This window comes from Lemur catta, chromosome 4, assembly GCF_020740605.2.
Source record: "Lemur catta isolate mLemCat1 chromosome 4, mLemCat1.pri, whole genome shotgun sequence".
In the NCBI taxonomy this organism is placed as follows: Eukaryota; Metazoa; Chordata; class Mammalia; order Primates; family Lemuridae; genus Lemur; species Lemur catta.
Genome location: NC_059131.1, coordinates 70,966,629 through 71,035,348, shown reverse-complemented (window position 1 = coordinate 71,035,348; position 68,720 = coordinate 70,966,629). Strand labels below are relative to the sequence as shown.

The window sequence follows — 68,720 nt, the reverse complement described above, 5'->3', positions numbered from 1 at the left end:
ACCAGGGTGATCAGGGGAAACTTCCTGAAGGAGGTGGCTGGGCCCCCAGGATAGGGGGGCATGAGGGTGTTCTGAGTCTGAGCGGGGCGAGTGGCACTGCAGACAGAGTAGCTGCATGACTTGGTCAGATTTCCTTCTTGGAGAAAGGATTTGGGCTGTAGTGTGTGTATGTGGAGGGGTGGATGGGGCTGGGAGAGGTGGAGGCAGGTGCCCAGGACGTGGGGGATGGCTATGATAATTGTCTGGTTAGGCGATGACAGGGCCTGGCTAATTCTGAACCAGCTGGTTGGTTTGGGAAACCTCTGCTGAAACCTCACATTTGCCCCCAAACCAGTTGTCACATCACTTGGAGTCACCCCACTGTGGGCCCTGGTGTGGGCATGTGACACCTGCCAGTTCTCTGATTTCCTCACACCATGGAGTTAATTACCTCTCTGCTTTTCTTGTTTAAAAAACAGTGTTTTTTTTTTAGGCCGGGCGCAGTGGCTCAGGCCTGTAATCCTAGCACTCTGGGAGGCCGAGGCGGGTGGATCCCTCAAGGTCAGGAGTTCGAGACCACCTGAGCAAGAGCGAGACCCTGTCTCAACTAAAAAAATAGAAAGAAATAATCTGGCCAATTAAAATATGTGTAGCAAAACTTAGCTGGGCATGGTGGCACATGCTTGTAGTCCCAGCTACCCAGGAAGCTGAGGCAGGAGGATTGCTTAAGCCCAGGAGTTTGAGGTTGCTGTGAGCTAGGCTGACGCCATGGCATTCAGCCACGGCATTCACTCTAGCCCGGACAACAAAGCGAGACTTTGTCTCAAAAAAAAAAAAAGAAAAAAAAAAACCAGTATTTTTTTCTTCTATTTTATGTTCTCATTCCAAACAAATTTCCAATTAAGAATAAGGTGGGCTGGGCTCAGTGGCTCATGCCTGTGATCCTAGCACTCTGGGAGGCCGAGGCAGGAGGATCACTTGAGGTCAGGAATTTGAGACCAGCCTGAGCAACAGCAAGACCCCATCTCTACTAAAAATAGAAAAATTAGCCACGTGCAATGGCGCATGCCTGTAGTCCCAACTACTTGGGAGGTTGAGGCAGGAGGATTGTTTGAGCCCAGGAGTTTGAGGTTGCTGTGAGCTATGATGATGCCACTGGACTCTAGCTGGGCCACCAGAGCGAGACTCTGTCACAAAAAAAAAAAAAAAAAAAAAATTAGAAAACAAATAAAAAAGAATAAGGTGGAAGTGTGTTTGAAGTGGGTTCATCACAGCCAAGGTGGAAGGGGTTCCCCAGCCCTTGGAAGATGGGATCTGGCCCACCTAATCTGTAGCCACGTGAGGTCCCACGCCAGGGTCCTGGGCAGACACACATCTCTGCTCTGCTCCCACTGGCTGGGGGTGGGGGGCGACCGTGGAACTCCAACCAAGACAAGGGGCTGCCAGGGGCAGGGAGCAGCCACAGTCGGGCCCCAGCCTTCTTGTCAGGGATAGTATGGCCTCCAGGATCTGGGGAGCATGGACAGCTTCTGCCCCCCCAACCCCACAGCTGGGCCATTAGCAACTGGACATTCCAGGCTGGGATCTGAGGCCTGGGCAGAGGGGCCTGGTGGGTGGAGAAGGGTGCAGGGAGGTGAAATTCTGGTGCATGGGGAAGACACCCCAAATTTTGTCCTACCTGGGAGCATTCTGTGCTGGAAGGAACTGTTGAGGTGGTGGTGGCCATCCCCTTGCCTCAAGGAGGGCCTTCAGTCCCCAAAAGGAAAAGACTCTTCTGGCCCTGAACACCTTCCCTGGGTGGGAGGGCGGGCCAGCTCTTCTGCACTCTGACCTTAGTCCCTCACTGCGTGCGTTTCCTCTCGTCCCTTCTGCCTTGATGGACAAATGCTCAGGCTGAGAGTGGCCTGGCCAGGACAAAGCTGGGCATGATCAGACCTGTCTGCAGACCTAGTGCCCAGGGAGGGGACACTGAATGGCTCAAGGCGTGTGCTGCAGGCTGGAGAGGCAGCTGTGTCTGGGCCCAGAGTGGACGTGGGCTGCAAGGCAGGGCGGAGGAGAAGTCAGTGGGGCTGGGTCAGGCATGAGGAAGGTGGAAGGTGTCAGAGGAAGGTGGAAAGTGTCACAGGGAGGTGGCTGCAGTGGTCCAGGCACAGGGAACAGCAAGAGTGGAGGTGTGGCAATTAGGGTTGCGGGGCAATGAGAGTCGTGGTGAGTCCTCTCAGCCAGGCTTAGGAGGGGATTGGGCTGTCACCACTCGTGGTCTCTGAGCAGGGAGAGGTGGGCTCCACCCAGGTTGTGCTGGGGCCAGGTGCTGGCATCAGGGGCCCTGACCCCTCCAGCTCACGCGAGGAGGTTGCAGTCCCACGGGAGGGGTTTGCCAGGTCATCCACTGAGAGTGGGGCAGCGTGTGCCAGGACCAGGGTCCCCCCTCAGTCCCCTTCCCTGTGACCTGTTCTGGCTGAGGCAGGTATTTACTTAGGGTGGGGGCGGCCTGAAGGAGGGAAGAAGAGAGAGTGTGGGGAGCAGGAGAGAGATGGAGGAGACAGGCTGGGCCCGGAGAAGGAAGAGAGAGCAGCTGCAGGGAGAGAAGAGGGAGGGGGCAGGCGGCCCCCAGCTGCAGGCCTTCCTGGCTGCTGCACAGGACACCTCCCCAGGGCACCACCCTCCTGCCCTTCTCTGGGGTCTGGGTAAGGGCAGCACACCCTCCCTGCCCCTCCTGTGTCCTGTGTGTCCCTCCCTTTCCCTCAACACCCAGGCCAGCCAGGGGTGGGGGGCGCCCATGACAGCTGGAGTTCTAGACTAATGACTATTGTCTTTGGGGTGCACCCTGGGGCCTGGGGCCACATTCTGGCCTTTCCATCTTCCCTCACTCAGGCCCACTCCTAGGTGTCTTGCAGCCCCTGCAGGCCCGCCCCGTGAGGGCTGAAACACCGGGTGTGCCTGGCCCCTGCAGGCTCCAGGAAGCTCGGCCCAAGTCACTATTCCCCCGGCCTGGCCCTTAGAAGTTCCCTCCAGAAGACTTTCCTATCCCAGGCTAACTCTGAGTCCTGCCCCTGCCCCTGGGGAAACCGAGGCAGGCACTTCTTGCTCAGGCTCTGCTGTGGGTGAGTCTGGCTAGAGGTAGAGCCAGACTCCTTTCTGGCCAGCAGCTACACCCTGGCAGGAAGCAGAGGACAGTGGGGACGACCTCTGCCCAGTTGCCATGCTCGAGAAGGGCCTGCCGGCTACGTGGCATAGCACGGCCCCTCGGGCGGCTCTGGCCGGGCCCCCCTCTGCTGGAGTGGGGGTTCCTGACATGGGACAGTGGGGGGGCTTCAGGAGATGTGTCAGTGGGGCAAGAACAAAGTCTAGCTTATAGCAAAGTGTCCCTGGAGCACCCGGAACAGTGCCTGACACCCGGGGAGGGCCCTTAGCACCATATTTGCAAAATCAAAGACAGGTGTCATGGCTCGTCTTGTTCAGCCTCGAGATCTCCCAGGCTGACGTCCCCTCTGAGAACAGCACTGATGATGGGGGCTCCCAGCTTTGAGGATACGTGTGTGGTGTGTGGGGTGTGTGTGTGTGTGTGTGTGTGTGTGTGGTGTGTGGGGTGTGGCCTGTGAGGGAAGTATGTGTGGTGTGTGTATTCTGGGGTGTCTGTCTGTGGGGGTGTTTGTGTGAGGAGAGGGCTGAGGCCAGGCCCCCAGAAATGGCCCTGATGGACCCCCAGCAGTCTGAGAGCCAGCTCCTGTCTGGCCGGCACAGATGCGATGGCACTGGCTGAGCAGGGGAGGGGCGCTCACACCTGAGCCATCTGAGTGCGAAATGGACGAGGCCTTGTATCCAGGCAGGCCATGTTCCACGCGAGATGCGGGCAGGGGCTGGGTGCAGTGCTGAGTCTCAGGGCTGGTGGTCAGGTGTGGAGTTTCATGGGCTGCAGAGGGGCAGGAGGGGCTGGTGGGAGCCAGGGGTGGGCTCGCCCGTGGATCTGGGGGCTGTCCTGGTGCTAGGAAGGTCACATCACAGTGGGTGTGTTCAGGTGTCCATGGGTGATGGAGAGGATGCTTGGGTCTGACTGCGTGGCACTGTGCATATGAGGACAGGTGAGTGTGACTATCTACACATAAGTGTGTGTGTGTGTACACATGGCTCTCCCTGAGTGTCCAGGGGTGACTCCATGAGCAGTGATGGCCTCAGCTTTTTCAGGAGCTGTCATCTTAAAGAGACGCATCATCGGATTTGGGGCCCTAATCCTTCCTGATCCCTTCCGGGCACTTTCTCTCTGGAGGCTGCCCCCAGCCATCTGTGCTCTGAACCCAAGCCTGGCCGGTCCTGCTTACCCGCCCGCCTCCTGCCCTCCCCCGCTCTCTAACTGTGGCAGGGGCAGCCTCCCTTCCCTGCCCTTTGCCCTCACATGCCAAGTAAGTGCCCCACTTCCAGATTACGAAACTGAGCAGCAGCTGGCATCCCTTGGCTGGCCCCCTAGTCCCTCGACTCACAGCAGGGCTCGGGCTCAGGAGGAAGAGGAGGGAAGGGTCAGGCTCGTCTTTCCTTAGGAGACTGTTCACCCCTCTGCTCAGCCCTGGGAGCCCTCCCCACGCCTCTCTTTCTCATTGTCCACCCCGTCCAGTCTGTGCACGGTTCCTGCCGGCTCCGCCCCTCTTGCTTCAGGATCCCTCCGCCATTTGCGTTGTCACCCAGGTCCAAGTCAGTGCCCTGTCCCGTGAACCTCCGAATCAGCTCCTGACCTCTCCCCAGCTGCTCCTGCCCCATGATCCATTCTCCATGCCCTGCCCCCACCTTAATCAGAACCTTCCAGGGACTCCTGCTGTCCTTCCCATGAAACCAGACCCTGCCCTCTGCCCCCTCGGGGCCTCTGTCCTTGCTCTTCAGCCCCCTGGGCTGCTCCCCCCTACCCAGTCCCTGGCTGCCCCTTGTCACCCCTGAGTTGCAGCTGAAGGCTGTCCCCCTCTCAGAGGCCTCCCTGTGGCCTCTCGCCTGCTCCATTTCATCCCTGTCTGGGGTTTGATCTCGTTTATTCGCTCACTCCTCTGGCCTCTGGCTCTGGCTGACATTGGAAGGTCAGCCCCAGAGGGCAGGACCCCTGTGGGTCTTGCTGGCACTGCATGCCCAGAGCCCCTGTGAACACCAGGCGAGTGGGCGGGAAGCCCACAGCACAGGCGCCCAGGGCCGCAGAGCTGTGCGGGCAGAGCTTGCCCTTGAACCCAGGAGCACAGCTCCCTATGCCGGTCACAATGGCCTCTTTCACTGGCACGCCCACCTGCTGTGTTTGCTCTCTGGAACCATCTGCTGCTTTGGGCGCCTGAGGACACCTCTTCTTCCCCTGGAGCCTGGGGCACGGTGGGGGATGGGGGGTGAGCCCTGTGTCTAGGCCCCAAAGGGCCTTATCCTGACAATGACTTCCTCTGGCATTGTGGAGTTGCAACTTCCTGTGTCATCAGCTTCCCGTTGAGGGCTACCTGGGGGCACAGAGACAAGTCGACAAATCTACAGAGATGCATCAAGTGCCACTCCGAGCTGGCACCGCGCTTCCCAGCCGACAGAGTGGCAGAGCCCTGCGCATCCTGCATCCTCAAGGGGCTTGTGGCTGAGCCTGGGAGACAGCACCCATGCCCTCAAAGCAGCAAGGTCATCTGAGACGATGGCCGAGGAAAGGAGGCAGGTGGGAGGGGCCTGGACAGCGGGGTGGGGACCTGGATTCTGGGGGCAGGTTGGAGAGGACACAAAACTGTGAGTTCCAACTTTGGCTCCACCATCTACCAACTCCAAGAGTCTGACCAAATTACTTAGCCTCTCAGTGTCTTGGTCCCCTGTTTGTGTTTGGGTACCAATCATTCCCACCGCCGAGGGCTCTCCGGGGTTTAAATGCCTGTCTCTGAGGTTTGATTCCTGGCAGGGCCTTAGAACAGAGCACACTCAGTGTTATTGTCATAGTTGTCATTCTGAAGAAAGAGACCCGGGCAAGAGGGTGTGCACTGGGGAGAGGGGTGGATGCAGCACACGGGTGGGCCTGTGCAGACCCTGTCGAGAGGCAGAGCAGTTGAATGGTTAAACCCAGGCTCCAACCCCAGTTCTCCCACTTGCAGGTGGATTGTGTGGCCTTGGTGCCGACACCTAACACATTTGGGCCTCAGTTTCCCTATCTGTGAAGGAGGCTAGGAAGCCTAGCTGCAGTAATTCCCGTAAGGCACCTAGCACGGTGCTAGTAATTGCTGTTGTTTAATAAGAGCACAGAGAGGTTAAATCACCTGTCCAAGGTCACACAGCGGGGAAGCAGCCCAGCTGTGTTTGAGCCAAGGCAATGTGGCTCCAGAGCCCCCACGGCTAACTGATGCACGAAGCTGGCACCGCTGGTCTTTAGGGCAATGACAGACAGTTGCCTGGTATTCGATGGTGGTGGAGGTGTCAGCGGTGGCGAGGCAGGAAGGAGCAGTCTCTGGCTTCTCCCCAAAATCCTTTTGCCATCCTCACTGTGGTTGCAGGGAAGCCTTGGGAGTCCTCTTGTCACAGAGCCACTCACCCTGTGACCACAGTGCCATCACATTTCTGAGACTCCCTCACTTCTTGCCCAACCATTACTACTGGCGGCAGCTCTTCCTTAGCAACGTCTCTTTCCTGAGCTACAGGCACCTCTGGCTGCCAGGGTGGGTGCAGGGCCTGTTTCACTGCTGGGACCCCATGGGTTGGGGGCCACAGGTGTGCTGTGGGTGGGTGTCCAGGGCAAAGCTTTGGTGGGGGGGGTCTCCTCCAGACCTAAACCCAGGCACCTCTGGGGGTACAGCCAAACCTGGGACCTTTCGATGGACATGCCCTTGGGACAAGAAGGGACCCAGGTCAGCAGAGTGGGCTCTAGCCTGGGCAATGGGGTTGGCTGATTCCTTTCCTCTGGGCCGGGGCCTCCTCCCTGATGGGTGCCTCGTGCTCCTCTCTCTTTTTTTTTTTTCTTTTTCACACAGGGTCTCTCTGTCACCCGGGCTGGAGCACAGTGTCGTGATCGTAGTTCACTGCAACCTCAAACTCTTGGACTCATGTGATCCTCCTGCCTCAGCCTCCTGAGTTAGCTGGCCCTACAGGCACATGTCACCACACCTGGCTAATTTTATTTTTTTGCAGAGAGAGGGTCTTGCTATGTTTCCCAGGCTGGTCTCAAACCCCTGGCCCCAAGCAATTCTCCTGCCTCAGCCTCCCAAAGTGCTGGGACTACGGGCATGAGTCACCACACCCAGCCTCATGCTCCTTTCTTTACAGGAGACCATGCCAGGAGGGAGAACCTGACCCCATAGTGCTGCACCGTGCCAAAGCTGAAGGGGGTGCAGGGACCTCTCCTGGACAGTGTGTCCCAACTCCGGCATCTCCTACCTGCAACACGCTTGTTAAGATATTTGGATACTATCTGTACCCAATAGTCTTCCTTACGTCAACTCAGTTTTTATAAGCCTAAAATTTATTTTTAAAAGGAAAAGATATCATTACTCTAGGTGGATAATTAGTATCACTTGCCATGAATACAACGCAATCACAAAACTAAATATTATTAAAACAATGAGGTCAGCTCCCCAGGGCAGTGGTTTGGGAGTTATTTCTGTATTCCCAGCACACAGAATGGCACCTGGCACATAATAGAACCTTGAAACACATTTTTGGAGTGCAGGGCTGAGATGAGTGAATGCAGAAAGGAATGAGTGGTGCTGATATGAATGCTTGGGGAAGGCGCTGAGCCTCTCTGTTAAAAAGGGGAAAAGCAAATGTTAGAGAGGCGTGAAAGCCGCACCAACCCCAGACGGAGACGGCCTTCGTGACATATTCAGGACTGATTGACAGGGATTTGAAAAGGGCAGAACTTCCTCACCACGTGATCCAGAATTTTTCAGCGCTATGTCTGAATGCTGTCTCGAGGCGTCCCACCCAGCACATACCCGGGGACCTGAAGCTCAGGGTGGCACTCGAGTGAGTGGCAGGGCCAGGTAGGATGAGCTGAGGGTCCCCCACACATTTAGTATGAGGGATGGGCCCCCCAAGGAGGCCCCGAGGAGAGCTTCCCAGCAGAGCTGTCTCCGTGTGCCCCAGCTTACACACACGCATGTGACACGCTGCATGACATGAGTGTGGGAACAGATACCAGCCCTTTCAGCCACATGTGGATCCACCTCTGAGCCAGCCTCCAGGGCTTCCTGCTTCACCTTCCCCAGGCGGAGGCCTTGCTGATGGCCGGATGCCCAAGGTGAGCCTCCCGCCACCCTGCACTGTGCCAGACAGGGCCGTCATCAGACTCGCTGTCTCTCTGCAGCTTGGTGCGTGGGGTTTGGGTCCCGCCTGGCAGGAGCCTGTGGGGGTGGCTGTCACATCGGCACCTTCGTCAGAGGCCTGGCACAGGAAACCTGACGTCATCGCTGACTCACTCCCAGCCAGGGCTGGGGGTGGCCGTCACTCTTCATACCTGCTGCGGCCTGAGCACTGTAGCCAAGCCACTCACCCCCCCACCCCCACCTTGGGGCATCTGCTTGGGGGGTGGGTTTGGGAGGAGGAAGGAAAACCGGGGCAGCATCAGCACAGTGCTGTGAGCTTCCCGACTGTGGAAGGGAAACCACCTCGCAGGGGGCAGGGAGAGACTGGGAGTCCCACAGTCAGGAGGTGAGTGACGCTTAAGCAGCCGTCAAAATAGATGGTTACAAAAAGAATAACACACAGAATCATCATTTGTTCCAGTTGAGTCTCATAAGTTTTTAATTAAAAAAAATGCTGAGCCCCAAACTTACTTGACAGTGTCTGCTCTGTAACGGCCAGGCCAGGAAAAAACAAGCCCCACACAGAGAAAGCTCTGAGCGTGTCATCCCCTCCCCAGCTAGTGGCGAGCACTGGGGCCCTCCTTCCAGGGCCCGCAGCCTAACGAGACCCCTCCTCGCCCTGCCCTCCACCCCTGTGCCCAACGCCCTGCCTCCTGTCTGCCGTGGCTCCCAAGGGTCAGCTCTGGCGCATGGGGGTCTTTGAGGGGGTGACAAGCGGAGAGCGGACATCCTACACCATGACTCACCCAAGGCAGCACCCAAGGGTTGGGGGATCTTTAGTCAGAGCTAACGTGGGGGAGGGACGTGGGTCTGCGAGTCTCTCCCTGTCTTCTTACTCCAGCCTGGGGCTTTCACCCAGTTATTGGGGGTGGGGGTTTCCCCAGTCTGGGAATAGGGGAAGAAGGCTAAGGGAAGCCCCTCCTGCATGGCTAAGGCAGGCCTCCTTGAGCCTATGTTCCAGAGCTGAACGAAGGATGGCTCCAAGGCAAATGGCATTGAAGGGGTGACAGATGCACGGCCAGCTCAGGCAGAAATCACTGGTCCTGGCCAGAGTCCTAGGCAGGGCCCCAGGGACTGTGCCATTAGAGCAAACCTTCAGCAATGCTTTCCCACCTCCATGTGGAACTTCCCAGCAAGGTACACGCCGTTCTCCAGAAGGAGAGAGCATGGGAGTTGGGGTCTGGGGCCCCCTTCACGGCTGAGCTGATTTCACTCCCGAGTCAGAGATCCTAGCTGCCCAGGGTCCTTCCTCCTTCTTCCCACAGAGCTGGAAGGCTGTGGCTCCCAGTGCAGCAGGTGACGCAGGCCCCATCGGTCAGCAAGACTGGATCTGACTATCCTTCTGCAAGCTCTGTAATTTGTCCCTGGAATCAGCCATTAAGTCATTCGCCAGGCTGATGCCAAGGATAAGAGCTCATATCAACCTCTGGGATCTGCGGCCCAGACTCCCTGGCTCTGTTGTAGGCTTTGCTGCCTCAGCCTCCAGACTGGCCTGGTAGGGAGGGACTGGGCCTCGCCACAGCTGCCCAGGCAGCAGCGCAGCCTTGTAGCCTGGGAGCCAGTGTGGGCGAGAGCTGGTCTATGATGTGCTCCCACCTTACAGATGGGGACACTGAAGCACAAGAGGGTGATGTGGCCTCCGGAATCTTTGGAGTCCTTGGGGTTTCTCTCCCCTGCGTCTCCTGTCCCCTAGCACACACAAGATCCGTGCTCCGTCTCACAGAGTGGGACTGCATACATACTGTGCGCCAATGCACACAGTTGGGCACATCAGCGTACACCGAGAGGAATTCAGAGGGTGGGGGTCTACCCAAGTCCTAGCTGTAGCCCTGCCAGATACTCTAGATATAGGGGTCTACAAGGGAGCTGGAAGGGTCTTACAAAGGGTCTTCCAGGGGATGGGGGCCTGGAAGTTTGGGTTTTGAAATGCCATGCAGCTGGGGGCGCATAGGGGCAGCTACAGCTCAAGGACACTATCCCCACCCACCTCACTTTCTCTGCTTCAGTGCTGAGGAGTTCGGCTGCCAACAATTTTTGTCCCCAGCCTGGGGGCCCAGACCCCCCACGTACACCTGGGCCTTACCACATCCGGCACCAGGGCTGGTAGCTGGTGGGAGGACAGAATGGATGTGGATTACCCAGCTCCCCATTCTCAGGGCCCCAGTGCTAGTCCTGGAGCTCTGCCCCCCAGGGGGAGGGTTTGCAGGTCTGACGGCGTGGGGGTGGGTGGGGGACAGATTCAGTTAGTGCTGCTCCCTCTTCCCCAGGCTGAGGCCTCTGAAATTCCCACAGGCAAGGCCCGGGGAGAGCCCGGCACCGTCAGCAGAGTTCCCCTTCAAAGTGTGCCTGTCACATGGGGAACTGCTTCTCTCTGGGCCCTGGGGGTTTTCCCTGGGCCCAAGGGAAGCTGTACCCAACTCATAACTGGAAACTCGTCACAGGCTCCTGCCTTTGCCCCAAAGACCCCAGACCCTTCTCATTCCCCATATGCTGAAGCCCAGGGGCTTGGGCCTATGTTCTGGTCTAGCCCAGCCGATAACCTGGCCAAGACCCTGAGTGCTCACGTCTGTCATCCATGCACGGATGAGGGGGAGGGGAGATAAAGTCCCTCCTCCCCAAGGTTTCTAAGTAGATGAGAAAGGGCCATCTCAGCAGTGCCACCCCCCGCCCCCCAATCCTCCTGTGTAGAAATCATCCCTGGCAGCAGGCACTTGTCAATTTTCGTTGTAACAAATCCCTAGGTGGGGGTCAATCCTGGGAGGGAAAGGGAAAAGTGAGAGGAAGCAGGGGCCAGGGGACACCACTGGCCCCGAAGTCTCTGAAGATGGGGATGTGCATCTGAGAAGCTGAGTCTCCAAGGACTGAGCGTTTGGGGACACAAAGGGTGGAGCGCAAAGCTGGGCGGCGTCTGGGCCCCTTTGACCCCAGCAAACACCTTCCCTTAGGAGCTAGCCCCTGGCTTCCTGCCCGTGTGTTCCTCCGTGTTCGACCCTGCCCCGCCTTCCCCAGGAGCCCCTGGCTGGCCCAGCCTGCGCCCCACGTGAGGCCGCGGGGGCGGGCGCCAGCGCCTTCCTGCTCTGCCCTTGTATGGTGACCCGGAGGCCGGCCCACGGGTACTTAAGCAGGGCCTCTGCACAGCTGGCCCAGAACAGACGGCACGGGCAGCGCAGCGCGACCGCCACGAGAGGCCGGGAACGCGGGGAGGAGCGGCGAGAAGAGCCAGAGGAGGAAGCAACGAGGGAAGAGGGGAAGCGGAGCTGCCCAAGCCGGTCGCCATGGGGCTGGAGGCGGCTTGCGAGCTGGAGTGCGCGGCGCTGGGCGCGCTGCTGCGGGAGCCGCGGGAGGCCGAGCGCACGCTGCTGCTCGACTGCCGCCCCTTCTTGGCCTTTTGCCGGCGCCACGTGCGCGCCGCGCGGCCCGTGCCCTGGAACGCGCTGCTGCGGCGCCGCGCCCGGGGCCCTCCCGCCGCCGCCCTCGCCTGCCTGCTGCCCGACCGCGCGCTGCGGGCGCGCCTGGCCCGAGGGGAGCTGGCGCGGGCCGTGGTGCTGGACGAAGGCGGCGCCTCGGTGGCCGAGCTCCCGCCGGACGGCCCGGCCCACCTGCTGCTCGCCGCGCTCCTGCACGAGACGCGCGCAGGGCCCACCGCCGTGTGCTTCCTACGAGGTGAGCGCGCCGCCCGCTCTTGGCCGGTCCCCATTCCGGACCCCAGCCTGGCGTTGCTGGCTAACCGTGTCCTTCCCCTCCCTGCAGGAGGCTTCAGCAGCTTCCAGGCCTGCTGCCCCGATCTGTGCTCTGAGACCCCTGCCCCGGCGCTGCCACCTGCAGGTCCTGAAAACATCCGCTCTGACCCCAGGGCTCCATTCTATGACCAGGTGAGTTGAGATCAGGGCTCCTTGTCACTGTCCCTCTTGTCTCCTCCTCTCCCCCCACCCCCGTACTCCCCGCTTGGAGACTAGGCACCTCTAGGCAAAGCCTGCCATTTGTGGATGCGAGGAACTGTGTGTGTGTGTGTGTGTGTTTGGCCACATGCAAACTGGAGCACACATTTATGTGTGTTTGTGTATGGGGCGTGGTTGCTCGTGTGCCTTTGTGGGTCTGTGTTTGTATGTATGTATATTTTGGGGCGTGGGGTGGTATATGTATCTGGGAGTGTATATCTATGAGTCCCCTTGTGTCCGCCTCGTATTCCTGAGACCTTTCTGGGGCAGGAGGGCTGGCTGAAGGCTCCCCTTGTCCTGGCCAGCCCATGATGTCTCTGCTTAGCTGGTGCTCAGGCCCTCCCAGATTGGGATGAGAAGGTCTCACCACAGCCCCTCTTCCTCCTCCAGGGTGGCCCTGTGGAGATCTTGCCCTACCTGTTCCTGGGCAGTTGCAGCCACTCCTCAGACCTTCAGGGGCTGCAGGCCTGCGGCATCACAGCTGTCCTCAACGTCTCTGCCAGCTGCCCCAACCACTTTGAGGGCCTTCTCCGCTACAAGAGTATCCCAGTGGAGGACAACCAGATGGTGGAGATCAGTGCCTGGTTCCAGGAGGCCATAGGCTTCATTGGTAAGTGGGGGGGCCTCCACCCAGGGATCTGGAGGGGCTCCAGGGGAGGTGGCTGGGGGCACCTGTCTCCTGGCCTATGCAGGGTCCCGTCTGACCCCCTCCCTGCAATCTCCCTTGCAGACTCAGTGAAGAACAGCGGAGGCCGGGTGCTGGTGCACTGCCAGGCGGGCATCTCGCGCTCCGCCACCATCTGCCTGGCATACCTGATGCAGAGCCGCCGTGTGCGGCTGGATGAGGCCTTTGACTTTGTTAAGCAACGGCGGGGAGTCATCTCCCCCAACTTCAGTTTCATGGGGCAGCTGCTGCAGTTTGAGACCCAGGTGCTGTGTCACTGAGGCAGGACCCCCTCTGCCTGCTCACCTCCACCTTGCTGGCTCTCACTGATTCCTGGGGGAGCTGACTATGGACAGGTGGGCTCTCCTCTGCCCCAGCACATCCCCTTAACTTCTGGGAGGGCTGCTGCCTCAGAGTTTGGAAAGCCCCCAGGTGGGGGCTGGGAATGCTGGAGTGCTGGCCTGTCTGACCTGGTGCTCTTCTGCTAGGGGATCGAGGGCTGGCCCTCATGCAGGGGACAGGCATGGAGGGTATGTCTGTGCCCTCCTTCCCCATCCTCTGGCATAAATTAATTGGACTCTACACCCATGGACTCTCTCTGGTCCATCACCACATTGAAGCCCTTGGTAGCTTGAGAGCTCCAAGGAACAAGCTGTGACAACCAGGAGCCCTGTCTGGGGGATGGTCCACCCCAGGGCCTGGAGCCTGAGCCCTGGTGCTCCTGGGGGAGCTGGGGACTCGGGAAGTGATGTGTATGTTGTGTTGCGGACCTCTTGCTTGCGTGTGTACCATGCGAGCATTGCACGCCTGTGTTGGCGTTGGAAAGTTATTTGTGTTCAACTGACATTTAACACTGCCTCCCCACTTCCTCCCAGCCCTATGGGCGGGGGTTGGAAACTTCGCACTTTATATTTATACAGAACATTGAGGATGTGTCAATAAAATATTATTTTGTTTAAGAAACAACTCCCCAAACGTCTGGTCTCAAGTCAATGGCCAGGAGAATGCTGGTAGCTGTTTCTTAGCCAGGCCCCAGCTTTCCCCGTGCCTGCAGTGTCTGGGAAGTGGAGGCAGAAGGCTGACCGATCCCTCAAGGGGCCGTCCTCCTGGCCCCAGCTCCTCTCCCTGGGCTGGCGTCCTTTCCCAGGCTGGGCTCTGGCTGCAGGGCTAGGAAGGGTCCCTTCTGGGAGGCTGGCTCCCAACCACGATGCAGAACTGGGCCCTGTGCTGTGGACCCTACCTGCTTTCAGTACTTGTGGGCTGGATGTGTGCTCAGGTGTGTGGGTTCCTGTGGCTTTGGGTTGTTCTTGGCCTGTGCATAGGTACATGTCATGTGTGGGTGTTCCAAGGGGAGTGTTTGCCCAGGCATGAGGGTCTCGTCATGGCTGCATGTGCCTCTGCGTCCTCACGGTGGGGCAGCACAGCTTCTCCACTCTCCTGCCACATCCCAGGGCTGGGCCCCCAGGCCTCAGCATGCCTGTCCACACTGGGGCTCTCGGTAGCCCCCATTCCAGAGCTCCTTCATGTCCCCAAAAGCCATGCAGCCCAGTGTCTGGTGCACACCCACCCAACTAGCGTCTTTGTGGACATGGTTTACGTGCCCAGCACACTGGGGTGTCTGTGGAGACGGAGACATGGGCCCAGCCCATGGGTGAGTGCCGAGCCTGCCGGAAACGGGTGCTGGGGCCTTTGGGACCAGCTGTGTGGGAGCCAGTCCTGCTTCAGCCTCACCCTGACACTTGGCCACTTGGAGTGTCATCCAGCTAACTCCATTTTACCTTCCACGTTCAGCTCAAGGGTCCCCCTGCCCAGTGCCATCTCCTACCACATTCTCAGTGACTGGCAGGGGACACGGGGAGTTTTATCATTAGCCCCCACCTCTTAGTGTATAGACCCACACAAGTCAATTTATACAGTACCTGCACATGGAAGGTGCTCAGAGAACGCTAGCTATCTGGCCCAGGAGTGATGTGGGTCAGTTGTACAGGTGTGCAGGTGTGCGTCTGGACCAGGCTGGGCGCTCCTGAGGGCTAGGCCTGTGCCTGGAGGCTGGCACAGGTGGGCGCTGGCTCTATAAGGCCGAATGAGGGATGCGAGCACACCCTTGTTCTCTCTGCTCTCTGAGGGGTGGGGTGACGTGCTCCTGGTGAGAATGGAGCCAAGCTGGGGTTGCTACCCTGCCTTCCTCGGGACCCGAGTGAGCTGCTGTTGGGTCCTGCCTATAACCCACGCACCCAGCTCAAGGTGGGTGAGGGACATCTAGGGCCCTAAGTCATGGGGACTTCCCCTGCAGAGCTTCATCTTACACGTGTCAGGACTGGGGCTGAGGCCTCTGCCCACCCCACCCTCGCCCTACCCCATCCCAGCCACCCAACCCCACTCTCCCCTTCCTGTGTTTTTAATCATTTGTCTCCCAACAAATTGCCTTTCCCTTTCTCTGTTTCTTTCTCTCCCTCCCCGCTCCCTTCCTTTTTTCTTCTCTTTCTTCCTATTTATTTTTTAACTTTTAATTGTGATAAAGACATAAAATTTACCATCTTTACCATTTTTAAGTATCCCATACTGTAAAGTCTATTCATGTGTACAACAGACATCCAGAATGTTTTCTTCTTGCAAAACCAAAACTCCATACCTATTTAACAACAGCTCCCCATCCCTTCGGCCCCAGCCCCTAGGCCTGGGAGCCTCCTTCCCACTTTCTGTCTCACTGACTTGGGCTACTCTGGATACCGCGTGTAAGTGGAAATATTTGTCTTCTCATGACTGGCTTATTTCACTCAGCAAAATGTCCTCAAGACCAGGTGGATTTCTTCGCCAAGAATCTGTTTCTCTACCCAAGCAGGGTAATTATTATTATCACCATTTTTATTTACCAAACACTCATCTTAAGTGGTCAGCTTCATGCCTTCTTTGTTTTTCAATGGACTGTATTTTTAAATTTCACTTAGTTTTTTCCAGCTTTATTGAGGTATAATTGACAAAAATTGTATGTTTAAGCGTACAACATGATGTTTTGACATACGCACACATTGTGAAATAATGGCCACACCCAAGCAAATTAGCATGCCCAGCACGTGTGTTCTGACTTTGTTAATATCCTGTGCAGGCAGCAGGCGCATCTGCCTCCATCGTGTTCTCCCTGTGGTTCCCATCTTTTGAGAAATGCTGGATTCTAGGCATAGCAGGAGTGCTGGGGTGGGGGGGGGTCCCTGTGGGCAATAGCTATTGTTCTCGTCTCTGTCGCTTCCCTTCACTGGGCGTTGGGGGCCATGGTGGGGTGTCTCCAGATGCCACCCAGTGTTGCCATGCTTCGCCTCGAAAATTTCAATCCAGGTGGGGCCCCCAGGTGACTTGGCTGAGGCTGAGGGGTACGGGGCAGGAAGAACATAGGAAAGGAGCTTTCATTTCTGAATCTGGGCTATAGGAATAAACATTGAGCATGCCAGGCTGTTGTGCAGTTTAGAGGGGTCGTGGCCACGTGAGGGTCTGGCATCCCAAAGCTCCACTGTTCCCACGCTCAGGCTTCTCCTGGGTGCTGGTTACATGGAGTATTGTTTGTGAAATTTCATGGAGCCCTGCACTTGTTTGTGATCGTGTACGTCTCCGCATGTATACTAAAATACAAGCATATAAAAATGTAGTGACCTTTCCCTCCTTCCACAGATACACTGGGGGTGCCTGGGGTCTCAGGTAGCCTTTCCCATACCTGAGCACAGGGTGGGGGCGGGAAAAGGCAGCTCCCCAGCTGGAGGATTAGGCCTGGAGCACTTTTCTGCGATGTTTCTCTGCCCTCTGGTGGCTGGAGGGGACCTCAGAAGAGCCACACTCCCAAATGGGGCCCCTCCTCACTCTTTCACCCACTTCAGCCAGGAAGGGTTTGGACCAGGGTCCCAAAAGCTGGGGCCTGGGTTGGGGGTGGGGCCCACAGGTAGGGTGGGGCTGCAGGTGGAGGTGGTTAGGCGGGGCTGCAGGTGGAGGTGGTTGGAGCCGGGCTACAGTGGAGGTGTTTTAGGGGCTGCAGGTGGGAGCTGGCAAAGCTGCTATTTAAGAGGCAGTGGTGAACCCAATTGTGCAATTTGGCTGCCTTGTCCCTCTGGGATTAGTCCTCTTGCTTGCAGAAGGGGCAGCAGGGATCCACCATGCGGAGCATGGGAGGCCTCTGGCCGCAGGTGCTGGTTCTGCTGTCCTTGCCATGTAAGCTGGCTTCTTGGCCCTCCTGGTGCTGGCTCCACCCTTTGGAATGTCGGGAAGAGGCCAGAAGCGTGTGGCTGGAGCTTGCAGGGATCTTAATTGAGCTCAGTGGTGCAGAGCAAGGGTGCTCTCCAGGGACGTTCCTTGGAGAAGTCAGCTGCTAGGGCTGATGGGGAGGCCCCCTGAAAACCCTGGGAGCAGAGGTTCTGCCTGACAGAAGACGGCAGGTGTCCTGTCCCAGACCCACTTATTTTGGGGTGGAAGTAGGAGACTGTAAGTCACCCAGGCTGACCCCATTCTCCAAAAGCCTGGGCTAAGACAGGGCGTCATGGGGTAGGGTCTGAGGCTGGCCCTGCACCTGCCACTGGCGTTAGAACCTGAGGTCTGTCCCTGCCCCCTCCCCTACCTCATGTGTGATACTCATTCCTTTTTGAGTCAGGTATTGGTCCCATGAAGGCAGCTCCTTCCTTGAAGTAGTCTAGGCCTTGGAACTGTTTGGGGTTGAGAGGAGAGGCCAGGCAGGCTCCTAGGACTCCTTGCTAGTCCTCCTCTTCATCAGGGGCTGAGCTTGCTGTCTGGTCTCACCAGTAGGGCACTGCAGGTATCTGTGTGTATGTCCCTGTCTGTACGCCCCAGCACCTGCTCAGCCTGTCTGTCTGGGCCAGGTTGGATCCTTGGAGCGCCCTGGGCCTCCAGCTGCCCGGGAGCCTGTGGCACCAGCTTGTCAGAAGGCCTCATCTCCGACGAGACCCAGGTGTCTTGGGACAAGGACATCCCTGCGATTAACCAAGGTGAGGGCACCGTGTCTTGTGGCCTGGAGGGATAGGACATTGTCCATGTTGTGTGAAAACATGCTAAACACTGGGAAATGCAGAAAAATCTGGGAGGAAATGTACCAGCTTACTCTGGGCTCTAAGTGGGTAGAAAGTCTATGGGCAATTGCTTATTTTTTAGATCTTTCTTAGTGGATTGTTACTTTTATAAGCTTTCTTGTAAAAAAAACTTACAGGAAAACTGTAAGTTCTTTAAAAAAATGGCCTGACAAAAGTGTAGATCGTTGGGGCTCTCTGAGCCTGGGTGTTGGACTAAGTCATTAGCAGATGTCTGAGAACATGTCAGTCATCCGTGCAGGATGGTCTGCAGGTGTGAGGGGGCTCGGGGGACAAAGAGGCCTGAGGCTCAGGGGCTTGCTGTCTGGGGATCTTGGCTGGGACAGAGCTGGTGGAAGTGAGGACTGGGCTTCAGATGTTAGAGCCATCACAGGCTGAAGCCCTGGAGAGACAAGGGGTGACCTTGCCCTAGGGGGAGGGTGGGGATCTACCCGATGTGGTGGCCACCGTGTGATCTGCCCCCTCCTCTCTCTGAGCTGGATTGGAGTCCCGGCACCTGCTGAGCCTTGAACCGGGCACCACTCCACCCTCGGGCCACTGTGAATGGTCTGGAACTACCAGAACCAGTGACTCTTCCCTGGCACTGGCTGTTGGATGCCGTGGAGAAGACTCTCAGCTGCCAGTAGCCCAGGAAGTGTGAGGCTACTGCGGTAACAGCTGCCTGTGCCCTCCCCATGCTCCTTCCCCTGGGAAGCACCTGCCCAGCCCCAGCTGCTGTGGTGTTGCTGCTCATTAGCACACGCCCTGTACCTGCCGTCAGAGACGGGCTCTTGGCCAAAGGGAGCTGCCTCCACTGTCCGGGGTGGCCCACAGTGACTCAGAAAGAATGGGAGTCTGGCCCGGCCTCAAGGTGGTAGGAGTCTGTGGTGCCATTTGTGGCCCAGAGCTCCCGTGAGATCAGGCTGAGGCTTGCTTCAGCCTCCTCCTGCGCCCCTCGCTCCCTCACAGTCACGACCTCTGTAAGTCACTTGCAGAACGCTCCCTGGCTCAGGGCAAGGAGAAGCAGAGGGAAGCTGAGAGGGCCTGTGAGAGCCAGGACTTGCTGCCTCCTGTGGTGGTACAAACTGGAATCTGTCACTTGCCACTTCACAGGTCCAGAATATAACCCAGATGGGCAGGGATCGGGTGGGGGATGGAGAGAGCTAAAAGAAAAGGCCGCTGCTTCGTGACAGCAGAGGACCTGGACTTGGGACTGGCGCACGTGGACTGCAGGGCCGTGGGCTGTGAGCAGGCAGAGGCTGCAGCCGGGCTGAGAAGCACCACACACACTTATCTGTAGGCTGGGACTCGGGGGCTGTGTGACTTTCCCAAGGCCACACACACTTGGTGCTCACAGAAGCTCCAGTTCCAAAGCCCAAGGAAGAACAAACTCTGGGGGGTGCCTGTCCTGTCCCTAGGGTGTGTGTCCTGGGGGCGTGGGCCAACACACATCGCACCCTCCCTCCCCAGGACTCATCCCAGAGGAAAGCCCAGAGAGCAGCTTCCTCGTGGAGGGGGACATCATCCGGCCGGTGAGCGTGCGCACACACTAACACATGCGGGTGGAGATAAGCTCACAGGTTGCGACAGCGGCACTCTGTGCTCACCCCTAGGTGTCATGGGGCTTGATGTGTGAGGGACATAACTTGATAGACACCTTTTTGTCAAGGTCAATGTGACTATTTTGTTAAGAATAAGCCAGCCTGAGCGCTAATGGAGGGGGATATCTGAAGCGCTGGCATAGTCAGCCCAAGAGGGCTTCCTAGAAGAGGAGGTTTGGCCCCTTGACCCAGCTTGGTACCCTGCCAGTGGAGGTACTTGTGGAGGGCTCGGATGGTGAGGCTGGTGGGGCTGTAGGGTGGGAGGCGAGTGGCTCGGTGGCAGTGGTGACCAGGGAAGCCAGAGCAAGGAGTAACGTGGAGAGACCGACCATCTTGGCTGGGGTCTCAGGGCTGAGTCAGAGAGAGGAGGCTGGTGGGAATTGGGGTGACTTGTCAGCGGAGAAAGGAATACCGTGCCTAGGAGAACAGTGTCATATTTTAGGCAACTGGGGATGGCAGAAGGCTCCTGAATAGGACAGTGACCTGGTGGAAGGCAAGCACATCCCTTGGTTTAGAGGCTGCCCATGGGTGGCATGGCATGTGGCTGGGCTGAAGGGCCAAAGGCCAGCCCCGAGGCCATGCAGGAATCTGGGGGCAGCGCGGGCCCAGGTTATCCAGCCAGTACATGGGAGGTGGCCCTGTGACCCTCCTGGAGCAGAATCCCGCTTTGGTGGGTGCCATGCTGGGGAGCCATGGAGCCTGTGCTTTAGGGGGTCTAGTGGGCTGGAGAGTAGGGAAGGGACTGCCGAGGCCAGGGTGCTGCCTCAGGGCTTGGCTGCTGCCCTGCTCCGGGGACAGGCACTGGTGAGGTGTGGGGGTGGGGCTGCCAGCAGAGCCCTGAGCCCTCCTGATCAGGGCTCCCTGGGGTGCGGGGCCTCCTAACCGGCCTCCCCAGGGGCTGATCTTGTTCTATCTGCGCGATGGAACAGGTTGCAAGCTCAGTTCTATTGAGCGAGGTTTGGTTACAAGGCCAAAGGATTGTCTTATGTGTCATGATTCACATAGCTGGGCAGTTGATGTCCCCTGCCCCACGGTCTCCCACCCCATGGTCCCCTACCTCCACACACCTTGCTTCCCACATCTTTAGGGCCTGGGGTGTGGCACCTGGGTGACCTATGTCCCTAGGAATCCCTGAGCTGCTCTCTCTCCTTAGAGTCCCTTCCGACTGTTGTCAGCAACCAGCAACAAGTGGCCCAAGAGCAGTGATGGCATCGTAGAGATCCCCTTCCTGCTCTCTAGCAAGTACGGTAAGTGTGACACGGACCTCCCGCCGGCCTCAGCCCCTTCTTGCTGATGCAGCACGGGCTCCTCTCTGGGGTTCGTCCATTTTCCTCTCATGGCGCTGCGTCCCTCCACCAGCCCCAAAAGCCCTTCCACAGACGCTCTTTTATTCCCAAAGGCCTCCTGAGTCAGCAGGGTTAAAATCCTGGGAGAGCTGATGGGGGAAGGTATGTCTCAGGGTGATGTGGTCTCTGTTGAGACCACAGGGTGCAGAGGACTGTGACCTTCCCAAGGCCACACGGCCAGGGTCTGTCTGGAGCCCAGCCTTTTTCCCCAACACTACTGTGCTGCCCTTTCTTGATGCTAATTTGGGAGAGAGTTTGAAGCCCTGTTCCCAGCCCCCCAAGGAGACTTCAAAGGCCACAGGGGCTCTGAGGGCTTGGCTGGGAGTTCAGCCAGGGAGTGTCTTCCCCAGATGAGCCCAGCCGCAACGTCATCCTGGAGGCATTTGCTGAGTTTGAACGTTTCACATGCGTCAGGTTTGTCGCCCACCAGGGCCAGAGAGACTTCATTTCCATCATCCCCATGTATGGGTAAGTGCTCTGGGGGTGTGTATGTGTGTGTGTCTCAGCTGGTTTCTTTGTTCAGCCTAGAAATAACTCAGTGTCTAAAACCTATTTCTGGGCTGTCCTCCGGGGTTCAAAGTCTCCTTGTGTACTCTGAGCGGTTTGCCCAACGTGCGCTGGATTGGCAGGGCAGAAGGTGGGGATGGGATGGGAACTGGGTGCTATACCCTCATTTGCGAAGCCCTCATCTTCCGGGAGACTCCATGGTGTGGTGAGGGAGTGCAGGTTTTGTGGGACACACAGTGCATGAGTCGTGCGAATCCAGGCAAGTCCCCTAACTTGAGCCTCTTCTGCCCTCTCTGAGGTGAGGGCAGTGGCAACATCAACTTCCTGGCTTGTCAGGGGCCTGAGACAATGCGTATGAAAACTTTGACTCGGCTCATGACGTGCGGTGCGAGTGCTCATTCAATGAACTGTAATATCAGTTCCCACCTCCTCCCTGCGGCCCAGGCTGGTCACAGGGGTACAATATGCCCACTTCCCAGAGGGTAGGTGGGGCCTGCCTGTGACAGAACAGCAAATGTGGGGTCAGAGCCCAGGCTGGGGCCTGCCTGTTGGTGCCCGTCCATCCTGTGACTTGGGAGGAGGGAAGAGGCCTGGTTCTCTGTCTCTCTCCGGGCCGGTGCCCACCCAGCTTGTTCTCATGGCCCTGCAGGTGCTTTTCTGGCGTGGGGCGCAGTGGAGGGATGCAGATGGTATCCCTGGCACCCGCCTGTCTCCGGAAGGGCCGGGGCATCGTCCTGCATGAGCTCATGCATGTGCTGGGCTTCTGGCACGAGCACGCACGGGCCGACCGGGACCGCTATATCCGTGTCGACTGGAACGAGATCCTCCCAGGTAAGCCAGGTTGTGCCCAGGCCAGGCTGGTCCTGGGAGAGAGGACAGCAGGCTCAGGCCAGAGCCTAAGGAGTCACCTGGCTCCTTGGATGAGGTTGTCTCTTCTCTCTGCCACCTGCCTGTTGTTCGTGGGAAAGGTGGGGTCCCGCTTTTCTCTGGGATTTGGAAGGTGGTCCGACTGCTGCTGCTCTGGCCTCCAAGCCTTCATCCGCCCACCCAGTCGTGCCCGAGTTAGGGTGTCACCATTTGCTTTGTATCTCATTTCTCTTTCCCGACACTGTCATCTACCTAAGGATGGGGTTGACAGTGCCTTCTGCTCCCTACTCATTGAGTACTCAACCAGCAGTCTCTCATGTGCCACTATGTGCCAGTGGGAGGGTTTGAGCAAGGCAGAAGCCCTGGAGGTAGCAGGCTGCATGTGCCGGGTGGAGGGGGCTGAGGGCAGCGCTGGGGGCTTGGAGTGTGCTGGACACTGATGGGCACATGGACAGAGGAAGCAGGAGAGCTGAGGCTGGTGGTGAGTGGGTCCCAGATCCATGCTGGGGACGAGCAGCAGCTGCGTGCTGGGCTTGGTGCTGGGGATCTGATCCTAGCGACAGTGGGGTCCCTGCCCTAGTGGGCTCGATGGCCTGATTCAGGAGGTGAGAAGGAAAAAGATAACTGCCTAATGAGGTAGGGGGGCAGAGGAGGGGTAACCAGGACTTTGGTCAGCGGTGTGGGCAGACTCGGAAGGCTTCCTGCATACAGAGGGCTTCCAGCATGAAAGCCTCTTTGGCCAGGGAAAGTGCCCAGGGTCCAGACAGCAGCACACACGGAGCCCCCACGGAAGGGGATGCTTTGGGGGCACATGGGTAGCACCATACAAAGGGATAGGGTTGGAGACTGACTCAGATTAGGCTGGGGAAATAGCATGGGGGTGGTGATGAGTGACTCTGTCCCCTGAAAATAGAGTCTGTGATCCTTCCAAGTGCTCATGGGACACTTGTGAGACTCACTCTGTGACACACCAGGAAAAACTCTAAATCTGAAAAAGCAGGTTAATGGAAACACTATGATCATGATGTTAAATAAAAAGAAATTAATAACAAATCAAAACAAAATCTTCTCCCATTTGGAAATTAAAACTAAAATCGACAAATCGTTCTTTTGGCTCTGGAGTTAAACTGTAGCAATTCTAAAAATCATGAAAGGTTATATTAAAACCCATGTTTCACAGATAGAGCAATGCTCAGGGAAAATTTGTAGACAAATACTTATATCAGTAAAAATAGAGAACAAATAAATTAAGCATGTCAATCTGAGTTAAGAAAATGAAAGCAGGAGAGGGAATTGATGAAGGTGAAAGCAGAAATTAATGAGTTAGAAAATAGCACTAAACTCGATGTTTTCCTAACAAAGCAAGTTAAAACACCAGCCACCCTAATGGGCAAAAAGATAGTTTCTTTTAAGAATGCAGAAAAATGAGAATGTGTTTGTATTTAGTTACTACGTACAGAACAAACTCTGCTAGGATATGTGCATTAATAACAGTAATTAACTGTTGTGGGGGCGGGAAGGGGGATGGAGTAGGAGACTTTTGCTAGCTCTCTGAATATTTGACTTTTGAAGCAGATGAATATGCTGCCTATTCAAAATTATGTTTAATAACTAAATGGGTTTTAAAGGGATGAAATATGATTTTTAGGGGCAGGTATTTCAGGTAGGTGGTGGGATGTAAGGGTGTTGGAATGCTCACCTATTTCGTGGTAAGGAGGCTGCTGGTGACTTGGGGGCTGCGAGGGGGTAGCAGTGGCCAGCTGGATGGTGGGGCCAGGGAACTGGGGGAGGAAGGAGGGAGGGGGCAGCTTCCCTTCCAGGACCTCACTCTGAAGGGCAGGAGGACCCAGTGAGGCGGAGATGGGCTGCTGCTGGGGGATGGCAAGTCTCCAAAGCTGGGTGGAACAATAGACACTTCCTTTAGTGGGGGGGAGGGGTGTCCTAGACACTCTGGGCCACCTGCGACTTCATGGAAACTGCAGGTTATGCAAAGACTAGTCCCATACAAGATAAATATGAGAGGAGGAAGGACAGGTGGAAGGAACTGCTAGGAGGTGATGGTTGGCCAGCCATGAGGTCCCTGTGCTTCCATGTCACCTGGTAAAGGTTTGGACTTCTCCCAGGGTGGGGGGTGGGGAGAAAGCAGGGCTAATACAGGAAGCAGCACGCTTGGCTGTGGTTTCAGTCATCTCAGCTTAGGTGGGTTATAAATTCCCAGAAGGCATCCCCCACCCCTCGCCCCCCCTTTCCTGCCTGCCCTCTTCTTATGTCTCCAAGTTGTGTTTTTTTAAGGCTTTGAAATCAACTTCATCAAGTCCCGGAGCAGCAACATGCTGACGCCCTACGACTACTCCTCCGTGATGCACTACGGGAGGTGAGCGCCCCCTCCTCCTCTGCCTCCCCTCTGCGCTGCCCTCCCGGCCCCTGCCCTGCCCGGACTCAGGCGACCCCTGCTGGGTTCCAGGCTCGCCTTCAGCCGGCGCGGGCTGCCCACCATCGTGCCGCTCTGGGCCCCCAGCGTCCACATCGGCCAGCGATGGAACCTGAGTGCCTCGGACATCACTCGGGTCCTCAGGCTCTACGGCTGCAGCCCGAGCGGCCCCGGGCCCCGTGGGACAGGTGAGTGATGAGGGCGTGTGACTTAAGGAATCTGAAGAAGGGTCCTAAGCTGAAGTGGTGTCAGGGAGGGTGATGTGCTGGGAGAAGAGGTTGCAGAGCTGGGCGGGGCGAGATCAGAGGGGGCTCACCACTATCGCTGCAGAAAAAGCATTGAAAAAAGTTAACACTCACTTATGAGTAAAAACTCCTAGCAAGTAGAAATAGGGGTCACTTTTGTAACCTAGATAATAACTGCCAAAAGCCTAGAGCAAAAATCATTTTTGATGGCAAAACATTAAAATTAGGACCAAGACAAGATTCCCCACTCTTGTCCCATCTACTCAACATTGTACTGTAGTGCAGGTCTTAGCCTCTGCAGTGTGACAAAAAGAAATGAAAAGTCTGGGGACTGGAAATAAAGCAAAAACTCACTGTTTATAGGTGACTAAAGCAACAATCTGTAAACAAACTACTAGAGCTAATGAGAATCAGAAATGGTAGATACAATCAGTATGTGAAAACCAGTTGTATTTCTGTATACCCACAGTTAGAAAATGTAATGTTTAGAAAAACATACCAATAGCAATAATAAAAATCAGGTCCCGAGGCATAAGTCTGACAGAAGTTGTATAAAGCTTTCATGGGAAAAAAATGAACCTTTATTAAAATCGTTGAGTACTTCAGTACATATATATCAGCCATTGATAGGAAGACAATGTTACAAAAATTCAATTCTTCCCAAATTGATCTATAGATTGAATAAATTCTCACTTAAAATCTCAAATTTTGAGCTGGGTGTGGTGGCGTGTGCCTGTAGTCCCAGCAGTGAGCTATGATCGCACCACTGCACTCCAGCCTGGGCAACAGTGCAAGACCCTGGCACTACCCTCCCCCCCAAAAAAAAATTCAGCAAATTTTGATGTTTACAGGGTGATTCTAAAGGCTATATGAAAATATGAAAGGCCAATAATAGCCAAGACAATACTGAAGAAAAAGTAGAGAGACTTGCCCTAGCAGATACTTAGCCATAGTTTATGAAGTCTTTATATAAATGTATGGCGTATAAAATGCATATACCTCTCTCTATATGAAATATCTTCATATAAACATAGCATTGGAGCAAGGATGGGCAATTGCCTATTGAAACAGAAGGGAAAGTTCAGAAATAGATCTCAGAAGTAGAACCTTGATAAAGAGGCATGGATCACTAGGGAAAGGACAGATTTGCCATTAAATAGTTCTAAGACAACTAGGTATCCATTTTAAAAAATTGAATTCATGACTCATGCACAAATTCTGGATGTATAAGATATAAATGGAGACACTTTAAAACTTTTAGAAGAAAATATAGTAAGATGTCTTCATGACCTTGGGATAGGGAAGGATTTCTTAACTAAGACACAAACAACACTAACCATAAAACTAGAAAGATTCATACATTCAACTACATTAACCATAAGACACCACAAATATAGTGAAAATACAAGTTACAAACTAGAAGAGATTTTTTTTGTGTGTATGTTAACACATAACTAGTGGTATACAATATATGTAAAGAATTACACATTAATAAGAAAGATGAAACCAACAAATAGAAAAATGGGCCAGAGACTTAATAGACATTTCAAGAAGAAACCAAAGGGGAAACACATAAGATGCTCAACCTCATTAGGAACTGAGGAAATGCAAATGGAGACTATAATACCTTTTTACGCGCACTAAACTGGCAAGAATTTAAAAGCCCAATAATATCAAGTACTGGTAAGGATAAGGAGCAATGCATAGTTACATTCATACGCTATCAATAGGGGTATAAATTGTTTTCTAAAGTGCTTGTAGCAATCTTACATCTTGGTAGTTGAAATGTGCATACCCCATGGCCCAGATTCTACTCCTAGGTCATCTTGCATGTGAGTAGCCGCTCCCCACCCCACGCCTTTGCCCCCAGCCCCAGGTAATCACTAATCTGCTTCCTGTCTCTGGGTTTGCCTGTTCACATATGGACACTTCACATAAGCAGAATCATATGTGGCCTTTTGTGTCTGGCTTTTTAATGTTTTCAAAGTTCATCCATGTTGCAGCATGTATCAATACTTTATTCTTTTAAATTGCTGTATAACATTCCCATATTTTATATATCATTTTATTCATTCATCAGTTGAAGGACATGTGGGTGGTTTCTACTTCTCAGTTATTATGAATAGTGCTAGTATGAACATTTGTGTATAGGATTTTGTGTTAACACATCTTCATTTCTTTTGAGTATATAGCTAGGAGTGGAATTTCTAGGTCCTATGGTAACTCCATATTTAACTGCTAAAACATTTTCCAAGTGGCTACACTATTTTTAATGCCCACCAGTAGTGTCCAATCTCTCCATATCCTTGCCAACACTTGTCGTTTGTCATTTTGATTATTACCACCTTAGTGGGTGTCACGTGTCTCATCATGGTTTTGATTTCATTTCCCTAGTGACTCATGAGTATCTTTCTGTGTGTTCTTTGGTCATCTGTACATATTTGGAGAAATGTCTGTTCGAATTCTTTGCCCATTTTTCAATTGGGTTGTCTGTTTTGCTGAGTTGTAAGAGTTCTTTATATCTTCTAGACACATGTCCCTTATCAAATATGTCACTTGGAAATGCTTTTTCACATTCTATGGGTCATCTCTCTTTTTTCGTGGTGTCCTTTGAATACCAACATTTTAAATTTGGAAGTCCAACTTACCTATTTCATCACTGTGTTTTGGTGTCATGCCTAGGAAGGCTTTGCCTAACCCCAGGTCACAAAGATTTACTCTATGTTTGCATCTAAGAGTCTTACAGTTCTAGGCTGTACATTTGGGTTTGTGTGATTATCTGGAGTGAACTCTTGTGTAGGGTGTAAGGAAAGGGTCCAACTTCATTCTTTTGCATGTAGCTATCCAGTTCTAGCACCACTTGTTAAAGACTATTCTTCCCCCTGCATACTTCTTAATATGTATTAAATCTTATGTACCTCTTCTTAAAAAACTAAATAATAGGAGATGATGTGGCAAGAGCTCTGTGAGAACTTTTCTGGAGGACTATCATGGGGAGAGGAGAATTGGGAGGTGGAAGGGGCTGTGGTCAAGGAAGGTCTTATCGAGATGGTGAACATGAGGCATGTTTGGGTGCTGAAATGGTGACCCACTGTAGAAGCAGTCGACATGGTGGGGAGAAAGAACATCCAGAATGTTTGGGGAAGGGCTGCCCTTGGTAGGAGCTGAGGCACTTTCTCGGACCTAATGGGAAGGGAGGAGGAGGAGGAAACTGGAGTTTGCAGGAAGATCTTGGTGTGCAGAGGAGGGGGCCTCAGGCCCATGAAGAGTGAGGTGAGGCTGCCAGAGAGGCAGGGAGGACGGGATGGGATAAAGGAGGAGACATGAAGCAGCTGACGGGAGAGCAGGAGATGAAACTGGCGGGGATATTTATGTGTATAGGGCTGTGGCTGGGGCTGTGCAGGTGGGAGTTGGGGCGGGGGGGGGGCTTGGTCCTCCAGGACTGGGGTTTTACGATCAGGTGTGACAAAAGGGAAGGCCGTGGAAGCTGCCTCTGAGGAAGTGATTGCCATGAGGGCTGTGGAGCCTGAGCCAGGTGAGGAGTGTCCAGGGGCTTGGCGGGTCTGCAGAGCCTGCTGCCTCAGTGAGTGGGCAAGTGAGCTGGAGCAGAGGCGGCGGCTGTAGGAGGTGGCAGCCGCAGTGGGGATCTGAGACCTCAGGAATAGCAGCCTTCTTAGACATGACACCTGGGGGTGGGGGAGGGTGTGGGCTGTCAGGTCAGTGGGACTAGGCAGGGAAGAGGAGTTGCCAGCTGAAGCGTGTCAGTGTGGGTTTGGTCAGTGTTGCCTGAGGGAAGAGTGGCTCATTGTGAAGCCCTTGCTGCATGGCCAGGAGTGACCGGGGTGTGGAGGCAGCTCTAAGGGGCTAGGGCGGCTGGCTGGCCAGAGAACTTGGGCCTAAAACGAAGAGTTCTTATGAAGTAGCAGGTGGCAGTCATGGTCTGGGGGAGCAGCAAAGAGCAAGCAGGACCCAACCCACCTCCTGGTGCCGCGCACGGGCCTGAGAACACTTGGCTGTGTCCTTCTGGTGGCCTGGGTTTAGACATAGCTACAAGTGCAGGAATAGTTCTGGAAGAGGTCCTAGATGTGGGGTGAGAAGTGGGTATTCTCACACACAGAGTGGCCCGAGGGGTCTGGAAGGCGGGTGCTGCGGTGCTGATCAGGCGGGTTAGCTTTCTCAGTAGCCTTGGGTGTGAATGCAGTGGTTGTAGGAGCCTGAGTGGCCTGACTTTCCATGGTGACCTCAGGCGCCAGTGGGAAGAAAACGGAATGGCTCTGTCATCCTGGTCTCTAGTGGGGGAATTTGGATCTTGAAGGCATTAGGTGGTGGCATAGCAGTGGTGTGGTGGGTTATTACCCCTGTGAGCTGGGCTCTGTGTCCCCATGAACAAAGCTGGAGCCAGCTCTGGCTCTGTGCAGCTTGACTCATCTGCTTTCCTTCTGTGATTCTGAGATCTGACCTCCTGTCTTTCCTGCTCCAGGGTCCCAAGCCCACAGCAACCGTAGGAGCCCTGCTCCTGCCCCGAGACCACCCCTGCAGCAGCTTCTGGAGGCACTGTCATCGGAATCCGGGAGTGGCCAGCGTGTTCCTGCAGGGCCTGGACAGAGCCCACATGGGTGGGAGTCCCCTGCCCTGAAGAAGTTTATTGTGGAGGCCTCAGCAAGGCTATCTCAGTCCCCAGCTTCCTCCCCAAGGCCAAGGCCTGGAGCAGGCGCTCCTGGTCTTGCTCTGGGGCAGTTGTGGCTGGCCCAAGCACCCACAGAACCCCCAGCCTCATCTTCAGAAGCGGGAGACCAACCAGTGCCTATCCAGGCTGCTCTGGGGAGCCCAGCTCTGCCAGGAGGCTGTGCACAGGGAAGTCACTTCAGGGAGATGCCTAGAGATTAAGCCTGTGGCTTCTGTCCCCAAGTAGGGAAGGTATCTTCTGCCCAGAGGACCTAGGTTTCCAACCCCTGGCTCCTCTAGGCAGCCCCTGTCTTCTAGCCCAATCTGGCCACCCCCTCGCAGAGGGCCAGGGCTCTTCCTCTGCCCCTTTCCCACCATGTTTCCCCAAGGGCTCCCAGGGTCTGTCATCGGGGAAGGCAGGTTTGGCTCCGTCTGCTCTTGACTCTTGCCCTAGCCCTGGAAGATGCTGGAAATGGGAGGTGACATTCTCCAGGGACAAGGTCCTGGCGGGGGGTAAGTCAGGAAAAAGCAGGTTCCAGCCCTGCAGGCCCCTGGAAGCCCTCCTGTGGCTCATGCCCAGCCCCCAGCATGCACTAATGGTGGTGTCCTCACCTCCCCATGTGGCCTAGACCTTGGGAACAGCCTCCTATCCCTGGAGTCTGGGTGCTGGGGGTGTTGCTCTGCAGCCGTAGCCTCTAGCCTGCTCTCTAGGAGGGTTTAGGAATCCAGCTTGCTCCCCTGTAGAACAAGAAGGTGCCGGGTTGAGGGTGCTGCCAGCAGGGAGCAGAGAAAGAAATGGGGGCCTTATCAGGACTGCACTGTGGGACCCTCAGCAAGCACACGAGCCCCCTGAACAGAGGACTTGAAGTGCATCTTCACCCCAGGGCACTGTTTCCCGGAGCCTTGTCTCCCCCTCACCACCCTGGGGCTCAGCCAGAAGAGGCTGGGGAAGGGGCTGGGGGTCACCCGGCTTGTCTGCCTTCAGCCGAGCCCTGCTCCTCTTCCCTGGCCTTCCCCGTGAGGTTTGTTCCAGGAATGAAGACAGTCTCCAGGGTGTCAGTGAGCAGGCATGGGCTAGAAGCTCCTCAGTCCCCAAGGGGCACTGTTCTTGTGGCCTGTCAGAAGGTCAAGGAGGCCCTGCTTGGGGTCAGGATGGGCAGGAGCCTTGGGTGTTTGGGGGAGGTGGAAATAAAGCTGGTGCCCGCCGTGTGCACTGAGCCATGCTGATCACTTCCTGTGTGCCGTGCCTCTGTCCCTGGGTTATATCCGCCACCAAAGGAGGGAACAGGCTTCGGTGGCATGGCTGGGGAGCAGCTGTGCAGGGCTGAGGCTTGGGCTTCTTAAGGGAGAGCTTGGCCTCTGCCAGCCTTCTGGAGTGGTCCCGTGCTTGGGCTGTGTTAAGGGATGTGAGGGACACGCTCATGGACTCTGGAGCCTCTTTCAGTCTGTCTTGGGTTTCAGTCTTGAGTCAGTTTTGAGACTTGGGCATTAGCATGAGGGAAGGATCCTGGGGTCGGGGGACACTGTCCACAATGGGTGAATAGGGGCTCTGGCCCTGCCCCTAGAAGGGTGACAGCCCCACTGGGAGCCTCCCAGGCTGAGATATTGGGCCACCCGTAGAATAGAGTCAGTGTGTGTAGAGGCCCCAATTATCAGAAATGGCTGCCTCACAACCTATCGGGCCCTGGGTGGCCATGCCAGGGTCCCGGTGCTGCGCTGAGGCTTGGTGGTGGTCACGCTGGGTCAGGGGAGGTAATGGGCTCTATTCCCGCAGGCCCCCCACTTGGAGGCTATCCATCACGAGCCTCCACTAGGATTTGGCTCTTAGTCTCTGAATCTGGGTTCTTCTGCAGATATGGGGCTGGCTGGGCCTGGGGGCTCAGGGGGAAGACAAGATGGGGTGGGCAGTAAGAAACCAGCTGGTATTGGCCCGTGATGGGGAAGCGGAGCACTGCTTTAGGTTGTTGGTCAGGAAGAAGGGCTCCTCTGAGGATGTGGCATTCCAGCTGAGACCCGAGTGACCAGAGGTGGCTTCCTGTGAAAACCCAGGGAAAGAGCTCAGAGGGCAAAGGCCCTGGCAGGAAGAGGCCAGGCATGATGGGGTGGTGTGAGGCGGCAGGGCCAGGGCAGGCAGCAAGCGGAGGCAGGGAGGGTTTTATCACAAAAGCAACAGGGAGCAGCTGCCGGAAGGTTCTAAGGAAGGGAGTGACCAGATCTGACTTAGGTTTAAAAAGTCTGGATGATCCTGGAAAGTGGGTCAGGAGCAGAACAGCTGGGAAGCCACTGCAGTCACGCAAGTGAGAGTGATGGGGGCTTAGAGATGGACAGAGCAGGTGATTTTGGAGTGCGCTTGGGGGTCGAGGCAGCCACACTTGTGACTGCACGCAGGGGGTGAGGGCACAGCTCCGAGTGGGGAGGGGCAGGGCTGGGGCAATGGAGATGTCAAGTCCAAGGTGGCTGTGAGACATCATGGGGACAGGGAGTGTGTGTGCTGAATGAGCCCCGGGTTCATGGGAGGGAGCAGAGCAGGAGATGCACAGTGGAGTGCCAGTGGCATCTGCATGGGAGCCATGGGCCTAGATACAGAAGAGGGGTCCCAGGACCGAAGCGGGGTGCTGCATCACTTACAGAGGCATTTCTCAATCTCGGCATTACTAGCATTTGGTGCCTGATAGTTGTGGTTGGGGGCTGTCCCGCACACTGCAGGAAGTTTAGCAGCATCTTTGGCCTCCACCCACTCCATGCCAGCAGCACTTCCCTCCCCCCTGTTGTGACAGTCACAGGTGTCTCCAGACATTGCCAAACAAACATCCCTTTTGTGTGGGGAGGAGGAATCATTTCTTGGTAAGAAGCTCTGATTTAGAGTTTGGGAGAAAAAGGCTGAGAAGGAGTGGCCTTAAAGGAAGGAGCAGAACCTGCAGAGTGTCCCCAGGGCAGGTCTGCTGTGTCAAATGCTGCTGAGAAGGAGGAAGACACAGAAATAAGCCTGGCACTTGGTGACATGGAGCCACACATGACCCATGGAGGGTCAACTCAGTGGAGGGCGGGCTATGGATGCCCTGCCAAGGGTTAAGGAGAGACATGAGGAGTCGGAGATGATGCCTGGAGGCAAACATTGGAGAAGGGCGGCTGTGGGGGCCATGGGCATGAGCCTGGTAATGGAAGGAGTGGGCCCTGGGCCAGATGAGGGGGTGGGCTCTAGGGCAGAAGCGGAGCAAATATGATTAGGCTCAGATGCAGGTGGGCGTGGGGGGTGAGTTCCCGCTCCATGACTAGCATTTTCTCTTAAGTACCAGGCAGAGTCACAGCGGGGGAGAGGCTGGGAGGTTGGAGAGGAGAGGGAGGGAGGCTGATTTTTAAGGAGCGGGAGAGTGAGCGTACTAGGAAAGTTTGGAGATTTGTGGTCATGCATTTAAAGTGAGGCCAGTCGATGCAGAGTGTTTTGCTCCGGAAAAAGCAGCTGCTTGGTTGAAGGCAGGCAGTGGGTGGATGATTTAGGTTTGATCAGGGCTGGGGTTTTGTCAGGAGCTTTATGGCTGAGAGAGAGGACGACTGACTTGTGTTACAGAGGGCATGACTCAAGGCTCTGGGAAGTGGGGCAGTTGGGTCACACAGGGTGGTCTAGGGACAAGGGTCCCAGGGACTTGAAAGGCTGGGGCTTCTGGGGAAAGCTGGGTTGTGCAGCACAGTGGGCATCAGTCCCGGTGGGCCCTTAGGGGACAGAGAGCACCACTGTGGGGTGATGTGCTGCCACCTCACCTCTCAGGCCTGGAGAAGAGCCGGCTCCAGGGCTTTCGACTAAGATGCCAGATCTCTCGCTGCGCTCTCACAGCCAGGCATGTGACAATTGTCTTACCCTGCTTTGAACAAGATGGTATCGCTTACATATTAGGTCATCTTTCCCCGTGGCCCCTCTTTCCAAGGATGTCCCTCCAGAGCACCTTCACTTGAGCACTACCTGTCTGAGAATGCTTGTGTATATGTATACACTGATACCTCCTGCTGCTGTCACCAGCCAATGACCTTGGGCCAGGTACTGGAGACACAGAAGGGATGTCTGATGGGGCTGAGGGTGCCAAAACAGAAGGGATATTTGATGGCGGGGTGACAAAACAAACCCATCAGACACCATCTTAGCACAGTGTGCCAAGTGTCAATGTGGTACTGTGTGTGTGGCATCAGGAAACCTGGAGAACAGGGGACCTCCCTCTGAGAGGGTGGTGACAGGTGAGTGGACCTTGAAGAGTGAGTAGGGGCCCACCAAGCACAGAAGGAAGGACAAGAGGTGTTTCTGGCAGAGCAGACAGCACCTGGAAGGGACTGGAGGAGTGGGGACCCAGAGCACATCCAGGGCCCAGCACTAGCCTGGTGGGGCAGGGGTGGAGGGCTGGGGTCCAGGTGGTGCCCTCATGCCCACTCCCTCCACGCATGGCTGGGAACATTCTAGACAGCTCCTGTTGCTGGCTGTTGTAGGTCTGGGACCGAACTCTACCAGCCCTGGGGGAACGGGATGACAGTGGAAGGTCAGGTCTAGTCTGGGAAGAGCTGAAGGAAGCCTTGCTGTGGCCGTGGGCTCTGATTCCTGCACCTGGCAGCCACGTGGGTGTGTGGACAAAGCCTGGAGGTATTGTGGGGGGGGGGGGTGGAGAGCCACAGACATGAGTGGGAATTGAGTTAGGTAACAGCCCTCACTCCCCTGCAGAGCCTGCGGCACCTATGCCAGGCTTGTCCATCCTGGGTGGGGCTGGGAGGAGGTGGCTGTGGTGGAGGCAGAAGGCAACGCAGACTGGGGCAACAGCTGAGCCTTGTGGGTGTTAAGGAGTTCCTGCCACCCGGAGGGCACACGTCTCCCAAGACTGCCAGCTGTAGACTCTGTCCCTCACTGTCCCCACCTGGCCTAGTGCCCAACTGGCTTGGTAGAGAGTGCCCCACCGGGCCTGGTACTCCGTGGGCCCAAGTTGCCACTTCAGGGAAGGCCCAGGTGAGCATCTTGAGGGGGAAGGCATGTGAACAACCTGGCCTTGATTCCTGTAGCATCCTGGAGGCCTGGCCCTTGAAGGAAAACGGGCCGAAGGACAAAAGGCTGATGCTGGTTCAGCCTGAGGGTGGTTGGGGGTGGTGGAAAGGCGGTTCCTCTGATGCCACTTGGGCCTCCAGGGTGCCCAGACTCTGCAGGACGTGGTGCAGGGAGCAATGGGGACAGGCAGGGATTTGCCTAAGTAGCTGCTTTCCAGGCACCATTGGCCACCCCTCTGTTCTTTCTCAGGGAAGGGGCTACTGGAGCCTCTCCATCCTTGGTGACCGTGGGCCCAGGCCCTGCCCTGCCCAGCCCAATAAATGGGAATGGTGCATCCGTAAAGCCCATCTCTGGAGTGGTCTGCTGCGGGCTGAGGCCTTGGGAGTGGGTGGCAGAGGAGGTGGGCTGCCCTCTCCAAACTTAGCCTAGGCAACACCCACCCCACTGGGCTGTGGGCACTCACGCCTCACCGGAGAGCTGGGCAGGATGACAGGGACAGCCGGGGATTAAGGAGGTGCAGCTGTAGGGAGTGGTCTGGGGTACCTCCCATCAGAGCCTGGGTAGGGGCTGACTTTGTGGCACTGAGAGGTCACACGTTCTGCTCCCAGGCAGGTGGGAAGGAGGAGCGAAGGGCCAGAAGGTATGCTGCTTCGAGGGGAGCGGGGGCCTTTGCTGGAGCCCCACTTTCAGAGGGGGGGCGATGTTTATTTATGCAGAGATGCCATGCAGAGCTGTGGGCTGTAAATAGGAGGCCTGGCTCTAGGCTGGGCTTATGGCATTAGGGGCTCCAGAAACTATGAAAAAATGCTCTCGAGGCTGCCCAGGATGGTGCTGGGCAGGGCACCAGAGCGAGAGCAGTTGCTCAGCAGCTCTTTGAAGAGGAGGGGCTTAGTCTGAATTTCTTCTTACCCCAACGCCCCTTTCCACTGCTACCAGCAGGGGGCTTCAGTGTCTGTGGGGGAGCCAGGCAGGACTGGAGCAGAGAGGGGGTGGATCCCTTCCCCAGGGGTCACTACAGGGGCAAAGAGAAGCTCCTCCCTTCGCGGCTGCCCTTGAGACCTGCCTTTTCTCGGAGCTGTAAGAAGACCCCGCCCTTTGCCCCGCAAATTCTCCTTGCTCTGCTCCAGCCCAGGGACCTCACCTCCTCCCCCCATTGGGCAAGAGGCTGCAGTTCGCCACGCCCCCTCCCCCCTGCAAACCCTTCGCTGAGTCTCAGTTGCTGCTGTGATCTGAGTCCACGCCAGTTTCCCTCTTACCTCCTTTGCCCTTACTAGAGGAAACTGGGGCAGGTGCGGGAGAAACAGGAAAGCTGGTCACAAACTGCTTCTCGGGGTTGGAGCCTTTCCAGCGCCCCCAGGGTGCGGCGAGGGCTGTCTCGGCACGCGGGCGGCAGCAGGGGGCGCTCGCGAGCCAGCGCCGCGCGCCGCTTCGGGCTTCGCAGGCCCGACGGAGCCCGGCCTGGCGGGGAAGGGTTTGGGGCAGGGGTTTGGGACTGTCTCCCTGTTCCCCTTCCTCCTCTGGGTTTCTTCACTGCCGGGGGACGGGTGGCGTCGTGGCGTATTATGATCCAGCGCCCCAGCACACCCACTGACCCACCCTTCCTTGGGGGTCGTGGGCGGCGGGAGGAGAGAACAGCTCGCGCCCACCGTCCTAGACCCCGGCGCTCGGCCGCAGGCCCAGGGTCCGCGGGAAAGTGGCCCCGCCTCGGTGCCCGCAGACGCACGGGCTCCGCGTCCCAGCTCCCCGCACGCACCGACCCTTCCACTTCTGCCCCCGTCCTTCCCAAAGCCCCGAAGACCCCAGACGCCGGGCCCCCTCTGACCTCCCGAGGCGCAGGTGCGGGAGGAATAGGGATGGGGGCGCCAGGCGGAGGCTGGGCCGCGGGGAGGATGCATCTGCCCGCTCTCCCGCGAGGTGCACCTTCCACCCACCCTCGGTCCGATCGCCCGCCCCGCCTCCCTCCCCTCCTCCCGCTCCCGCCTCCAGTCTCCTCCCTCCTCGAGCCGCGCTCGCTCTCCTCCCCACTCCCCAGCCGCGGCGGGCTGCCTGCAGGCACGGCTCGGGCGAGAGCCTGCGAGCGGAGCGGACGCCTCGGCCTTCGCGAGTCCCCGGAGAACCGGCGGCGCGACCCCCGTCCCGTCTGCTCGGCCGCGCCCCACCGTGCGCGCGGCAGCCGTGTGGCGGGAGGGCGCTACTTTCCCCCGGTCCCGAGCAGGACGGGGACGGCAGCGGGACAACTTGGAAAACTTCTCTGGGGCGAGCGGCAGGGACGCCGGGCGCTGGTCGAAGAGGATGTAGGAGGGCGGTGGCCGGCCCCGGGTGTCCCCCGACCTCCTAGGCTCCGTTCGCCCAGGCCATGGGGCTCCAGCGCCTTCAGCGCCGCCAGGTGGGCGACCCCCTCGTCTAGCCGCATCGGGGCAGCGCTCTCGCCCGCGGTGCGCGCGCTGGGCGGGGAGCGCTCCCTCTGTCCGCGTCCGGCCCAGCCATGGACCACCAGGAGCCCTACTCGGTGCAGGCCACGGCGGCCATCGCGGCGGCCATCACCTTCCTCATCCTCTTCACCATCTTCGGCAACTCGCTGGTTATTCTGGCTGTGTTGACCAGCCGCTCGCTGCGCGCCCCGCAAAACCTGTTCCTGGTGTCGCTGGCCGCCGCCGACATCCTAGTGGCCACGCTCATCATCCCTTTCTCGCTGGCCAACGAGCTGCTGGGCTACTGGTACTTCCGGCGCACATGGTGCGAGGTGTACCTGGCGCTCGACGTGCTCTTTTGTACCTCGTCCATCGTGCACCTGTGCGCCATCAGCCTGGATCGCTACTGGGCCGTGAGCCGCGCGCTGGAGTACAACTCCAAACGCACCCCGCGCCGCATCAAGTGCATCATCCTCACCGTGTGGCTCATCGCAGCTGTCATCTCGCTGCCTCCCCTCATCTACAAGGGCGACCAGGGCCCCCAGCCCCGCGGGCGCCCCCAGTGCAAGCTCAACCAAGAGGCATGGTACATCCTGTCCTCCAGCATCGGATCTTTCTTTGCTCCCTGCCTCATCATGATCCTTGTCTACCTGCGCATCTACCTGATCGCCAAACGCAGCCACCGCAGAGGTCCTAGGGCCAAGGGGGGGCCTGGGAAGGGTGAGTCCAAGCAGCCGCGACCCGTCTCTGGAGGCGCTTTGGCCTCAGCCAAGTTGCCAACCCTGGCCTCTACTCTGGCTTCTTCGGGAGAGGCCAAGGGACACTCCAAGACCACTGGGGAGAAGGAGGAAGGGGAGACCCCTGAAGATGCGGGGAGCCGGCCCTTGCCATGTAGCTGGGCTGCCCTTTCCAACTCAGGCCAGGGCCAGAAGGAGGGTGTTTTGGGGGCATCTCCAGAGGAGGAAGCTGAAGAGGAAGAGGAGGAGGAGGAGGAAGAGTGTGAGCCTAAGGCAGTGCCGGTGTCTCCTGCCTCAGTTTGCAGCCCACCCCTGCAGAAGCCACAGGGCTCCCGGGTGCTGGCCACCCTACGTGGCCAGGTGCTCCTGGGAAGGGCTGTGGGTGTTGTGGGTGGGCAGTGGTGGCGTCGACGGGCACAGATGACACGGGAGAAACGGTTCACCTTCGTGCTGGCGGTGGTCATCGGTGTCTTTGTCCTCTGCTGGTTCCCCTTCTTCTTCAGCTATAGCCTGGGTGCCATCTGCCCAAAGCACTGCAAGGTGCCCCATGGCCTCTTCCAGTTCTTCTTCTGGATTGGCTACTGCAACAGCTCGCTGAACCCTGTCATCTATACCATCTTCAACCAGGACTTTCGCCGTGCCTTCCGAAGGATCCTTTGTCGCCAGTGGACCCAGACGGCCTGGTGAGCCCACCTGCTGCTGCCTGTGTGGGGTTGGTGCCAGGTGGCACCAGGGCCACCGTGTTTCTTGCCTTGCTTTGTGTGGCCACCTTCCTGGGGTATTCTGGTTCCTGCCCAGATCCTGCAGGGCTCATCTTAAGAGCCCCCTGGGTAGGGTGGAGCAGAGGTGCTGGTCACAGGGGTGCACATGAAACCTCCCTTGCTGGCTTGGCTTTGGGGGACTTCTTCTCCACCCCTTGCCTGAGCACAGGCACGTGGATGAGGCTTGGATGTTCTTGAATGTAGCCGAGGCCAGGCTAGAATACAGCACCTCTCTCCCAGAACCCCAGACCCCTATAGGCCAATTGGTGGGCTTCCTTTTCTTGAGGACCCTGTGTTCCTTGGCAGGTCACTTGTTTGTGGTATTTTTATTTCTATTTCATCTCCCCGCACCCACAAAGAGCAGGAAGCTAGCCTTCCACTTTCCCCAGGAGGGCCTGCTGCTGAGGAGGAGGAAGAAATGAAGGCTGTTCACCCATGTTGGGCGGTCATGGCCCCTATCAGGCACTGAGATGGGGGGTTCCTGGGATGGCTCTTTCTCCGGGACCATCTTTCCCCTGCTTTTGGATTTGTGGATCCTTTAAAGGCCAGAACCATGGATCTGTTTCCTCACCAAGCACCCCTCTGGAAGCGGGGTGGGCACATGGTTGCCTCGGTGGGGCAGTCAGGAGGCCTGGCCTCTGCCTCAACAGGAGATGCCCGATCACTGGCATTCACCCCCTGCAAAAACCAGGGTAACAATAGCTTGCTGCCTACCTGCTGCAGGGAGATGAGAGGCTTTGCAGAACCCTTTGAGCTCCATGGGGGAATGCACTAGAGAGCCAGAAAATGTGATTATCCGGTGATATAAAAATCCCCTTTCTCTGTGTTTACCACCACCTGTCTTCCTGTAGACTTTTGTTCTGTGCCTGGGGTGTGTGAATTCCTTCCCCAAACTGGAAGTGGGGAGTGGCAGAGAGAATCACTGTTTCAGGTTAAAGGATTTCTTTGAGAATGTGTTCTTGTGCCTGCAAAGATGGAGCTATTATGCTGCATGACAACTTTTCGACATTTCATCTGCAACACCAGGAGGGTTTTAAGTGGCTTGTGCCACCCTGCCCCCACCCACAAGTGGGGGATAAGTCTTTTGTCACCAAGCAGGCAAATTGTTTCCCCAAGATGGCTCAGAATACCCATACCATGGGAACATTCTAAGATGAGAGCCTGTGGAGGGTGGCAGAGCCCCCGGGTGGGGTGTTAGCATGCGAGTCCCATAGACCCCTGGGGGAGCCTTCAGCTGGAGTACCCAAGCAGGTCTCCAAGTCCCAGATGAGTCCTTGTGAAACATAACTAATCCCATCTCAGGTGGGTGCCTGCTGGCTGCTTCAGACCCCACCACATGGGCCCCCCAACCTCCACAATGAAGATCCCTCACCCCCTAGTTCTCATTCCACCCCACCCGGAACAATTGGAACTGTGGAAAGGATGTTTGCCAGTCTTCCGCATGGGGGTGCCTGGCTTCAGCCTTGGGCCCGGGGCATCTTAGCTTGGGTGGTGTTGGCACCAGATGGACCTGCCAGACTTGGAAGGGTGCTAAGTGGGTTTTCTGGGTTGGAGAAGATGGGGGGGGACAAAAAAGAGTCCCTCCTGGGGGGTGCTGTCCAGTTTGGCCCTTGGTTGGTTGCAGCTGTGAGGCCACTGCGTCACCCTGGGGTGTGGCTGGGGGCTGGGCCCAGGGGAGGGACTGACTTGGGACCATCTGCTGGCTGATCCTGTGTGCCCCATGGGAGTCCCAGTGTTGTTGCCTGTGACCCCTTGTTGTGACATGCAGGTGTTTTTAAAAAGTCTGAGCTATTTTATCAATAAAAGATATTTTGTAATAATTGAGCTGTGTTCTTATTGTTCAAGGGCTGCCAGGAGTGGTTATTCCTCAGTTACTTGCACAGCAGACTCTGGGTGTGGCCCAGTGAGCTGGGGCCCCCTCCGAGGGCTAGTTTCCCTCTGCTCCCCCAGGTGTGGCTGGCTGGCACCCCCCACCTGCCTGCCTGCCTTTGTCCACGCAACATCCTTACTCATCACTACAGGCCAGTGGGGGTGACAGTGGCCAGAGGAGCCTGAGACTGGCTGCTTGGGAAGGAAGAGAAGGGAGGAGGGCTTCCCAGAGAAGGTGGCCTCTGGGCTGGGTCTTGGGGGAAGCGCAGGAGTAACCAAGAGTCAAGACAGGAAGGTGTTTTGGGCAGAGGAAGGGCACATGCAAAGGCTGCTGTGTTGGGTTGATCTGTGACAGAGTTTGAGAGACAGCCCCACGCTAGCCCTGCTGGGTGGTCCAGGGGTGCAGCAGCCTTCCTGTGCCACCTAGCTGCCTTGGAAAGCGCAGTCTCTGGGGCCTGAAGCAGTTTGGCTGGTCCCACGGATGGGGGACAGAGAGCAGGCTGGCAGCGGGAGGCTGTGAGCAGGGCTAGGACCAGCTGCAGAGCCCTGGGAGTGGAGGGTGGAGGGAGGAGCTGTGACCCTTGGTGTGAGGGTATTTGGTGTGAGGCCACCCTGATACTCCCACATTCACCCAGAATCTACACTTTTACCATCTCCATACTTTCATGGGGCCCTGCTTCTGCTAGGGACAATCAGCAGAGGCTCCAATATATCCACCACCATTGGTGGACATGGGGACATGGGCTTTGCTGAGAATTTGACAATAAAGACACGCCCTGCCCTGCTCCCAGCTCCTTCCACCTGCCAGGCCACCCCCTGCTGAGCCCAGAAGCCTGACACAGGTGGATGAGGGTGGGTCATTGACTCCCTTTCACTGAGCCGGTTGCTCTTCTGTCTGTGTCTGATTACCTCATTTAATCCTACGCCACCCTGTGAGGTAAGAGTCAGCCCATTTTATCCAGGGAAACTCAGGCCCAGAAAGCTGTAATGACTTGTCTGAGGTCATCCAGACCTGAGCTCTTTCCACTGGACCACACTGTCCCCCATAGCTTGAGGGTCTGCAAAGGGCAAACCCTTGGGCTTAGGAGTAGAGCACCCTGCCCCGTCTCTGGAAATGGTGGCAGAAAGTTACCCCTGCTGGAGTGGGACTGTTTGCAAGCCCAGTTTGAATACATTATCTTATTTAATCCTTACAACCTTGCTGAGAGTAGTCATTTCACAAAAAAGAGAAAACACATTTAAGGTCAGCTGCTGGGTCCAAGAATCACAAAACTATGAAATCCAGGTGCAGAAAAATTGTGATTTCATCTCCTGGGCCAGTTCTCATTCGGTGGCCATGGGTGTCTGGAGATTCTGAAACTGTGTCTGGCTGGATTCAGCAGGCAGCAGTGCTGTGATTGATTGTTCATGTCTGCCACTGCCACAGAATATATAAGTGATGGTATGTGTGTCCCAGGTTTTCCATTCCTGACAGCTCAGTCGAACCCCTGAATTATATTAAGGAAGAGACTGAGGCCCAGCAAAAGAAGGTGACTTGCCTCAGGTGACCTCACACAGACACATGGAAGCAGAGGTGGATAAAGAATGCAGGTTGCCCATTGCACCCCACCTCCATACTGAAGGAATTGCATCTGGATTCAAGGAATCACAGGCCCATACTCAGGAAATATCTGCTGACAGCCCACTGTCTTCCAGTTTCTATGCTCAGCTCGTCCCCACTTTGACGTTTTACTCAGTTCTCAGATGAAGAAACCAACGGGCAGAGTCCCAGGGACTTGCCTGGGGTCACCCAGCAGGTAGGTGGTGCAGCTGGGGCTGGATCCAGGACCCCTGGCTTCTGATCTGGCCTTCGCCTCCTCCCACACCCCATTGCTGAAGTTCTCTGTGAGTAGGGCCTGTGTTTGCTTCCACCCTGAGGCCCTCTGAAGGTTACTGGGTTGGTGAGGAGGCTCAGGACAGCAGAGCCCCCTCCTCCAGGAGTAATACTAGCAAATCACCTGGGGGTGAGGGTTGGGGGTGGGGGGCGAGCAGGGGTGCTGGGCAAGTCGCCAGGTGGATGTGAGCTGTCTTGGCCAGGCACATCAACCTCCCGGAGATCTCTTTCTTAAAACCTACCTGCAGGAGGGAGGCTCCGACGCAGATGACAGTTGAAGAAGAGCTGGGCAGAGGAGGATTAGGAAGACCCCTCCAGCTGTACCTGCTCTGCGAGAATCTGGGTGCTTAGATCACAGGGGATACCCTTGAGAGGCAGCCTGTGCCTGGGGACAGCCACTGAGAACTCCTCTTTGGAGCACTGTGGCAGGAGGCACTCCTGACCCCAGCTCAGAAGGGACCTGTGTTAGGAGGGCCTGGTTGACCTGCCACTGGGACTCAAGGTGGAGGGAGGCTTGTGGGCTCATGAGGCCTTCGCCCTCTCCCCATCGTCTGCATATCCCCACCTTGCGTGTGTGTGTGTGGGGGGTGCTGCCAAGCGGAGGTGAGACCTGGCCCAGTTACCACCTGCCAATGGGGAGGAGGCATCAGCTCAGCTGGAGTTGGTCCTGGGTGACTTTTCACATCCCTGGTACTGGCCGGGCCTTTTGCTAGCAGGTCCTGGTGGCTGTGGGTGGCAGCGCAGGGGGAGGTGGGGAGCTCAGGGTTCATGTCCTGCCCCAGCCACCATTTGTTGGGGTGCCCAGGGCAGATCTTGGTCCCTCTCTGGGCCTCAGTGTCCTTGCCTGCCCACGGGTGATTGCCTTGTGGCCCCCAGGGTTCCCTAGCTTGGGGCTCCGTCACTGCCCTCCTCCGCCTGCCCCAGCTCCCTGGAGGGTCCAGACACGAAGGTTCATAGAGTTAGTCAGTTGTTCTTAGAGTCAGGCTCGTGGGCAGGACTGGGCTGTGTTTTCCTTACCTTTGCGCCCCAGTGCAGCGCTGGGCACCAGGTCTGGAGCAACAGACCAGTTTGGGGATGCCTGAGATGTGCTGTGGTGAGAAGAATAATGAAAGCTCTGAGCTGTTAGGGCCCAGTGCCTGATATGCATGCTCTGAAATGGATGTGATTATTATCCCCATTTCATAGGCAAGGAAACTGAGGCAGAGGGAGGACTTGGCTGAGGTCACCCAGAACCAGGACATGAACCCCCGCAATCTAATCTCAGTGGTGTCACTCACAGGCCTCACCTCTGCCTCCTCAGCTATGGGGACAGGACAGGCCCCTCCAGCCCAGCAGAGCCCTGCCCTGTGTGAGTTGGGGTTCTCACCTGCAGAGACCCCAGTGGCTCTGGGGTAGCGCTGCCTGCCCGCTGCACCTCCGTTAGAGCAGGAGCCCAGGCAGGGGGTGCGAAGCTCCCACCCTCCCAGGCTCTGCTCATTGTCAGCAGGGGAGGCAGGAGTGCTCGGCTAAAATTAGACTCTGGGATTCTTCGGGCTCCTGCATCGTCTTCTCTTCCGTCCGGTGGCCTGGGGAAGGCTGCTGTCAGAAGGCCAGAGCTGGAAGGGTCCTGGATGTCAGCTCACACCCTGCCCTGATCTTCTCACACCCTGGCCTGGCGCTTGGCCAAAGGCTCCTGCCCTTGGCTTGGCCTTGTGGTCATCTTTGATTAGCAGTGATAAGATGAGGCCCCTCTTACTATCCACCCACTCCCCCTGGGATTCCAGCTCCCCTTCCCCATCTCCCTCTCCTCCTTCCTCAGTGATCCACCTTCTCTGAGCCTCCTGCTACCTTCTGAGACCCTCTGACTCCTGCTCCGCCCCTGGGGTGATGGTCCTGGCTCGACATGGAGCCTGCAGGTCCTGCAGGCCAGTGGTGGCTGCGAGGGAACCGGAACACACTGGAGACCAAAAAGGAGCCTCCCTCCCTGGAAAGTCAGGGCTATTTCTGTCCCTGCTGCAGCCCTCTGGGCCTGGCTCTCCAGGGCAGGCGGGGGAGGTGCTGAGGGTCCTGCCCTTTGATTTCCCCAGGGAGGGCAGGCCCCTCCAATCTTCGAGCAGCTGGGGCTCAGATGGAATCCCTCCCCAACCTCCACGGCTCCCTGAGGTCTCTTCAAGAGGGAAAAGGGCTGGGGCATGGAATAGGGGACCCAGGTGTCCCTGTGTCCCTTTCCCAGCCTAGCCCAGCTACAGCTGTGAGGGGGGAGCGTGAGAGGCTGCCCCAGCCAGCTGGCTGGATTCCCTGGACACATGTGGGGGAAGGAGGTGGCAAGGGTTAAATCCAACCTTCCCCCTCCCAGTGCAGGAGGGATTGGGTGAGAGTGGCTGTGGCAGGCTCCACGGGGTCCCTGTTTGTCAGGTGCCACTTTGGCATAGCTGTTCCAGCTGCAGATCTGGGCAGGTTGGGGCCCCTCCACCCCTGCTAACCTGGCAGCTGGAGTTATGGTGGGCACCCAGCTGGCAGCTTTCTGAAGGATGCGTCAGTTGTTTTAGAAGCACTGGCCAGGATCCAGAGGCTGGGGTCATGATCCTAGCAGGGCCACCAAATTTGCTGGGTGATCTTGGGTAAATCTCTTCACCTCTCTGGGCTTCAAATTCCTCACTGTCCAGTGAAGGAGTTGGACTGGAGCATGGTTCAAATGATGTCCCGGGTGCTGTCCAGGGGTTCAGGGCCAGAGAAGAGGGAAACCAAGGTCTCCTCCCTCTACCTCACCCCTACCTTTTTCTGTTTATCGATTGTTCAGGAAGCGGCTCCCCATCCCTGCCCACCAGGCTTCCTCCTCTGCCCTCCTGCCTGCACCTATGTGGCCGCCATTCTCCACCCCTACCCAGGCTCAAGTAACACCACTCAGCCACTCCCTGTCTTGCCCGTGACACTTGTGTCCCAGGGAGACCTAGGTGCCTGAGCCTCAGAAGGGCCATCTTGAAAGATATCCCCAGGGCAGGTGGGAGCTGGTGGGACAGGAGAGTGGCCACCTGCTTGGGCTTGACAGTGTGTCTAAAGTAAGGCGGGGGGGCGGGAACTTGAGTTGGGGGGCAACAGAGGAGGGAGTGGGTGAGATCCTCTAGGAAGGGCAAGCGGGGCCGGGGGGTGCTCCTGGGAGATCACGCTCCCACGGGATCACGGCTTTGGATGATGCAGGGGGAAGATGTGGCTCCTAACAGCAGACATGCTTTGACCCAGTCTTGGCGGCAGCAGGGCTGGGCACATGCCCATGGGCATCCCCAAGAGGACAGCCTGAACGGGCGAGGACTCTGCTGCCTTGTTCGCGCCTGTGCTCCTTACCCTACTGCAGAGCCCGGCACAGGGCAGGTGCCCAGTAAATATTTGTTGGACAAATGATTTTCCCAGCAAACTAGGGCAGCCTTTGTCATCTCAGGTTGGGGACCCTGGGCTCTGGGAATGTGTCTCTGATTTGGGGTTTTCATTTTCTGTTTTGTTTTGTTTTCTCCATGGTTTCCTAGAGAAAGTCTGTTGGAAGATTCCATCCTGGGCTTGGCTGAGCTAAAGGCAAGAGAACTGTCCCTACAGAGCTGGGGAAGTGCCAGGGCATCTGGAGAGGTGTGGCAGGGACCAGTCCCAGAGTGTGGAAGCTTAGAGGGGGCTGGACAGAGAGGGGGCATGGTTGAAGCCATCCCAGGAGCAGCATGAGGAGTACTGGCTTTGGAGTCAAACTTGGCTCTACTGCTTACCAGCTGTGTGGCCTTGGACAGACCACTAAACCTCTCTGAGCCTCAATTTGCTCACATTTAAAATGGGCAAATATTAGTGACTTTAAGATTGGAGAAGTGTGTTGAGAGGTAGACATGATATGTTAAGATGTATTTACAGAGTGTGAGGGTGTAGAGTTGGCACCTGTGAATGGCAGAGGAATTATGATTAATCCTCTGGAACCCCAGGTCCTCTCCAAGGTGAGCTGGCAGAACCCCTTGCCCCAGGTGTCCCCGACTCACTGCTCAGCAGCCTGACAGAAGGAGGGTGGACTCTGTGCCCTGTGTCCTGCGTATGGGGTCTGCTCTCCTGCCTACCCTCCCCCCATCTCCCGTGGGCCCTATAGCCTCTCCCACTGAGAGCTTCAGCAGATTCGCTCCAGTGTGTAGCTGGGAGGGGAAGGTTCTCAGGCAAATGTGTCAAATACGCCACACGAATGCCTTAATTCTTAATGCCGTGACCATGGCAGACGTCAGTAATGGACCCCAGAGCTTTGTCCATAAGCAGAGACAAAGCTGCAGGGAGTCCCAGGCAGGCATTCACAAACGATTGCTGGTGTGAAGATGAGTCCTGTTTGCCCCTCGGATCTATGGAGAGTCCTGGCCTTGTCTTCAGTAGGCATGGGCGTTGGGGGAAAAGGCTGCCCATCCTGATGTGAGGGGCAGTGAAGAGGGCGGTCTCTGGAGACCTCTAGGATTCCTGCACTGCTACTGCAGTGGGGGGCACCCATAGGTTGGTGCCCAGGAGTACCCCAGAGATCCTGAGGAAACTGCATCTGCAAATGCAGCTGCTGAGCAGAGGGAAGGTTCTGGGGGCGGACAGCCTGGGGCAAGGCTAGGCAGCGAAGTGGGCATTGGTGAGGGTGGGGGCTTCTTGAGGAGATGGGTGGGAAGGGCGGGAGAGGGATGCAGGGCACTTGGAGGTCCTGTTCTCCCAGGAGTGTGGAAAGCAAGGCAAGGATGGTTTGAGAGTTGCCCTGCCCCTGCAATTGAGTGGCCTCTTATGTGGCTTGTGAGTCTGGTGGCCTGGTTCCCAGGTGCATGTTGTTGCTCTCTGTGCTCCAGGAGTGGAATGTGAGCCCCAATTCCCTCCACCTGCACAGTGCTCCACAACAGTGGGGCCAGCTCTGCAGTTCCCGTGCTGACGATGCGGGGAGTCCCCATCCATGTGCATCAAGATGTTTATCTGTCTCCTTCACTGTGTCTCTGGGACCAGGTCTGACAGTGCCCAGCAAGTAGTGCAAACGGAAGAGCTGGCCTGGCTAGGCAGCTGCCCTGACACCCGTCTCTCAGCGGTGCTAAAATATCCCTGGAAACGTGGTGAGGTGCAGAAAACCATATTTATGGAACTCCTCCCAGGGAGGGAGGAATAGTTGAAGTCTCCAGAGACAGGCTTGAGCACCAGATGTTGGCTGTTTGCTGAGTGGCCTTTGAGAAGGGCGAATGGGCTGTGAGTCCCCTGACAGTTCGGCATTGGTTGTACTGAGTGGGGTGTGCAAGTTTGGAGCTAGAAGAGAATTGCTGGGGACCTTGGAGGTGGGTAGGTGTCCTCTGCCCCCTGCACCCATCTTGTTTGCAGTTACAGGATAGCTAGCTAGTCCAGGAAAGCAATTGAAGGGCCCCCTGGTGAACCTGCCTAGACATCTGGGTCCCTTTCTGCCCTGTGTCCCCAGCGTGCTGGACACTCTGCCAGGCTTGAAGGGTTACGGAGAGCCGGCACCACTTTGCACCCTGGGAGTGAGGTGGGATCCAGCAGGTAGGGGAGAGGCCACCAGTGCCAAGGGTTCAGAGCACTAAGGGATGGTGTGAGTGGCCACTGGGGAAGGTGAGGCTCAGTGGGCACCCAAGTGGGTGGGCCTTGGCGGGGCAGGAAGGAGGGCCTGCTGGAGGGTGTCAGGCAGGAGAGGGCTGGGCTGGGGGAGAGGGGCATGCGGTCCAGGCTATGGCTTGGGTGCCTTCTGGCCCCAGACTGCCCCCCAGGGGCAGGGGACAGGGTGGGTGAGGCCCAGGCTGGCTTCAGAGGCAGCTGACTAAAAATAAGTGGGGATGTCAGAGTCTCATGTCTCCAGGAAGTGGGGAAGAGTGATGAGTGTCAGGAGGCCGCCTTGAATGCGGGGGAGGAGGAGGAGAAGGAGGAGGAGGAGGGGGAGGGGGAGGGGGGACAGAGAGGGAGAGGAGGGGGAGGAGGAGCTGCCTGCAGGGCAGGGGGAGGAGGCGAAGAGGAGATGGAAGACACAGCTATGGGGCCAATAAACTTTATTTTCTTCTCTCTGGCCTGAAATCTCTCAGGCTGCTGCTCCCTGGGTGCGGTGAGGGGCACTCAGCTCCGTGGGCCTGTGGGCGTCCCCAGAGCCCTTCCTACATGCTCAGCACCCCTGTTTCCTGGGAACTCCTTAGAACGCCACCCCACCGCCCAGTGGAGAGCAGGAGACAGGAACCCTGCGTGTGAGGGTGAAAGAGGCCAGGTTTCAAAGAGCCTGTTTGGAGGAAGAGAACAACCTGGTGTGTCAGATTTCATTTCCAGCCCCGCCATTCCACGATGAAGACACTGGGCCCGGGCAGGTCAGGGACTTGTCCCAGGTACCATGGCTAGTGATGCCTGAAGCCACCCCAGAGCCCAGGTGTCCACACACCCAGGGCACGGCCCTTCTCATCCTACCTCTGACCTGGGCAGGGCCTCCAAAGAGGCAGACTGCTCTCCCTCAGCCCAGGCCCCACCCCTCCCCTCAGCGCCCCAGCTCTTGGCTGGTGCACCCCCCTTTCCCTCCACCCTCCCTCTGTTGGGGTGAACCTGACCACCACCAGCTGCCCTGGAGCCTCAGTGCAGGGCCACGGCCCAGCTGTCCCCCTCTGACCAGTTGGCCTGGGCGCAGTGAGAGTGCAGTGAGCTCTGCGGAGGTGCCCAGCCCCATGCCACCCACAGCTGCAGGGACCGGCCACATCTGGGCAGCACTTGAGGGCGTCGAGGGCAGAGGAGCAGCTTGCACGAGGGACCGTCCTACAGGGCCGTCAGCCTCTGTGTTCTCTTCTCTATCCCTCCTCTTTCTTGCTTTTCCTTTGTTTTATCAAATCTCTTAATGAATTCTCTAGAAGAGCTCAAAATCCTCAGCTCTGCCTCATCACCTGCAGCTCCATCTCATCCGTAATCTCTCACACACGCACACACGTACACACAAACCCCTTCCCCCTCAGCAGCCCCATGCCCCGCCCCGGTGGCAGGAGCTCAGAGCCTCTGGACGACCCAGCCCCTGGACTCTTTCCTGCCCCGGCTGGGTCATACCCCCGCCACCCTGCCTGCCTTTCTAGGTCCTGGAAGTTATTTCAGGGAGGTGCTGGGGGTCTGGGTCTCGTCCCTGAGGCAGCTCCACTGGGATGAACCTGGGGGTGTTGAGAGAGCCCTCTGTCACCCCGACGCCAGCCAGGCAGAGCTCTGGTGCAGGGCAGGGGCCTGAAGGCATGTGAAAGGCCAGCGCCTCATCCTCCCAGAGACTGGGATGCACTAACAACCGTGCCCTCCCACAGGGGCCAAGCTTGGCTCCCTGGCTGCCCTCCACACCCTGCCCAAGCCAGGCCACTCCCTCTCCCTGCCCTCTGAGCTCCCCAGTGCTGGGACATGACCCCAGTCCCTGGGCCTGCCAGCCCTGAGGTGCATGTCTGGGAGGCCCTATAGGTGAGAGGCTGGTGGCCCAGAGGACAGAGGCATGAAGGGCAGCTGTGGATGCCACAGCCTTGATGGCTGGGGGTACCCTGGGCTGGAGGGGCCTGGATGGGAGCCTTGGCCTTCTAGGTCCCCCAAACCCTCAGACTTGGGAGACCCAGGCCCAAGCCCCACAGTTACCCTGCAGACTAGCTCCTCGATTCCCAAAATACTAGGGGTATCCAATGAGTTCCAGTAGAAATAATTATCTCAAGGGACAAAATGGTATACTGTCTTTAGAAAGCCAGGTACATAGCACAGTTTCTGTCTCTCCTTTTCTCCTCGCCCACAAATGCTGTCTCCAACCCTTTCCAGCAGGTGTCGGAGCACGAGGTTTTCAAGAATAGGCTGTCCCTGGGCCCGCCAGGATCAGTCCTTGGCCCTGGGATCCGCTGGCGAGGACTGTGCAGAGCTGCAGAGCTGTGTTCAGGTCCTGACTTATTTGCTGTGTGACTCAGAGAAGTTACTCAACTTCTCTGACTCTTACATCTTTATATATCTTTATATCTGTCAAATGAGTTTCCTGCTGTACCTTGCCCAGAGGGTCATGGTAGGGGTGGTTGTGTTGAGATGCTTGTCACAGAGACTGTGTCCACACGTGGTGCCTGGGTTTACTGGCAGCCCTGGGCAGGATGGGGAGAGGTGACAGGGATATAGGGCCATGGCTGTGGCTTAGAAGGTCTACCCTGGGGTGGATTCTTGGACTGGGAAGGTCCTGGCTGGGCTAAGGCTGAGGTAAGGGTCTGGGGTGGGGCAGGGGCAGATGGGGCCTGGGGCTGCCTCCAAGACCCCCTCTCTGGGCTCAGGCACCCACCAGGGCTGCCACCTCTTCTCTGTTATTCACCAGTAATTACCCTAAATGCTACATCTGTTGTCATGACAACATATTACCCATCCTTAGATAAAAGCCCTGTTTGCAGGGGAGTCAGGCTGTCTCCAGCTCCCGGAGCTCCATCACTGTCCCTGACACCCACCCTCAGGGTTCCCCAGCTGGTCCCCCTCCCTCCCGTTTGGGTCTTTTAGAGATGTCACTGCTGTTTTCTAAATTTCCAGAAATTTTCTCTTTCCTGTCTCCCTTTGTCTCCGGGTCTCTCTTTCCTCTCCCTTTCCCTCATTCTTTCTCGCCTCTCCTTCCCTCTCCCTTCTTCTTTTCTTCATTTCTTCACCCTGGACCCTAGGCCTCCTCTCTCTACGTTTCCCTCTGTCCCCTTCTCTCTCACTCCCTCCTTCTCTCCTCACCCTTGGGCTCAGCAGGATAGCAGGAAGGTGCGTGGGATGGCAGGAAGGTGGGATGGGTCTGCTCTGTGGGGCCTCAGGAGGCCAGTGGGGCTCTCTGGCCTGGGGGAGAGGGGAGGCCCACACCACGGCCAGGAACCTCCAGGGGTGGGGAACCTGTGGCCTTAAGGCGAATTCCAGGTGAGGAGGAGCTAGCTCCTTAAGGCCTCAGGCTCACCACCCTGCGCCAGCCCCCAGGGTGCGTGGCCAAGAACGCCTCAGCTGCTCCTGAAGAAGCATGGGCCAGAGGAGCTGCCTTTGCCCCTCCACCCCACCCTGCCTTCAGCTGCCCCTCTCTGGGGCCCTGGCTCTAGTGCTGTCCTGCCTGGGGCCTTGCACACTTGTTGAGTGCTGACGACCTGCTCAGCACATCCACACAAGAGGCCTTGCAACTGCTCCAGGAGGTAAGTGTCATCATTGCATTTTACAGGCCAGGAAATTAGGGATCAGAGGGTCAAGCAACTTGCTCAAGGCACATAGCTGGCCAACAGAGCAGGCAGGATTTGAAATTCCATTCCAGAGCCAACGCTCCTGACCATGATGCTGTACTGCAACTACTTAGTGCGTGCTCAGTATGTGCGGGCACTGTACTTACCAACACTTGGAACTCAGCTAGCCCTCCCCGCATCCTACACGGTTGGGCCCGTGGTCATCTATTTTGCCAATAAGGGAATCAAGGCACAGAGAGGTTAAGTAACTTTCTCCAGGTCACACTGTAGTCAGGGCTGTTCTGGGATTTGAACCCAGGTCTCTCTGCCTGAGTGCTGTTGCCACCTTCTTCCTCTCCTATTCAGAGGGGATGACAGCAGAGAGGGGACTGCACCTGAGGGACAAGGACATGGGCTTCATGTGCACCCAAGTCCCTCCTTTTTCTCCTTGATCTCCCAGAAAGCCCCATGTGGTCCCAGCCAAAGACGTTTTTGGAATCAGAGGAGGAAGCCATGTGGCACAGTGTCCGCTTCTTTGCTGAATTCCTTCTAAGGAGGAGCAAGTTCCAGGAGAGGCCCACGGATCCTATAGCAACATGTGCCTCCAGGGTAACCACAGCACCCCAGGAACACCGGGGCCCTGTCACTGGGCCCGACACCCAGGAGGAGCGCCGCGTGGCTGGGAAGCCTGGACCGAGTGCAGATCCGCGGGCCTCCTCTCCCGCCTGGGCAGGCTGGGGCCCGCCAGGAACATCCACAGCTCTTCTTGCCCCATTGCTGCAGTCCCTGGAGAGCAGCTTGGCCTTGGAACATGCTGTCCCCAAGTGCGGCTGTCGGGATGATGGAGAGGCGGGTTATTTTTAACAGCCAAGACTCATCGACAGAAGCCTCTTCCAGGCCAGGGTAAGGGACATCCGGGAGGCGGGGACCATGAACTCCAAGTCCTCCCACCCTCCCCCAGCCCTCCCTTCTCCTTCCTCCTCATTTCTGAGAGCCCCACAGGCTTGGTGGCAGGCCCTGGGGTTGACAGGATATCTGGGCAGAGGGTGGCTGCCACTTGGCTGTCAATGCCGAGGGAGGGCCTGGCAGTGGTGGGGGTCTCAGAAGTGAGCCCTCATCCCTCCTTTAGAAGCTGCAAGTCTGAGAGCTGATCAGGGCTTGTGGCCACACCAGACTACGGGGAGCCCAGGCCCAGGTCCAGCCTGCTCTTCCAGCTGCCACCAGCCCTCGAGCCCCTTCTCCTTCGGGGCCCTTCTGCTTTCTCCTAGGAAAGTAACACATTCTCCAAGCTCCCCGGGCCCTTCTCAGTTGGAGCTGGAACCCATCCCATCCTGAGTGAAGGAGTATGGCCCCACCAGCTCCCCAACTGCTTTGAACACCTCAGAGCTTGCTACTGCTTTTCCTAACACCCTGTTCCTTCCTCATCCTGCCCAGGATGGGTGGAAAGGCCTTACTGAACCACACCCATCTGGTCTCAGAACGACCCTCTCCCGCCCTCCTGTGTCCCTACATGGAAATGCCTATTTAGGACTGAAAAGACACACCGTTACCTTTCATGATAGCATCATTATGGGAACGGCCTGCTGCTGGCAGTGAGCACTGGGCCAGGAGGCCAGGGTCCTGGCTTCTGCCCAGCCCTGCAGCCATGTGCTGTGGGACGAGTCCTTCCTCCTCCCTGGGCCTTGGTCTTGTCACCTAGGCCAGGGCAGTGTGGGAGAAAATGCTCCCTAAGACCCACACTGGGTCCGCTCCTGGGGTTCAGGTCTGAGCAGGCAGGTTTAGAGGATGGGAGACACTGCTGATGAATGTGCCAGTTTTCACATGCCCCCCACTTCTGACTGAGCCCCTTACAAGCCCCTCTCCACCCTGCACTCAGAGGGACCTTTAGAAATGATTTCTCAGACCAGAGAGGGAAGTGCTCAGGCTTTATGTGCACAGCTCAGTGGCTGTTCACATGGGTATACACCGGCCAGAGCAAGGCGCAGGCACTTTCTTCACCCCAGAAAGTCCCTGTCCCCCTTCCCAGTCAATACCCCCAGAGAGAACATTGTCTGATTTCTAAATTAATTTTGCCTGTTTTAGAATTGTCACGCAAGTCCTTTTGTTTCTGGCTTCTTTTGCTCACTATACTATCCAGGAGAATCATCCAGGTTGTTTCAGTATTATTAATCGTTCATTCCTTTTCATTGCTGAATTGTATTTCGCTACATGGATATCCCAAAATGTATTTTTCCATTCCCCCTTGACGGACATTTGGGTTGTTGCCAGTTTTTGGCAACTATGAATAAAGCCAATAAGAATGTTCATGAATACGTCTCTTGGTGGACATGTGCCCCCATTTCTTCTGGGTAAATATCTAGAATTGGAATTACTAGGTCATGAGATAAGCAAATATTTAGCTTTGGTGGATATTGCCAAACAATCTTCCAAAATGATTCTACCAATTAATACTTTCACTGCCAGTATATGAGAGTTCCAATGGCTCTACACCAACACCACCATTTGGTGTTATTGGTCTTTTTGCTTTTTTAATCATTCTGGTGAATGTGTAGTATCTTCTCATGTGTTTTTTTGAAGTGGGTTATTTTTTCCCAATTTTATTAATTGTGGTAAAATACACATAACATAAAATTTACATCTTAACCATTTTTAAGTGCACAGTTCAGTGGTATTAAATACGATCATTATGTTGTGAAACCATCACCACCATCCACTTCCAGGATTCTTTTCATCTTGCAAAACTGAAGCTCTGTCCCAATTAAACAGACTCCCCTTTGCACCCTCCCCCAGCCCCAGGCAACCACCATTGTATTAGTACTTTCTGTCTCTATGATTTTGACTACTTTAGGTATCTCATATAAGTGGAATCATACACTATTTGTCTTTTTGTTACTGGCTTATTTTGCTTAGCATAGTGTCCTCGCGGTTCACCCATATTGTACCATGTGTCAGACTTTCCTTTCTTTTCAAGGCTGAATAGCATTCCACCGGATGGACATACTGATTTTGTTTATCCATTTATCCATCCATGGGCACTTGGATTGCTTCCACCTTTTGGCTATTGTGACTGCTACTGTTATGAACATGAGTATACAAATGTCTCTTTAAGACCTTGCTTTCAATTCTTTTGAGTATATACCTAGAAGTGGAATTACTGGACAATGTTGTAATTCTATTTTTAATGTTTTGAGGAACTACCATGCTGTTTTCCACAGTGGCTGCAGCATTTACATTGCCACCAACAGGGCACAAGTGTTCCAATTTCTCCATATCGTCACCAACAGTTGTTATTTACTGTTTTGTTTCAAATAATTGCCATCCTAATGGGTTTTAATTTGCGTTTTCCTGGGGACTAATGATGTTGAGCATGTTTGCATGTGCTTATTGGCTGTTTGGATATTATCTTTTAGGAGTAGAATTGCTGGGTCATATAATAATTCTATGTGCCTGTTCAAGTCTTTTCCCCATTTAAAAATGGCTTTTTGGTTTTTTCTTATTGGTTTATAGAAGTTCTTTATGTATTCTGAACATGAGTAGTTTGTCAGCAAATGTATTTTTTGACTGGGGTAAAATGAACATAATATAAAATTAATCATTTAAAAATGTACAATTCGGTGGCATTTAGTACATTCACAATGTTGTGCAACCATCACTGGTATCTCATTCCAGAATATTATCATCGCCCCAGAAGAAAACCCCATTCCCATTAAGCCATTACTTCTCATTTCCTCCTTGCTCCAGTCCCTGGAAACCACTAATTTGCTTTCTGTCTCTATGGATTTACCTAACCTAGATATTTCATATAAATGAAATCATGTATGTGGCCTTGGTTTCTGGTTTCTTTCAGTTAGCATAATTTTTTCCAGGTTCATCCACATTACAGCAGGTATTAGTACTTCATTCCTTTTTATAGCAAATTATAATATTAATTTTACTCCATTGTATGGATATACCACATTTTGTTTATCCATTCATGATGAACATTTGGATTGTTTCCACCTTTTGGCTATGGTGGGTAGTACTGTTATGAACATTCGTGTACCTATTTTCCATTCTTTTGGGTATATAAAGAATTGCTGGGTCATGTGCTAATTCTATGTTTAGCTTTTTGAAGAACTGCCAAACTTTTCCAGAGCAGCTGCACCATTTTATATTCCTAATAGCAATGTGTGAGGGTTCCAATTTCTCCACATGCTCAACATCACTTTTTTTTTTTTTTTTTGAGACAGAGTCTCACTTTGTTTACTGGGCTAGAGTGCCATGGTGTCAGCCCAGCTCACAGCAACCGCAAACTCCTGGGCTCAAGCCATCCTCCTGCCTCAGCCTCCCAAGTAACTGGGACTATAGGCACACAATACTATGCCTGGCTAATTTTTTCTATTTTTAGTAGACACAGTGTCTTGCTCTTGTCCAGGCTGGTCTCGAACTCCTGGGCTCAAGTAGTCCTCCCACCTCGGCCTCCCAGAGTGCTAGGATTACAGGCATGAGCCACCATGCCTGGCCTCAACACCATTTTTTATTGTTTGTTTTTTAAAATTTTGGTCATTCTAGTAGGTATGAAGTGGTATCTCACATTTGCATTTCCCTAATGATTAGTGATGCTAAATATCTTTTCATGTGCTTTTTTGGCCACTTGTATATCTTCTTAGGAGAAATGTCTATTCAGATCCTTTGCCCAGTTATTTAGTTGGATCATCTATCTTTTCGTTGTTGAGTTGTAGAGTTCTTTATATATTCTGGATACTACATCCTTATCAGATCTGCAAATAGTTTTTACCATTTTGTAGATTTTCTTTTTATTTGCTTGATGGTATCCCTTGATGAACAAGTTTTTAATTTTGATGAATTCCAATTTATCTATTTTTTTCTTTTGTTGCCTATACTTTGTTGTTATATCTAAGAATCCATTGGCAAATCCAAGGTCATTAAGATTTTCCTCTCTATTTTCTCCCAAGAGTTTTATAGTGTAAGCCCTTACCTTTAGATCATTGGTCCATTCTGAGTTAATTTTTGTAAATGATGTGAGGTGGGGTTTACCTTCATTCTTTAGCATGTGGATATCCAGTTGTCCCAACACCATCTGGTAACCAGACTATTCTTTTCTCATTGAATGGTCTTGGCACCCTTGTTGAAAATCAATTGACTATAGACATATGGGCTTATTTCAAAACTCTCAATTCTACTCCACTGGTCTGTGTTTATCCTCATGCTAATACCACATTGTTTGGATTGTAAAGTATATTTTTTTCTCCTGAAGAAGCCTGGCCTGTCTTTTTTGCACTTGCTGTTCCCTTTGCCTGGAATGCTTTTCCCTTCAGCTTCACATGGCTTCTTTTTATCATTAAGACCTTCTGGAAATGTCTCCTTAGATGGACTTCCCATTGCCAGTCTCTGCCACATTACTCTGTTTTATTTTCTCAATAGTACTTATCATGTTTGAATTCATAAGCTCCATGAGAGCGGAGTCTTCCGTCTTCCATCCTTGTTACCGGGTATAAGCTGCCTGCACGTACAGTACTTAAATGTTATCGAATGAACAGTCACGGTCCCCGAGCCTGGAACTCCCCTCTTCACATTCTGCAATGCACCATCAAGATGCCTCCTCCTTGGGGCCCCCCCTTCTTTCTGTGTCGGCAGCGCTGTTGGCTCCTCTCCTCTGTCATGGCGAGGGCTGGACAAGATGCCCTCCTGCACGTAATTGGAAGCTCCTTGAGGGCAGGGACCCACCTCTGCATCCCCACCCCCACCCGGCATCCTGTAGCTCACATGGACTGGGCCCTTGCCTCTGGCAGGCTCTGGTTCCGACCCGGACCTGAGTACAGAGGACTGGGGTGAAGGCAGATGTGGGCGAGGGACTTACCAGGACTTGCTGGCCATGTAAGCCAAGAGACAAAGTCAAAGATGATTTCATAGCTTTTAGCCAAAGCATCTGGGGAGGACCATCATTCCCAGGTCAGAAACTTGGATGTTAAGTGGGGGAACTTTCGTGGAGACCAAGACAAGTTCAGTTTTCCAGAGGTTGACCAAGAGGCCATGGCTAAGTGCACAGGCAGAAATGCCTCCACGGCAGCTGGGCCTCTGGCAGTCACAGTGGGTGCTCTGGTTGCTAAGTGTCCAGGCGTGGGGTATGCTGTACGGCGTGGGATGCTCACAGCCACGCTGCAAATTAGGCTATGTTAGCCACTTTACACAGGAGGAAATGGAAGCTCAGAGAGGTGAAGCAACTTGCCCAGGGGCACACAGCCCTTAAATTACAGGGCAGAGAAGGCACACCCAGGTCTCTGACTGCAAAGGCTGCCCACTCCTCCCTGTGCTGTCCTAGCAGGGCTGGTGCTACCGGGGTTATTTCTGGCAGAGAACTGCCTTGACCTTTGCCCCCAGGATGGCACCTGGCAGAGAGAGGTGGGGCAAGGCCCAATCATGGAGGAGGTGGAGACACTACTTTGGGCGCCTGTAGAAGCTGCTCATGAAGGAATTAGAACATCAATATTCATCAAGGCACAGGCTTAAAGATGATATCTCATTTATTAAGTGGCTAAAGTGAGTAAAGATCTTTGACTAAGATCCTGAACACCAGCTGGCCCACCCCTCTCCCCTCCCTGTCGTCACCTTCCTCAGGCTGGCAGCCACTTGCAGGTGAACCTCCCAGCTGCCAGCTTCCCTGCTTACCTTGGGGATCTCTCTGGCTGCTCTGTCAGTGAAGACAGGCATCTTGGATGGAGCCCAGGGTCACCTGCCCTTCCAGGCCTGAGGGGCAGGCTCTGTCCACAGACATTGCTGCCCCCCAAGGAACCCCAGAGCATCAAGAGCCTGAGCTCCCCTCTCCAGGGAAGGGATGAGGGGGAGCAGTGGGAGGTGTGAGGACGGGAAGGAGGGAGGGGGTCGCAATTCCTGTGTGACACACCTGTGAGTTCATGGATTGGCTCCAACGTCTGTTGCTGTGTGACCTCAGGCAATCTCCCTCCCCTCTCTGGGCAGCAGTCCATTCTCCCTGGACTGGGGAGAGCTCAGTGCTCACAAGGTTTGTGAGGACGAGGTGGGGTAGTGCAAATCAAGCCTGAGAACAGGCCTGTCGGGGGCCAGTGCTGGGGAGTGGGGGTGGTTGTTATGGTTACACTGTGGTTACCTGGAAGGCCTGAGATGGGGAGTGAGGCCAGGGTGGGTGAGAGATAGCAGTGGCCATCGGGGTCAGGGGGCTGGGGCAAGTCCCACAGAGTGCCCAGCCCTCTCCCCTTGCAAAGGCTGGGAGGGCCTGGAGGGGACAGAGGAGGGAGGGATGTTGTCCCCAGGCAGCATTGGCAGGAAGGGGTGTGAGGTTACAGGAGCCAGCATGTACCTGAGGTGGCCCATACCTGTCCTCTCCAGCCAGGGGATGGCCAAGATGTAGGCTGATTCCCTGCCTGCCTCACCAAGGCTTCCCCCTGGGGAGCAGCACCCTTCCCTGGCTCCTTTCCTGCTGCCGTCTGCACCCACCACGCTGGCACCAGGTGAGGTGGGTGGAGAGTCAGAGGACCAGCACCAGGCCTGGGCTCCTGAGCTCCCAGGCAGTGTTCTTAAGAGCTGCCAGCCTCCCAGCCTCCCAGCCTCCCGAATGGCCCCACTCCTCCCTCTCCTGCTGCAAGGCCCTGCCCTAACGAGGCCGCTGAGGGATGGTTTCCCTGCAGGGCACACTCAGTCTGGGTTAATGGCTCCTCATTAGACCTGAGTGATGGCCCAGGCGCCTGCAATGAACAAAATGTGGTTATCGGTCCCTCTGCCCTTGCTGGCTCCCAGATGCTGGCAATAGAATTACAGCCTTATATCCGCCTTCTTTGCTGCCTTCCAGAGCCAGGCGGCCTTCCCCTCAGCTGCTCCCTGGGGTGGGGCTGGGGTGTCCTGCCTGGTGTCCCTGCAGAGAAGGCGTGGCCAAGGCTTGGGTGGCCCGGCTTTCATGATGGGCTGGGACTGAGGAGGATAAACCCTGGAGCGGGGGTCCAGAGACTCAGCCTGGAGTCACCTGGGACTCTGGGCTGCTCATGTGACCTCCTGGTCTGGTCTCCTTACCCATGCCTCCCGATGGTCCTCTCCTCAGCAGCCTTATCTCTCTGCAACCCAGACTTGCCCATGGCACTTCCCTCCTTAGAGCCTGTTAGTGGCTCCTTGATGCCTGCAGGACAAAGTCCAGATGCCATCCCAGTTGCTTGCCCTGCATCCAAGGTGACCGGCTCCTCCCTGGTGCGTGGGAGGCCCAGGCGAAGGACATGAGCCCAGGATGATTGCTCAGGCATGAGCCACGCAGAGGCCCCTGGCATTCTTGGCGTCGTCTTCTTGCTGAGCATGCTTAGATCATGTTTCCCAGCCCCTTTGATATAGAGATGAGTCGGGCTAGTGAAAAGGGGGCAGGAGAGAGACACCTGGCACATCCACCTGGCCTGTAAAAGTCTCCCAAGCACGAGCCTCCACTCAGTTTCCCTTAGCAGCAACCTGAAAGGCCACAAGCCAAAGATGGTAGCATCAGAGGATGAATGGAGCCTGGGTCCCTGAGTCATCACTTGGACTTACCCTGAACTGTGATGTGAGCAAGAAATCAACTTGTGCTCAGCCACAGAGATTTGGGGAATCTTTTTCATACAGTTAACCTACTCTGAACTTAAAAATTGTAGGATCACTGTGGGAAAGTTGTGTAACATAAGACTCAGTGTTCTCATCTGTGACATGAGATAATAATGCCTACCTCATGGAATTACGGGAAAGACGGACGAGGTAACATCAGGCACCTGGCCCTGAGTCAGCTGTCCATACTTGAAGCTATTTTCCATTGTCTCTAGGCCTTTGATGCCCGTATCTCTGCCTGGCCTTTCTTTCCTGTCTCTATTCTGGGCCTCCTTCCAGGCTCACGGTTCTGGGAGGCCTTTCTGAGCCCTGCCTCGGAGCTCCTGAGCCTGAAGACACACCCTGCCGGGGCACTTTCCTGGCTGCACCATTCTCAGGTGTTTAGCTGCCTCTCCCTGGGCCGGCACAAAATAGGGCCTACAAATAGCTTTTTCATTTGTAAAACGAGGCTGGTCCTGCCTGTCTCTGGCCAGGGATGGTGTGAGGAGGACTAAGGGCCTAAATGTGACACCGCTTTGGGAAATGGGGGACTCTCTAAGACTGTCAGAGCTAGGTCCCCTAACCCAGAGTACACACTACCCCTGGGCCTCCCGCCAGCCCCTCTCCCAGGAGTTCATTTGCTTGCCTTGTTTCTCTGTCTCTGAGGCCCAAGGACAGCAGTTGCCAAGGCAAATGACACCAAGCAGGTGAGGCCTGGAACCTGGACCAGGCCCCTTCCCTGTTCCCCAGGCTGCCCTGGGGAGCAGATCCAGCCCCCACTGGCTGCGGGCCAGATGCAGCTGAGGACAGCCAAGTGCAATGAACAGAGACCACCAGAGAGCAAGGGGCTCTCAGGGCCAGCTCCTGGACACAAGCCAGCCTGGGGGCTCCTACGGACAGCAGCCTCCCTTTCCCCTCTACCCTCCCTCGCTTCTTCACCTCCTCCCCCTTTCCTTCCTCCGGCCTGCAGGGGGTCAAGAGTGTGGGCTTTCTCACCCTTTGTCCCTGAGAAGTATGGGGGTGAGAGACTTGAAGGCTTGTAGAGAGCTACCCACAGAAGGCTTTGGATCACAGGTAGTGCCAGAGTTTGGGGGGATGTTGGAGAATGAGCCACAGTGTCCTCTGTCCAGATGTTTGCATTTCGGAATGGGGCAGTGATTCCCCCAGAGGGAGCCCCAGTTCCTCCTGGGGAGTGCTCATGCGGGTGGGCCCCGTCCAGCTGGGGGAGGACACCCTGCAGGCTGTGTGGGTAGGACTCCCCCACCAGAGCTCACTATGGCCCACGGCAGCTGCCCCAGGGGAGCTCTGCCCACAGGGGCCGTCTTAGAGGCAGCCCAGGGAGTGGCCACGAGCCTCCTGGCTTCCTTGCTCCCAGGTCCACCTCCCCCGATGGGGCCACTGTGACCCGCAGGCAGCCCATACACGCAGATGACACACCGGGGAGCCCATTTCTAGCCTGCAGGTGCACACAAATACCACTGGGGTGACATCTGTGGGCTTCTGAATAGAGAAGGAAGACGTGCGCACACAATCTCACCACTGCCGCCGTCCTGCCAGCTCCAGGCTGACCCTGTCACTTGCTGGTCACAGCCCATGTCCTTGCTCAGCTCTGGGTCTTGCCTTCAGTGAACATCACAGCATCCCCAGCATTTCCCCGTGTTGTCAGTGTTTGCAGGCCCTGCTTAACAGGGTACAGCTGCAGTTTGTAATTTATATAACTCTGCTTTTGCTGTAGGAAACTCAGGTAGTTTCTGGTCTTTCACCATTACAGAAAATGTTGCATGAATGTATTTTGAGCACAGAGCCTTTTCCTCCATAAGGACATAAGGATGGCTCCCTAAGCTGGACTACTGAAACTGGGGCTGCTGGCCAGAGCTCGAACGCTTGAGAATCACTACATATCGGGGTGGAAGGGCCCTCCGTCCTAGCGACAAGGAGACTGAGGTCAGAGAAGGGCTGGCCTGGTTTGTGGTGCCGCTGGGCTCTGGACTCCTGAGCTGTGATCCTTCCTCTCCTTGAAGATTTATGGCCTGGAAAGGAGGATGAAGCTGCAGCCAATGCCCCTCCACGAGGTTTGTTTTTTTTTTTTGAGGCAGTGTCCTGCTCTGTCACCCTGGCTAGAGTGCTGTGGCATCAGCCTTGCTCATAGCAACCTCAAACTCTTGGGCTCAAGCAATCCTTCTGCCTCAGCATCCCGAGTAGCTGGGACTACAGGCACGTGCCACCATGCCTGGCTAATTTTTTCTATATATTTTTAGATATCCAGCTAATTTCTTTCTACTTTTTAGTAGGGACGGGGTCTCGCTCTTGCTTCGGCTGGTTTCGAACTCCTGAGCTTAAACGATCCACCTGCCTCAGTCTCCCAGAGTGCTAGGATTATAGGCGTGAACCACCGTGCCCAGCCACCATGAGGTTTTTAAAACAAACATCTTTATTGAGATATAATTCGCATACCATGTAATCCATCCATTTAAAGTATATACTTCACTGGCTTTTAGTATATTCACAGAGTGTGCAATCATCACGGCAATCAATACTAAAACAGTCATCACCTAACAAAACAAACAAACCCCAAACCCTTTAGCTCTCACCTCCCACCCATGCACCCCACCTACTATCCCCAGCACTAGGCAACAGCTATCTTCATTCTGTCTCTATGGATTTGTCTACTTTGGACATTTCGTAGAAACAGAATCATACAATATCTGTTGTTTTGTGACTAATTCCTTTCACTGGATGTAATGTTTTCAATGTTCATCCACACCGTGGCATGTATCAGTACTTCATCCCATTTTATTGCTGAATGATATTCCATTATGTAACTAGACCACATTTTGTTTATCCATTCATCAGTTGATGAACATTTAATTTTGGGTTGTTTCCACCTTTAGGCTATTATGGATAATGCTACTATAAATATTTGTATACAGGTTTTTGCAGGACCATATATTTTTATTTCTTTTCAATATATACCTAAAAGTGAAATTGCTGGATCATATGGTTAACTCTAAGCTTAACATTTTGAGGAATTGCCAGACTGTTTTCCAAAGTGGCTGCACCATTTTAGGTTACTGCCAGCAGTGTGTGGGGGTTCTGATTTCTCCACATCTTCACCAGCACTTGTTATTGTCTGCCTTTTTTATTGTCACCATTCTAGTGGGTGTGAAGTTGTATCTCACTGTGGTTTCAATTTGCATTTCCCTGATGACTAATGATGTCTAACATCTTTTTGTGTGCTTATTGGCCATTTGTATATCTTCTTTAGAGAAATGTCTGTTCAGATCCTTTGCCCATTTTTAAATTGGATCATTTGTCTTTTTATTATTGAGTTGAAAGAGTTGAAAGAGTTCTTTATATATTCTAGATACAAGTCTCATATTATATATGATTTACAAATATTTTCTTCCATTCAGTAGGTGGTTGTTTCACTTCTTGATGGTGTCCTTTAAAGCACAAAAGTTTTAATTTTGAAGAAGTCTAATTTATCTTTTTTTTTTTTTTTGGTTGGTTGGTTATGCTTTTAGTGTCATAGGTAGGAAACCACTGCCTAATCCAATGTAATGAAGATTTATGTTTATGTTTTCTTTCCTTTTTTATTTTATTTTATTTTATTTTATTTTATTTTATTTTATTTTATTTTATTTTTTTATTTTTTTGAGACAGAGTCTTGCTCTGTTGCCCTAGCTAGAGTGCGGTGGCATCATTGTAGCTCACTGCAACCTCCAACTCCTGGGCTCAAGTGATCCTCCTGCCTCAGCCTCCTGCATAGTTGGGACTATAGGCTTGGGCCAGCTAATTTTTTCTATTTTTAGTAGAGACAGAGCCTCACTCTTGCTCAGGCTGGTCTGGAACTCCTGAGCTCAAGCAATCCTGCCGCTTCAGCCTCCCAGAGTGCTAGGATTACAGGTGTGAGCTACCAGGCCCGGCCCTGTTTACTCTCACATTTAAATCTTTGATCTATTCTAAGTTTTGTACATGGCGTAAGGTAGGGATCCAAATTAATTCTTTTGCATATAGCTATACAGTGGTTCCAGCACCATTTTTTGAAAAGACTGTTCTTCCCCCCGTTGAATTGTCTTGGCACCTTTGTTGAAAATCAATTGACCATAAATGTGAGGGTTGATTTCTAGATTCTTAATTCTGTTCTATTGATTGAAATGTGTACCCTATGCCAGTGTCACAGTCTTAATTAATGTAGCTTTGTAGTAAATTTTGAAATTGAAAATCTTCCAACTTTGATTTTTTTTAATAATCAATATGGAATATTGTTTTGGCTACTCTTGGTCCCTTACATTTCCATATGAATTTTGGGATTAGCTTGTCAATTTTTTTGGAAGAAGCCAGCTGGAATTTTGATAGGGGTTGTATTGAATCTGTAGATCAATTTGGGGAGCATTTTCATCTTAATGGTGGTTGGTCTCCCTTCTCTCTGCCCTGAGCCACCCTGGGTTCCAGCAGCACCATCTTGCGTGGCCAGGGTTTGGTTACAGGCCTGTGTCTCCACCAGATGGTGGCTCCTCAAGGGCCTCACCCCCGCACAGGGCCCAGAGCACCGGCATGCTCACCTAGGGAATGATGAGCGGTTGGGTGAGTGAGCACATGGGTACACAGGTGGAGGAAGCGAGCCAAGCTGGCACTGTGTTCTGCATGTTGTGGGGCAGCTGCTCCTGGACCTCGGGCCTACAGCTTTGCAGCCTGTCCCAGGCCTGTCTTGCACCTTCCCTCAGGCTACTTCTGCCTGGTGCCCTCCACCCACATGCAGACATGGAGCCTGAGAGGCAGCTTCCTGGCACCCCCCTGCAGCCTGTGGAAGGCATGGCCCACCAGAGGGGGAGCTGAGTGAGGAGAGAAGGAGGTGGGCCTGGCTGCCTGTCAGCACCTGGAGATCCTGTCCCTGTGTCCACTGGCCCCAGCCCTTGGACTTTCCCGTGAGTGAGCTCCTGTCGCTCTTGCACTCCATTTCCCCCTAATGCCTCGCTCTTCATCTCAACCAGACCTGGTCTCTTCAATCCAGATAAGCAAACCGAGCCCTTCCCTTTCCTCTGCCTCTGTCCTTCCTCACAGAGGGGCCCATGGCCGTCCCTAGTGCCGGGTAGTGGCCTCCAGTCTCCAAACCGCAGGGTCTTTTTGCAGCCTGCTTCCTTTGGGCACCTCCGCAGCTGCAGAGATGCTGCCTCTCCTGCTTCCTGGAAGCCCCTCTGCTCAGCGCCCCCACCCCTTCCTCTGTCTCCTGAACACTTCCTGCCTCGCCCACCAGCTGCCCTTTAGTTGTCTGGTTCCTCTGGGTCTCTCCTTGGCTGCCTTCTCACCTCCACTTTATCCTCTCCCTGGGCAATGAGATCCTCTCCTGGGGCCTCTGCTCTCTCCCCACACCCCCAACCCACCTCCTGCCTTCCAGGCCTGCACCAGCAGCGGTCAGCAACGCCTCCTCTCCTGGCTGCTCAGTAGCAGGCCCCCTCCTGCTGCCCCCAGGGCCTTCTTGCCTTTCCAGGCTCAGCACCCACTCCTCCTCTTCCTGCACCTAGACACCCCCAAACTAGACTTGTGGCTGCTCCCCGAGGGCTTGAACTTGCCGTGTGCTGAGCCTGTGCACACATAGTCACCTTTGCCCAGAACCTTCTCTCCTTTCTCCCCTCACTCCATATGTCCACAGCAGAAGCTGCACCTGCTCTCCATGGCCCACCTCAGTCCTGGCCCACCTCAGTCCCAGGTGCCCAGTGAAGCCCTCACTGGTCACACCTGCTGAGAAGCTCTCTCCTCCTCCAACCCTGGTGGCTCCCTGGCTGGCTAGTGCGGAGCTGCAAGCCAGAGGGAGCTCCTCAGCACAGGCCCTCTCTGGCCACTGCTCCATCTCTAGGCCTCCCTTAGGATTTGGTGAATGAGCCAAGGACCTGCAGGTGGCCCAGGCCACCAGGAGAGGAGGAGGCCCTGGTCCTGGAGGAGGGAGCCTGCTGGCGGGAGGCTGGGGCCCCGCTTCTCAGGCCTGCCCCACAGTCTGTTCACTCATTCATTTACTCTTCATTCCACTAACATCGGTGGAGGCCCACCAGTGCATCCGGGCCAGTGGAAAAAGAGTGACACCAGGAAATCACGTGGCACGAAGCACGATTGAGAGGACTCCTCATAAGCCACCTTGCTCCAGAGAGCATCTAAGGGAGTCTACAAAATACACACCACAGGAGAAGAGAAACCAACCCCCACACAAGTGAGAAACCTTTGCAAGGGACAAGCAAGGACAGGAGAGCAGCAAGGAACCGGGGGGCATCCTGCAGTCTCACGAGAGACAGCCCCTTGAGGGGTCGCAGGGAGCCTGGCCAGGGACATGGCTGTGGCTCATCAGTTCAAGGCCCCGCTAGACGCAGAGCAGCGCAGGTAACCTGGGGCGAGGGCCGTCCCTCCCGCACCTCACTGCTGTGTCGTGGTGAGCAGCATTCCAGCCACCACCCCTGCCATGCAGCATCCCCGTCACTGGGGGTCACCTTCCTGCCCTGGATCTAGGTACAATGGCCATGGCCGCGAGCCCTAAGCCCGCGGCCCCTTTGGGCGAGGAGCTCCTGCAGGTCTTTGTGAGCCCGGACGGAGCTCACGGCCTCCCACGCTCCCCCGTCTGGCTACCGCGCGGGCGCCCGGTGCACAGCGCAGCCCCCTCCGTGGGCTCCTTCCGCGGCTCCCGCACACAGCGTCGTGCACAGAGCTGCGGAGCGGCGGGGTGCGGAGGGGCCCCGGCAGGCTCAGCAGTGTTTGTAGCTTAAAAACCACCCCAGATTCGCCCACGGGGCTCCTCCCTTGGCCTCCCGGCTCAGCAGCTCAGCTCACGTACGCTCTGTCTCCAAAACCGATGAAAAAGGCCGTCAGGGGCCATGAGCAAGGTGACACACAGTTACCTGGAGACCTGGAAAACACGAGCTGAGGGAAAACCGCGTGACGGACGGAGGCTGCGCCACATCGCTCTGTCGCACGGGCACGCGCTGAACCAGGCGGAAGTTTTAAGGGTACTTGTGCTACTTAAGGGCATCCATGGTAAGGGGGTGAAGGAAAACTAAAATAAATCATCCGAGCGGTACCTCACAGGGGCTGCAGGTGAGCCGAGCAGAGGGGCACTCGCCTAACCCAGGCACGAAGGACCGAAGAGGCTGGAGGGGGAGGGTGAGCCTCTCTCCTGGGGCCTAGCAAGTGAGGAGTGGGGGTGGCGGGGAGCCCAGGGGGGGCAGCAGCCTCAGGGGTCGGGATTCTATGCATGCCTGGTGGGGGCAGGGCCCGGGAGGGCCCGGCCTTTGCGTGCCTTTCTGCTGAGGTCGGGGTACAGGCTGAGCCAGCCGGATTCTTGGGCCACCTCCTGCTGAGTGCAGAAGGCGGCTGTCTCCAGCCCAGGGCTGGGGGCCTTGGCCCTTGGAAGCAGATCGAGGGATGTGAATGCTCAGAAATGTGCGGACGTGAGCAGCTCTGTGGTCCCTGGCCCCTGGCTGGCCAGCCCTGGCGCCAGGCCTGACTTCCCCTCCTCCCTACGCCAGTCTGGAGGCCAATGGCCACCCAGGCTCTGCAGTGAGCTGAGCTGGAGCAGGGAGGGGCCTCAGGGCAGAGGGGAAGGGTCACTTGACAGCTTCCATCTCATTTGCCTACTAATTAAAGTGACACTGCACAGCGAGTGCCAAGTGCATAGCGTGTTGACCCCAGGATGTCATGGCCTTGCCAGGGCTCGGGAAACAGGCAGGTGGGCTTCCTGCCCACCTAAGGCAGCCCAAGAGCTGCCCACAAGTGGGGTGGGATGGAGGGCAGCTGTGTGAGGGTAGCTGGGCTCTGAAAGACAGGTGTCGTGGTCCTTGTCCCTGCCTACCTCTTATCAGTGGCGTGGCCTTGGGCTGCTTCCCTCCTCTCTAAGGAAGTTATGAGGTCAGATACACTCCCGGGGAGTGAAGAAGCTTCCTTTGTAAACTGTAAAGTGCTGCTAGGATGAGAAGTGGAGAGAAGAGCTGGCCTTCTAGCCAATCATTCAATGACCTTGGCTGGCCAAGCGAAGAGGTCTCGGAGGACAGGCAGGTACCTGGGCTGCAGGCTGGGCCCTCTCTCCTTTTTGTCCCTTTCCAGACTGACAGCCGGGCTGGGGTGAGTGAGTCTAAGACTGGATCCTAACCCTGGCAGGGTTGGAGCCTGCAGAGATTCCGTCAGTTTGCATTCTGCAAACCGGAAATGATGTCCTCATGAGAAGGGCTGTCACTGTGGCAAGATGGATCTGATAACTCTGGGAAGCAAATCACCAATGAATGAGCAGCCAGTCTCTCTGCACACATCAGCCCCACACTGGGGTGTGGCATCACCAGGAGCGCTGCTCACGGGAAGGCCCCTGGGCGGGTTGTGAGAGCCTCACTAGCCAACACCCTCACCCTCGCCTGGAGAGGCAGACCAGCCTGGACCCCTTGGGTTCCTTGCAAGTGCGTTAGTTCAGCGTCCCCTCACCTGCAGTTAGGCCCCTTGCCCAAGGTCACAGAGACGGTCAGTAATACTCTTGGCCAGGATTCAAGGTCTCAGAGCCCTGGGCAGCTGCCAGAGGCACAGTTTGCTGAGGGTGGGGTGTTCTGTCTTGCCTGCCGCCCTCCCAGAAAACATGCTTGTTTGGAACCTGGTTATGAAGCCCCTGAGTTGGCGGTTCTGAGAGGGGCACATGTTGGCAAGAGGGAGCACAGCACCCTTCCCAGTTTCTCCATCCCAAGGGTACTGTGGGGGGAGCCACGTCCCTCCTCTAAAAATGC

At 55.6% G+C, this 68,720-nt stretch overlaps 3 protein-coding genes across 3 annotated transcripts; all 3 read left to right on the top strand.

Annotated features, from left to right (window-relative positions):
• The first annotated feature begins 11,378 nt into the window (after positions 1 to 11,378).
• Positions 11,379 to 13,833, top strand: DUSP2 (dual specificity phosphatase 2). The gene is made up of 4 exons (XM_045548902.1): positions 11,379 to 11,927; positions 12,015 to 12,136; positions 12,593 to 12,812; positions 12,933 to 13,833. The coding sequence occupies exons 1-4, from the start codon at positions 11,540 to 11,542 to the stop codon at positions 13,145 to 13,147; spliced, it is 945 nt and encodes a 314-aa protein (XP_045404858.1). The 5' UTR covers positions 11,379 to 11,539; the 3' UTR covers positions 13,148 to 13,833.
• A 240-nt stretch (positions 13,834 to 14,073) lies between these two features.
• ASTL (astacin like metalloendopeptidase) lies at positions 14,074 to 30,761 on the top strand. The gene is made up of 11 exons (XM_045550637.1): positions 14,074 to 14,142; positions 14,332 to 14,517; positions 16,970 to 17,060; positions 17,723 to 17,848; positions 19,397 to 19,458; positions 20,681 to 20,774; positions 21,224 to 21,341; positions 22,030 to 22,211; positions 24,540 to 24,621; positions 24,712 to 24,866; positions 29,404 to 30,761. The coding sequence occupies exons 1-11, from the start codon at positions 14,074 to 14,076 to the stop codon at positions 29,808 to 29,810; spliced, it is 1,572 nt and encodes a 523-aa protein (XP_045406593.1). The 3' UTR covers positions 29,811 to 30,761.
• A 5,885-nt stretch (positions 30,762 to 36,646) lies between these two features.
• Positions 36,647 to 40,328, top strand: ADRA2B (adrenoceptor alpha 2B). The gene has a single exon (XM_045548901.1). It carries the CDS (start codon positions 37,091 to 37,093, stop codon positions 38,438 to 38,440), a length of 1,350 nt encoding a protein of 449 aa, XP_045404857.1. The 5' UTR covers positions 36,647 to 37,090; the 3' UTR covers positions 38,441 to 40,328.
• The last annotated feature ends 28,392 nt before the right edge of the window (positions 40,329 to 68,720 follow it).

Bases quoted from the DNA above. Each gene is read 5' to 3' on its own strand.
- DUSP2 (XM_045548902.1), top strand. From the start codon at position 11,540: ATGGGGCTGGAGGCGGCTTGCGAGCTGGAGTGCGCGGCGCTGGGCGCG. The intron at 11,928-12,014 runs GTGAGCGCGCCG...CCCTCCCTGCAG, and splicing joins CGCCGTGTGCTTCCTACGAG to GAGGCTTCAGCAGCTTCCAG. The intron at 12,137-12,592 runs GTGAGTTGAGAT...TTCCTCCTCCAG, and splicing joins GGGCTCCATTCTATGACCAG to GGTGGCCCTGTGGAGATCTT.
- ASTL (XM_045550637.1), top strand. From the start codon at position 14,074: ATGCAGAACTGGGCCCTGTGCTGTGGACCCTACCTGCTTTCAGTACTT. The intron at 17,061-17,722 runs GTAAGCTGGCTT...TGTCTGGGCCAG, and splicing joins GGTTCTGCTGTCCTTGCCAT to GTTGGATCCTTGGAGCGCCC. The intron at 24,867-29,403 runs GTGAGTGATGAG...TTCCTGCTCCAG, and splicing joins CCCCGGGCCCCGTGGGACAG to GGTCCCAAGCCCACAGCAAC.
- ADRA2B (XM_045548901.1), top strand. From the start codon at position 37,091: ATGGACCACCAGGAGCCCTACTCGGTGCAGGCCACGGCGGCCATCGCG.